Source organism: Sphaeramia orbicularis, chromosome 6 (assembly GCF_902148855.1).
Source record: "Sphaeramia orbicularis chromosome 6, fSphaOr1.1, whole genome shotgun sequence".
Taxonomy (NCBI): domain Eukaryota; kingdom Metazoa; phylum Chordata; class Actinopteri; order Kurtiformes; family Apogonidae; genus Sphaeramia; species Sphaeramia orbicularis.
The window spans coordinates 8,929,647-8,985,023 of record NC_043962.1 but is presented as its reverse complement, the minus strand read 5'-3'; the positions used below and the strand labels follow the sequence as shown (position 1 = coordinate 8,985,023).

The window sequence follows — 55,377 nt, the reverse complement described above, 5'->3', positions numbered from 1 at the left end:
AACAAAGTCAGAATTCAGCCTTTTTTTCCCCTCAGAATTCTGACTTTAATCTCAGAACACTAATAAAAAAATATATTTAAAAAAGTCAGAATTCTGAGAAAAAAGTCAGGATTAAGACTTTTTTCTCAGAATTCTGACTTTAATCTCAGAACAATAATAAAAAATATAGTCAGAATTCTGAGAAAAAAGTCAGGATTAAGACTTTTTTCTCAGAATTCTGACTTTAATCTCAGAACAATAATAAAAAATATAGTCAGAATTCTGAGAAAAAAGTCAGAATTCTGAGATTAAAGTCAGAATTCTGACTTTTCTCAGACTTCTGACCCTTTTCTCAGAATAATAGAAAATGATCTGATACATCAGTGTTTATAAAAATTAGTGCAAACATACAATACGTACGACTCCTCAGCATCAGAAGTTTCAACTTGGACTGAACCTGTTGTAAAAACTGGACCTGTGTTTTTTTGGTTTTTTTTACCCACATCAAGTACAACGATTTTAGCGTTAATATATATATTGGACTTTTTTTTCCCAGTGGCCTTAATCCTCTTCCTTATAAACATATGTATGCATTATCAGCAATTAATTAGTTAGTTAATTAGTTACCAGCAATTATGCAGTGAAACAGCTAAAAACAAAACAAAAATGTACCCACTTCTAAAATGTATAATATTTGGAAGGGTCTGACTGTTTCGTTTTGTTTTTTTTCTTTGAGGGTATGAATGTGGCTTTTATATTGTTTAGTTTATATTGTTTTTATATTACTATGGTTTATGTTGTAATTGTATTTCTCTAATGAAAAGTCCAACCAGGGAGATGTGGTGGAATAGAAGTATAAGGTACAATAAAATGGAAATACTTTATAGCTACAATATTGGAGTATTGCAAACATATGTATTTTCACTGAGCTATGAAGTGTAAGTGCCTCTGTTGCAAAATAACTGCTTTTATTTGGTAATCTGTGCGCTTCCCATTATCTAAAGGAGAGCGCTTTGTCTGTGCACTAATTTCACAGTCCAGGGGTCGAAGTTTGCTCCGGGTTTACTGGCTTTGATAATTTGACTAGAGAAATCTCAATACTTCATTATAAAATGTCTTTCAGAGGTTTAAAACACAGCATCATTACTCTTTTATCTGTATTGTGTAAATGCTATGTTAAGTTTTATATTTTAGCCTGCTGCTATTGTGGTTTTATGCCCATTGTCGTTAAAAACATCAAAAAGTGTTATTCCAGCCTTGTATAACATGTTGTGTTGTAACTATACTTGCTTTTTTCTCCTTTTACTGTCTAGTTTTTATTTTCTGAAAGCATGGCTTTGGTAACACTGTGTCAACCACTGAAAATGAAAACCAAGAAAGAAAGTAGGTCACAGACCACCTTTCTCTCCCCATAAAGAGTAAACAATTCGAGAAAGAAATGCATGTTATGTAAGGACTACCATGTGTCTGCCATAACCAAACCGCTGCTCCCTGGAAAAAAAGAGACAATCCCATTCCTAAATTAAATGTAATTTTCAAAACTGCACCCAAAAACTAAAGTCTAATACCTTATCTTCATGTTAATAAGACACGGGGTCCTGCTGGTTAATTGCATGTGAATAATGTAAAGAAAAGGAGACCAACGTGCCATTGTATGTGTGCACACAACAGTTTTCAAAAGTATTGTTAAGAGTAGGACACACACAGACACACACTGGACTGAACTGGGACAATTTCACCTTTTAATTGGGATTCACAAAAGGTCATTAAAATTCCTCTCTCATGTACAAACAAGTGACCCACAACCTCATTAGCAAACCTTTAAGGAGGAGCTGAGTGTTGTCAGGTGGTCATGGAGTTCAACACAAAGCTGCTCCAGCAATGACAATGTTAGAAAAAAAGCCGTTTTACATAATACCTACATTAAACGACATGTCATTTGAAGCGTACAGTTTGTATTATCTGTTCTGTCTTTCACATTACATTGCGCTGCTGCCGTTATTTTAATGGTCTTGTGTGATGAAGCAGACATGTTTATACGCAGCCCTTGAAGTCCAGAAAGGTGACATTTTTCATCTTGCACAAACAAGTTAGAACCTTGTGCCAGCAGGATAATTATTATATGTGAACTTTTTATTGTCTTGTGTGCAAATTATTATCTTCTGCACACAAAGTGATCACATTAAGCAAATTGTAATGTATGAATAGAAAGTTATTTGTGTGTGCAGAAAAATATCATGCAAACAATTTGTCTTGTACCAAATAATCATTCTTCATGCCCAGTTTAACCCATAAAGACCCTGTGCTATTTTTGTGGCAGTTCCCAAATACATTTTGCTCTATATTTAACCTTTCTTGAGTGATTTTTTCACCATTTATTGTAATATTATCCTCCTTGTTTTGATTTTTTTCTGTGTAAATCATGTATTTTCCTATATTTAATTCACTGATCATGTAAATGTTCATTAAAGCTCAGAGTAAATTCAAAGGTTATTATATAAGAAACAGGGAAAACAGAAGAAAAAGTGATTTTTTCAGTAAAATCTATCATTAACTGAACATATACCTTGTGTCTCCATCTAACTGTCATTGATCCAACTCCATGGGTTTTACTGGTGAATCAATGATGTAGAAGATGACGGTGTTTCCACGATAACTACGGAACCTCTAAACGTCCAAATGGGTCATATCTGATGACCATGAAAAGATGACAAACTGTATTTTACATCATTATTTACATGTATTGATAGGATTAGTGGATCAACAAGTATTAAACATTTTAGATCAGTAGACACTTTAGGTCGCCAGTGGCTGCTTGGGTCTTTATGGGTTAATTATGCAATCAAATTATGTGCAATTATTTTTTTATGTATAAGATATTTATGCAAACGGTTTCATGCAAACAAATTGTGTTTTACATGCAAGACAGTTATTTTGAGCAAAATACTAAGTTATGAAAAATTACATGTACATGGTTTCCCATAAAGTTGGAATAAAACATATTTATACACATATTACCTCTTCTTATGAAATGATTGTGACAATGTTATTTATTCTTGATTAAGTGTAACTGGGTAAATTGTATGTAATCATTGTACCTGGCCAAAGGTAATTACTGATGTGTATAAATAGGAATAAAAAGAGAAATGTGTCTAGAGGCAAATTATTTCAGCTTGATGGAAAACACTGTATTATGTGCAATCAATTTTCTTATGTACAGTATATTTATGCAAACAGCTTCTTCTTGCACACAATAATTATTTTAAGCAAATTATTATCATATGCAAAAAATATATATGTGAACACATTATCTGTTGCACAAGGTAATTATCTTCTCTTCATGAAGTGTGTCATGCAAACAACTTCTCATTTTTGCACCCAAGATAATTATGTTATGCAAAAAAAATCTTATGCAAACAATAATGATCTCATGTAATAAATAATCAGTTATTTTCTGAAAACTTACAGTGTGTCCCTTCAATATGTGTCCCATTGTGCAGACAGACAATGGGATGTTAACCTACATTTGTGAATTCTTTACATTCTTCACAACAAATACCATTGGAGACCTGTTTCTTGTCAACACAAACGTTCCATCAGATTTGGCAGCTGAGTTATTAATTATCGCTTAAGGCAGTTGTTTGGTCGTGATGAAAAAAACAGGGTAATAATTAGCAAACATGCATGACATTCCAGATTTAGTGACTTTTTATTATGAACAAATTATCTTGTGTATGAGATGATGCAATAGATAATTACTTGGGACTAAAGGGGTTCCATGTTACAAATATGTGTAATAGATATACGCACAAAAAAAACACAATCTCTGTTTTATCATGTTGAAATACTATGTGGCTGCTAATAAATGTCTGCTGTGCTGTTTTGAAATAGACAGTAGTTTTGGCTCCACCTGCCTTCTCATATGCTTATTACATGCAAGTGTGCAATCTGAAAGGTATCAATGGAGAAATAGTACAGACTGTACTTACGTATAATCTTTCCTGTTACATAAAACCTCAGAGTAAGACTCAAAAAGGACAAAGTTACGACATATTGAAGAACATAAAACGTCACTGGGGTGTGGGACAACAGTGCTTTATTGGCATGTTGGAAGAACATTCAATGGCAGACACTATGGGCGTGATACTGTCAGTCAACTAACACATTTCTTTAATTTCAGGAATTGTATAAATGTAACAGCCATTGTGATTATTCTGATGAATCTAACTGCTGTGTAATATCAATAAGAAATGTCAGACCACAAAGCAAAAGTGTTTGTCAAAAGCAAATAGTCTAAAGGTTTTATAAACCATGCAAAATGTTATAAATAAGTGAATTTAATAAAAAAAAAAAAAAAAAAAAGAACAATTAAGTAACAATTAAAATAGAAACAGTTCAAGTTGGTCCACAGCACCAGTCTGGTTTCCCTTTAGGACTCATCCCATTATTGTATTTATGGTCTAATACTTTTAAGAACCTTCGATTGTGCACATACAGTGGAGAAAAGTCTACACATCTTTTACATTCCTGCTTTTACTGTACAAATCAGAGATGTAATTTTTTTTAAATGTCTGAAATGTATATTCCAGTGATTCTATAACAATTTGCTCGTAGAATCTACTCTCTGATGTGTCCTCAGAGAAATCAACAAAAACACTGTAAAAAAAAAAAAACAACAACAAAAACTAATTCCAAACATTTCGGAAAGATTGAAATATACGATTAGGTTACAGTCAATTAATAATTCTTGTAGTTTTTGTAAACATAATGATAAAGAGTGTGAGTGGAGGTTTGATTGTAGATTTAAAATGCAACTGAACCTACAAACTTATCATTAATTCCACTCACGTGTCACATATAAATTAACTAGTGAACATTAGCTACTCGCTGCTAGCTCATTAGCTGTGTGTCCATATTTGATAACAGTGATTAATAACCTAAGATGCTAACCATAGATACAGTTCAGGTAAAGGGGGAAGGACCTCAACTCCAAAACGAAGCCAATTCCAAAGCATCTTAAAGTTGTAAAACCAGTGACAGCTGCCAGTCATTAACCCATAAAGACCCAGTGCTACTTCTGTGTAGTTACAAAATAAGTTTTTCTCTATATTTAACTTTTCTTAAGTGATTTTTCACCGTTTATTATATTATCCTCTGTATTTTGTGATTTTACAGTAAAAATCAGGTATTTTCCTATATTTAATTCACTGATCATGTAGATGTTCATTAAAGCTCAGATTAAAATTGAGGACTATTATATAAGAAACAGAGAAAACTGAAGAAAAAGTGTCTTTTTCAGCAAAGATATATCACCAACTGAACATAAACCCAGTGTCTCCATCCACTGTCATTTATTAAACTCCATGGGTTTTACTGGTGAATCAGTGTTGTAGAAAATAACAGTGTTTCCACGGTAACTACAGAGCCTCTGAATGTCCAAATGGGTCATATCTGATGACTATGAAAAGATGACAAACTATTTTACACCAATTATTTCCATGTATTGATAGAATTAGTGGATCAACAGTTATTAAACAGTTTAGATCAGTAGATGGTTTTGGTTGTCGTCAGCTGTTTGGGTCTTTATGGGTTAAAGCCCTCATTCATATAGACTTAAACTAAACCTCTCTGTAAAAATACAAAGTCAGTGTTGTTTTTTCAGGGTTCATTCTGGTCTCGTTCCTTCTATTTGGACCATTTAAAGACTGTTGAGTTGGTCCATCTTTAAGTTATTGCTCCATTAACAAGTTCTCAGGTTGAAGCTCTGCTGTGTGTGCTGGCTTTTGATTGACAGGTCTGTATGACAGCTCCCTCGCCTGCGGAGTCGCTTGTATTTTTTTCCTGTCAGACAGCTGAACTGTACTCGCTCGACTGCAGACCCTTGATGAAGTTTACTCTTTTACAGAGCACTAGCACTTAGCATTGACTCATCTCTGACCCCTTGGGCTCCCATAGTTCTGCTCCTTTTGTCCATTTATGGTCACTTCCAGCTCCAATAAGCCAACACGGTGACAGAAAAATAAATACCTTGCTTTATATTGGCAGTTTGTCAGTGACTGGATGACATCATGATTCCTCTATCCACTAAGTATACACAGCACAGATGTCAAACATACAGCCCGTGGGCTAAAACCGGCCTGCGAAAAGAATTTATGAAATGTAAAAATTACAATGAAGATATTAACGTTCAAGGATGTACAGACTGATATGATTTAAAGTGGATCAGACCAGTAAAATACTATTATAATAACCTATAAATAATGATAACTCCACAGTTTTCTCTTTGTTTTAGTGTAAAAAAAACGTCAAAATACATGAAGATGTTGACATTTATAAAGTATACTTTCACAAAAAATGTGAATAACCTGAACAAATATGAACAACCTGAAATGTATTAAGAAAAATAAGAGCATTTTTACCAATATTCTGCCTATTATTAAATGCTAAGTGTATTTGTACATCCACTGTGATCTATAAGTTGTGATGGATATGTGTAAATGATAAACTGAGGTATAATGTTATTAAAATTGCACTGATTTTTCTAAAGACATTTCAGGTTGTCCATGTTCACATTTTTAAAGGATAGTTTGTAGATGTAAACATTTTCATTATATAATTTTACCTTTTTTCGCTGTAATTCTTATTTTATTGGTCCAGCCCACTTGAGATCATATTGGGCTGAATGTGGCCCCTGAACTAAAATGAGTTTGACACCCCTGATATACAGTCTACGGTTAAGGTATATGTTATATGGAACTAAATTACTAGTAATGATGGATGCCTTTAGCTGCAGTGATGGTGTAGCTAACGTAACTAGCTAATGAAATGTCAATAAAACCATGTCTCAACAGCAGAATCAACCGTTTTTGGACTAGGTTTTCTGCCCTTTCCCATACTTTTAACTTTTTCCCCTACTTTCTTTGCCCCTTTTTTGTACCTTTCTCATAATTTCCTCTAGGATTAATAAAGTATCCTGAATCTGAATAAATCTGATGGTTTTAGGCAATTTTTCGTGAGTGCTTAATGAGGCATAAACTGTGATATCATAAATCTAAGACGGAATATCTGAAAAATTCATGATCTGAAATGACAAATTCACAAGTGTTAAGATGATGCCCCTCCTAACTGTCAGTAAATACTCCAGCTTCTGCTTTAAATAATGCGAATAACGAATCAACAGTCATGAATCAACAACATTTCTCTAACTGAATAAATAAATAACTAATTTTCACAATATCTCTCCTGTAAAGCTGTGCAGTTTTTGTTACCACTGTACTTCTCTATGGTGCCACTGACAGCATGCAGTTGTCTGTTGTTGTTTACATTCTGTTGCTTGTATGTGCTACACAGCTGCTTTTTTGTCATTAAAAGCCAAGTATGGACTTTCATGCAAAAACTCTGCATGGAAATATACAAAAAACTATTTAATGGCTGTTAATGATCTGATTCCTGCATTTCCCAAGTGATATCAATTATTGTACACCAATCCTCCTACAGCAGTGTATCCACCATGTACAGTTCACTATCACTAGGGTCATACCAGGCTCTGTGTGTAATTATTTTAGGGTATTGGGTATTACTCAGACTTGACCTGATGTGTGTAATTGTCTGGCAGATTTTCTGTTTTCTGCACCACATTTCCACAACACACTGGTGTGAAACAGCTTTGACAAATACTAACAAACCTCAATATGCTTTGTGTATCGACTGCAAACTGTCAGAAGCAGCAAGTTTAAAAACTGTCAAATACAGAAAGCTGTTAGTGAAGAAACATTACAATCAGGGCCCAGTACACACCAAGTGCCACAGAGTAAAACACAAAGACACACACAAGTAATTAAACAACCTCCTAAACCAGAAAATGCTCACTATATACTTCCCGATGATCTGGATATTATAGATTATTTACAATTCTTCTGTCAAGTAGGCCCTTCATTATCAACGCACAGAGGAGCGGAAAATAAAAGTTATCCTAGTTTTGAATATTTCACCACTTTTTACTTGTTTTTCAGTTTTTGGTCTTTGTCTTAGTTTAGTTTTATGAATTTGTAAGTACATTTATTGTTATTTACTTTAATTGACTAGTTTTCGATTGGTTAGTAGTTTCTCACTTTGAGATGGTGGTTATATATTATGATTTATGAATGCTCAAAAAGTTTGATCGAAAGAATGCATAATGTCAAATGTGACAAATGTTTAATGAAGATTTGGTATTGTACGGCTTTCTTAAACACTTAAATCTAATAATATGGTTGTTATTTCTGAATAAAGACAGCTGCTATGGGCTTAGGTTTGATGATAGACTCAAGAGATCATTTTTAACTCAAAGAAATAACTTTTAAATCTATATTTTGTTTTTCTTTAGTAAAACACCATGTAATAAATGGTTTTAATGAAGAGTAAACTGATCATTATTGGTCAGGTCACTGGCTTGACTGAGTTACTTTTGTAATAATGACTACTTTGCTGTACCTTATGCTTCATTTATTAAGCTAAGCCATTTTATTCATGTATACCATGAACCATTCACATGAGAGGGAAATGACAAATAAGATGATTTTACCTGCAACTCTATTTCTTTTTACTTTGAATTGTATTGCTACTTGCAGTTTTAATTTATTTTTCTTTTTGAAAATTTGAATAAACAATATTAATGTTTCAATGCTAGTTTTCATTTTGGTCTTGTTAACTATAATAACCATGGTTACCATATATAGATTAGAAATAAGTCTCAATAGTCAGGGCAATGCTAAATACAAATTGATCAGTACTTTTCTCATTTCTTTTTCCATGACTTCACATCTAGTGTTAGCTGAGAGTGACTGAAGCTGAATATGATCTGCTGCTATTAGAAAATACTGCTCAACAAGGACTGATCTATCACCATCATACATTTGGTTCTGTGTTCTGACGGGAAAGGATGCATCTCTTTTGAGTTTCGGAAATTGCTTCTTATCTTAGATGCGAGTCATTTCCTGGGTTAAGAAGTTCAGTCAAATGCTTTAATGCTTCCCCAAATAAGAGCCACTGATAATATTTGGTGACATACCAATCTACTCCTCTGACACAGCTTGTTAATATTTTGTCTTGACGACTTAATCTCTAATAAGATATGGCAGAATTTGTGTTTTACTTGTGTTTCCTTGATGTTCTACTAAGCATTAATTGTGTGTATAGAAATAACCCACCTGAATGACACCCAGCCCTGTCAGTGAATGTAAAATGGCTGCTGTAGGGTCACAGTCATGAGGCCTGAGCTTTTATCAAAGAAGCAACACTGTGAGCTTATGTAACTGAAATGGCACGCAGCATTTTTTAAAATTATGTCAGTTTGAGTTGCACACTCTGTTGGTTTTTCCCAACAAACGCAGATGAGCTTCCTCAATTTGTTCTCTAAATCTTAACCATTAGCTTGTAAGGGGAAATTGCAAAACTACACACCACCCTCCTTATTACTTTTACTCCACGCTGTCACATTTACGCCTCCGTGCTGGGAATCTCTCCTGGCGTCAGTATTTTCTGGAGAATCTGTTGGTAGAAAGGAGAGAAGACAAGCTTGTTGAAGTTGACGAGGCGACTGAAGCGGACGGTGAGCTCCTTCAGCTCCCTGCTGACGGGGGCCAGACCCCCGGGGAGAGGAGGGGGGGTCTTATGTTGACTGGACTCCAGAGAGGCCAGGAGGTAGCTCTGAACCCGAGAGTCTGAAGGGAGAGGAGACATTACTCTTTGTCATTGTCAAACAAAATTACATAACCATATAATCATCTGCATGAACTTTTCTGTACTTCTGCCCTCTGAGAGAGTTGTCTGTAGAAAGTATTTACTTGTCGCTGTTCTTACCCATTAGCTTGCGGACTGTGTTGTCTGGTTGGATGGTGGCTAAAATTTGTCCCTTTAGAGTGCTTCTTCTGTCAGCTGAGAACGGAGAGTAGCCATGTTGGCTCAGACACTGACTCAACTCAACACACAGTTTCTCTCCAATGGTTGCCAAGGCCTCCTGTGCACAAAAAGACCTTGGAACAAATAATAGAAAAGTTAAAAGTGCATTATTTATGTTTAAACAACTAAAAACATGTCACACATAATCGCTAAATTATATACAATGATAGCCAATAGTTGCCCCTAGACAACTTTAACTATTTTAAAATGAGTCCAACTACATTTTCCTTTGGTTTTGTTGACACTAACTTTGGAGGAAAACGTCTTTGGCAATTTATCAACTTATAAATGCATGATGTGTTCATGAGATAATTGTGAATTTTTGCATTTCTGGCAATTGTTTGATGCAGGACAAGTAGCATATAGTGTGTTTGATAAGGCTTTTGAGCAGATAATGTTCAGAACTATGGATAAGCATGTTGTTTACAGGGAAATAACATTTATCAGCCTCCTTTGGATCATCTTGGAGCCAAGATGCGATGTTTATCCAGTGATAGCCACACTCCAAGCAAATATATTTAGCAATACACTAATCACAGTACAAAGACCTAAAATTGACACAGTTCCAGCACTTTAACACTTAAACTACTGCAGTTCAACATTCAGATGATAATTAGCTTAACTCAGTTTATCTTAGTTTGGTGTAAGGACTGGAAGCAACTAGCATGATGTGTCCAAATGAAAATGAATCCTAGAAACACCTCTTAAATTCACAAAAAAAAGATATGTTTAAAAATACATAATTGTCCAGAGGTCCAGAATGTTGGTGTTATGAACATAATGATCAACACAGATTGGTTTGAGTTGGGTTTGTTTGATTTGTTTTTTTGTATTTGCGTATATTTATTTTCTTCTTTTGGTGTTCTATTTGCCCGTTTGATACGTGAGTGTTTATATGGTTGTGTTTGTGGGAATGCCACCTGGATGGGGTGGGAGGAAAGTTCACAACTTTTGTAAGAAATGCTTTAATGCTGTCAATGTTGGAAAAATCATAAAAAAAAAGTTGTCAATAAATAAATAAATACATACATAACTGCAGGTTTATAGGTTTGTAGGATTATGTGCTGCTTTGTGTTGTTGGAGGTTAAAGTCATTAGGTTAGATTAAGCTAACAGTCACTTTAGAAACAGTGTGAAGAGTGGCATTGACACTCTCCTTAAAGCAGGTATTTAGAATAAAATCAGCCATGTTTTAGAACATCACAAGGAGATGGGATCTACAGGTGAGAATATAAGATAAATAATTATACATAAATTCAAGGATTCCAGTATTTGGAAGCATCTCAAACTACTAGAGTATAATACTCTGTGATGGAAGTGTGTAAATATGTTATGTCTGCACATTTATTTAGCATTTCTGACCTTAAGAAAAGTAGTAGAAAATTGGTAACTATGGAAGTCCAATAATAAAATGTCATTATTTGTATTTGACAGTTTAAAAAAATGCTTTTCGCTCTTGTATGACTCAACTGTATCATCACCCATGATAAACTTTCAGCAGCAGACACCTTGTTTTTCCACTATGATGAAATTTTTTTTTTTTCCTTTTTTACTTCAGGGACTTTTTTGATGCAGTACCACAAGTGGCCCTTAGGGGAATTTGCAATAAGGCAGAATTGCAGAACCTGCTCCAGTTCTCTTAACACATCCACTGTTTTACAACCCTACAACCCAAGCTGTAGAGAAAAGAAGCTCCATTTAAACAACAGTGCTGACAGATTGTTTGCGGGTGAAGAGCTTGTACTCACGGTGTGTGCATGTCGGTGAGCATGACATTAACAGTGTTTTTGAGAGTCTCCATGAGTCCTGGCAGGCCTGAGATGGCCTCTCCTGTTGTAGTGTATATGATGAGGAGCACAGAGGAGAGCAGAACCAAGCGCTCGGCCTCCTGCTGCATCTCCTGGAACCGAATCTGGTCCATCAATACTGTCTAGTGAGAGAAAGCAAAAAGAAATGCAGCTCAGGATAGAAGACATGCATTCAAGTGATAAAATGAGGAGGGGTGGGAAATGTATTTGAAACAGAGATAAACTAGTAAAATGTGTTTACCTCTGGGAAGGGGTCTGCAGCATGGTCCCACCTCAGCAGGCGTAGATAGGCATGATTATGGACGTTAAGAGGGAGAAGAGATGGAGGGTCAGATGAGGCACTGTGAGAATCAACTGCTTCAGCCTCTCTCAGACATCTTACAGTATCCTCCAGCCACTTCTCAGTGTAGTCTAAGGCATCTAAGAAGAAGAAGAAAGGCTCTGTTCAGTGTTTAAACAAGACTCAGTACAATGTGAGAGCTTGTTATAAATCAAGAGCAGGACAATTATGTAACACACCACACATACACAGGGGACTAATTGTTTTTGTTCATTTCGCCTACAGTAGAGAGGTTTTCAATTCAAGAGACTTTTTTCATGTCAACTTTCATGAGCTGAGTGTAAATGAGCAGCTGTCCAGATCAGCCAGGTCCAGACACAGTTTCATTCCACATGCCATAAGTAAGGCTACATTCAGACAGCAGGTCTTCATGCACAATTTGGATTTTTTTGGTGAAATTAGATTTTTTGTGTGCTCGTTCATATTACACATTAAATGCGACTTCTATCAGTTTTGAGTATGAAGTGAATGTGACCCTGAAGAGACCCGCATGTGCAAAAGAGGTCCTGATGTTATACGTGACCAGGCAGGCACGCACTGTGTTTATGGAAGTAACACACCTGTGATGCAGCATTGTGATGTTTGTCGCATTTCAATGACGTAAAGGTCGGATAAATGTGACCTGGCGGTCCAGACTGAAGTCACATTGCAAAATATTGGATTTGTATTAGATTTAGTACCACATATGAAAGTGGCCTGGGTCGGATTTGTGCTGTTCAAACTGTCTTTAACAGATTGGATACAGGTCACATATGGGCAAAAAACTTGGATTTGGGCCACATTTGCCTGCAGTCTGAACATAGACTGCTGAACTCAACATTATATCCCCCTCCTCCCTCACACACCCACCCTCACCTACATGGGACTGTTCTAACGTGCAATATAACTGCAATATTCAGTACTAAAAATTGCTTTTTTAAAATCAGAGAACCATAGTTCCTTTTTTATACTCACACATAGTTTTTATATATGCATATTTATTCTATCTTGTATATATTATACTGCATACATAGTGCTTGTTTGTATTTAGTGTTGCTGTCTGCTGAGCTAACTGCATCAAAATTTCATTTCTGATGTAAAATCTAGAATGACAAATAAAGTCTGTCTAAGTCTAAAATCCCAAAGATATGTCAGGTATATTTTGTCAAAATTGTGCATGAAATTTTTCTGCTTATCTCTAATGTACGAAAAAATATGACATCTCCTTACTGGGCTGTTTCTCTAGAAACTCCTGGAACTTGTTTCTCTCATATTCAACTGACTGCTGCATCAGATGAGGCCTGATGCTGCTCAGAGCAAAGTTAGCCATGTCCATCTTCATCAGGTCCAGCACAGAAAAGATGGCCCTTTGAGAAGCAGCAAAAGAAAAAAATACACAGATAGAAAACATAGGAATACTATGGTTATGACATGATATTTACAGGGAAATGCAGCCTAACTTTTATGATCAATCTCATAAAGTATACATTAATTTTTCTGGTTGCAGCTGCAGCTCATCTCTTATAATCCTCTAAGATAACGTCACTCCAGTCTAAGATGCCTTCTGCAGACTAATGGATTGGAATGAAATTACATGATCTAAAAATAAGCTAAAGCCTGGAACACTCACAGCTCATGACAGTCTGTCTCCAGCCTCCTGACTTACTTTAGCAGCGGTACAATATCTGTGATCTCCTTTAGCTTATTGATGTCCTCATCTCTGCACGGGGCACACAGTGAGCCCATCACCCCAACAATGAACTGGGATAGGCTTCCAATGTCAAGCGCACCGTTCTCGGCCTGCTGCTGGATTAGAGGCAGGTCCAGAACCTCCTCGATGCGTGAGCGCAGACGGCCATGGCCAGGCAGCAAGAAAGACAGAAGTGCCTGAAAGAGAAGAGAAAAGAGGATGAGCAATGACAGAAATAGATTAAACATAGGCAAACTGTCACGAGGAGATTGTGGGTATTGTATTCTGAGGCCAAGTGTGTTGACAGCCTGCACAGTGACCTTCTCAAAATACAAACAACTCCAGGATCATATTTAATGAGAAAAGGTGGCAGCTAAAATAAGACCTCACATTTGCTTAGTGCAGTCATCAGCGGGATCGGTTCATTGGAGAAATAAATGTTAAAAGTCAGAGGTCAGATAGCGCTCTGATCCCTTCTCTTTTCAGTTGGTGTTTTGTGACATGGTCGAAATAAGGTCTGTTTGTTACACAAATCATGGATGCACATGTTGTTTGATGACATAAAATATGTAAATAAACACCCTTTGACAAATCTTGCAGTAATTACATGTTTAAAAAAAATAATTTGCTAAAAGTGAATAAATCAGGCTCCAGATTTTGTTGAAAAGTCATGAAAATGTGGCGTCATTTGTTTAACCCTCAAAAGCTGAGACTGAACATATGTATCACTGTAAAATAACTGCTAGACCTATAATCACATCAATGTGGAGTTTTTCTGTTTTTTGTCTCATTTGGACATTAAGAGGTTTAATCATTTATAAAAACAGATATGTTCAACTGTTTGCATTAGTTTAGTTGATGGTGTAATTCTTTTCACACGTGTACATTGTCATTTAATGAAATATATACAAATACTTTGAAAAAAATAAAGGCCCTTAATTTAGTTATTGAAGATTAGATGTAGCTTATCAATATGTTTTCATTTGTGAGGAATATCTTGCTCTGTTTATGAATCTTATGGTGAAAAATTACTCAATTTATTAATTTCTCTGTTAACATTCAACCAAGCAGATGGAACCAGTGGTCTGTAATCACACCATTGTCAATGTCGTGGTCACTGTGGAGTCGCTGTGCGTATTTTATTCACACGTCATGTTGTTATCATAACATAAAAAATGTTTCACATATTATCCACATCTCACAGACCTATAATGTATTCCACTTGAACTACAAAGTAAGAACTTTCAAGTTTCTGGCTGGAAATCTCACATGGAAATGCTCCAGAAGTCAAACCAACTTCAAAAATCCTGACTTTAATTTCAGTGGGGCCACTTTGTCAATCAACAGTAGTAAAAGCTGTAATAATATCCTCTTGATTTGCACATCTGTCTTAAGTGTGTCCCATCTTTCTCACCCACGGTGCTGTCAAACGTCTGTGTCATTACACTTAGTGCAACATCATGTGCTGTTACATACATCAACTCTGGATCAGTCTATTTCCTGCTTAGGATAAAACCCCAGGCTCACCTCTTTGATCTCAGCCAGTAGTTTGATAGCATGGCTATATGACGGCGGATCCTCCTTGAGCTGCGCTTCCAAACATCCCCAAAATGCTTTGTGCATAATCTCTTTCACTCTGCGTTCCAAACTGTGCAGCAGTAGAGCAGAGCCTCGTTACTTAAACAGCAAGTAAATGACTTTAGGACAATGACAGTAACCAATTGAAATCTCACCTTCCTTCAGGAAGCTCTGCAGGTTTGACTTGAAAAGCCTGGTTCACCATAATTTCATGGGCCAAAGCCATGTTAGTGACACCTTTAGCCGTTTCCATCAGCTCCTCCACGGAGACGAATCTGGGTGGGCTTGCTGTGAGAGAGAGAAAATCCACATTAACCCATAAAAGACCCAAACAGCCACTGGTGACCAAAACCATCTACTGATGTAAACTGTTTAACACCTATCAATACATGTCAAAAATTGCTGTAAAATACAGTTTGTCATCTTTTCATGGTCATCAGATATGACCCATTTGGACGTTCAGAGGCTCCGTGGTTACCGTGGAAACACTGTCATGTTCTACAACATTGATTCACCAGTAAAACCCATGGAGTTGGATCAATGACAGTGGATAGACACACTGGGTTTATGTTCAGTTAATGAGAGATTTTGTAGAAAAAGTGACATTTTCTTAATTTTTCTGTTTTTGATATTAATACAGCCAACTTTAATTGGAGCTTTTATGAACATCTACATGACCGGTAAATTACATATGGTAAAATACAGGATTTTCATTGAAAAAATTTAAAATACAGAGGATAATATTATAATAAATGCTGATAAATCACTTAAGAAAAGTTAAATAGAGTGAAAAATTCATTTGGGAATTGACACAAAAGTAGACCTGGGTCTTCATGGGTTGAAGACATACATTAGTCTGTACAACATTTAAATCAAGATTTTCTTCCAAAAACTGAAACAGTAAAAAACCTGTAGTTCTGACACATAACATTATTTGTAAAATCCGTAGTATTTCAACTAAGCTGAACAAACTGACTATGTGAAAGGCAGTGAAGGCATGAGGCTCATGTAACAGATGCTTTACAGTTTGTTTGTTTTTTTTAATTTTCACACTTCTCCATATCCCTTAGCACAATCTATACAAAGAATATAAATAATCTAATAGAAATAGTAGAGAGTCTTTTATATTTCCGGTTTCACTCTCAAATGTTCTGTAATGCATTCAAACATCACCTTATAAATATGTTTCTTGTCTGTACAAGTCTGCATTTTTTGCAGGCCTTTAGATCCTCTGCATGTACAATACTATCAAATATATAAAAATTATTAATAACAATAAATAAATGAATGAATGAAGTTTGACATTATTCATCTGAGGGGGGGGGGGGGGGCTCACCTTGTGGCGTGGTCCCTCTGTGTGGACTTGGAGTATTCGCTCGGACCCTCTTCCTCACAGTCTCCTCAGAGGCATCCTGTGTCCTCTCCTCCTTTGACTCCTTGTCTCCTCCATCCTCGAAGTGGTCTGCCTCCTTAGACATGCTGGAGTCTGCAGTGGAACAGACAGATGACTGATCAAAGTTGCATGAAAGTCACACGTTTAACACATGACAACTGTGATTCTTAGCTGCAAATGCAGTGCTGTTGTTATCAAACATATATACTTGTGGTTATTTGCTGCTGTACAAACAAACAGAAGTGATGCAGGTTTATTTTTGATTCCAGATGGTGACATCATCTACGGGAGCCGAGAGGCAGGGAGGGGGAACTGTGTGATGCTAGACTGAGGAGGTGAAGGCGACTGAGGTAAACACAACAAAGCCCCATGCTCCTGTGGCTGTCTTCACACACAGCCTTATCACTGCTAATGTTACTAACCTTGTATTTTGAAGCCCCGAAGAAAAAGACGAGTTAGCTGAGCTCAACTTATCTCACGTCAGCTTTAGTCAGCGCACAAAACACAAGTGTCTGTCAACAACAACAAAGCCTTAGGACACAGCTGCTCCTTCATAACGCAGCCCAAACCCCTCGCTGCATTGTGGCACATTTATTCACACCGCCAGACACCGACTTCATGGACAGCGGATGCTTTGTTTCGTTCTGGAAAAGTCTAGCTTATGTCGCTGCCCTCTTCTGATGGGTTGCCGCTTCGCACAGACACTTCCTGTTTTGGGTGGGGCCAACGTGACGTCACAGCCGAGCCTCCTCCCGCACACACACACACGCGGACCTGAGTGTCTCATGTGGAAGGTGCGAGAAGGAAATCTGACTCCTTCACCCTCATGCATTCACATAGAGGGCTAAATAATAATAATAATAATGGAAAAGGAATTGATCAAGTAAAAAAATGGTTTGACGTAAATAAGTTATCACTTAATGAAGATAAAACAAAATTTATGGTTTTTGGTGGTGCTAGGGTAAATTATGATATAAAACTGAAAACTAATGGAATTGAAATTGAAAGGGTGTATGAAACAAAATTTTTGGGAGTGATTATTGACCATAAACTCTGTTGGAAACCACAAATAGAATAGATCAAACATAAAATGTCCAAGGCTGTTGTGATTCTTTATAAAACATTAGATTTGTTAAACAAAAAATGTTTGCATATATTGTATTGCTCACTTGTAATGCCATATATGTCATACTGTGTGGAAATATGGGGCAATGTGTATAAAACTAATATAGACCCGATAATTAAACTCCAAAAAAAAAAAGCTATTAGAGTCATAAACAAAGCTGGTTATCTTCAATCAAGTAATCCACTTTTTGTAGAATCTGGTTTACTAAAATTTTTTGATATTGTATATTTAAAAACAATGGAATTTACGTTTCATGCTAAAAGTAAAAATCTTCCTGTTTGTATTCAGAAAATTTTTAAGTTAAGAGAAGGGAATTATAATTTAAGGGGGATGTTTGTGTTTGAAACATGTAAAGTAAGAACAAACGTTAAATATCACTGTGTTTCTGTTATTGGTGTCAAATTATGGAACAAATTGAAGGATGAAGTGAAATTGTGTAGCTTGCTGTTGAGTTTCAAAAAAGCTTTAATTTGTCAAATTCTCAAGGGCTATGAAAGTAATATGATTTCAAAGTGACTTAAGAAACCGAATGTAGAATAATTTGTGTTAATGTTTAATCTGCTGCAACTTCAGGTGTGGAGTTGGAGTAAGGATGGGAATAGGAGAAGCAGAAATAAGCCTCTGGCTTCAGCTTCTTCCTTTTTCAGTTAACAATTGTGTTAATTTTATGTTAGTTTTTTAATATGTATGTGTTTTGTACATAACTGAACTAAAAATATTCATTCATTCAAAAATAAATAAATAAATAAATAAATAAATAATAATAATAATAATAATAATAATAAACAAAGATGTGAACAGCAAGTAAATAGATTCAACTACAGATCAATAATACTTTTTTTTTTTTATAATTCAAGTTTTTATTAGAGTTTTCACTTGGTACATGACATTCATACACTGTTACTTAATGTTAACAATTAGGGCTTTTATATATACATGAAAAGTATCAAAAAATACTGCAAAGCGTGGAAGTTCTCAAGGAGAAAAAAACAGATAAATAAATAGGTAAATACAAGATACAAGAGGGAAGTAGTTTAGCTGTCATCCTGCTGACTATCGGTCATAGTTATGTAAGACCAGAATGGCTCCCAAACTGGTGCTGTGGTTCCATCCCAGTTGTTAAGCTTATGAAGCACATGTTCATATGAAGCAGTCTTTATCATCCTGTTGACCCGTTCTTTAAACTGTGGGGCTTTTGGTGTTTTCCAGTGTTTAAGAATAACCCTAACTGCTACTGAAACCCCAACCATGATAACAGAAAATTTTCCATTTGATAAGTTAGCTATCTGTCCTTTTTCACCCAGTAAACACAGCCTTGGACAAAGTGGGAGAGTTCTGTCCAACCATCCTTTTTTTTTTTTTTTTTTAAATAAAAATTATTTATTTGAAATGACAAAAAAAAAAAAAAAAAATTCACAAGGAGCTACTGGTATTATGGAACCGATTAGTTACCATAATCTAAATTAAAATGCATTTGAAGAAATGCTTCTTAAAAAGAAAAAGCATTTCTTCAAATGCATTTTAATTTAGATTATGGTAACTAATCGCCTCCTTATTGGTATAAGACAAACCAGAGGTGCTCATGGAGAGGGCATGAACAATAGGAAGAAGACAAAATCCAGGCACTCATTTGGTTGGAAAAATTAGAAATTATAAAAAGCCTTTATTTCATGGGGGCGTGTAGATTAATTCATTTAGGCTGGAGTTAAAAACACACCAACACATGTCAGCATGTGCCTTCTTCAGGGTGTTACAAAGAAAGAGGAAGACACTAATTTATACTCATGGACTGCAAGTGTGGCAGCCAGTGAGACAACAGAAAAAAAGTTTTGCAGGCACTAAGTGGGAGTAAGCAGCCACTGTCCTGTAATTAGAGGACAGACTATATCTAAAAATTTACTGTCATCAAGTGCCCTGTATTAAATGTTCTTAATGCACAACAGGACCAAGACTAGTGTTCTAACAAAGCAAAACTGTGACGCTAAAGAGTAATATTTTTAAAAAAAAAGAAAAAGAAAATTCTACTTCAAGTAAAGGTTCTGCTTTCTAAATAACTACAGTTATGTTTCCTTTGATGGTGTGAGAAAGGAGACAACACGACAATCAAAATGAAGATGAGTCAGTATGTGTGAAACAAGTGGAAAGGGTTTATTGAACAAAAAAAATAAAAACTACAAACAAAAGACTGCTAATGTGGAGGAGGAAGGGAAGAGGTGGTTGTGCCAACCAAAACCAGATAAATACAATAAAACTGTGCCTAATCTGAGTCTAACACTGAAAACCAAACTCAAACAAAAACCTGACTCTTATGAAAAAAAAAAGAACTTAACCATAAGATAAATACTGAAGTGGCACCAACACTATACCCTGATGTGTCTAGACAATGGGGAACTATGTGAAGGAGAGAATGTACAGGCTACCCCAACTTACCTATTTCCACAACCTCACTCCACAATTAACTCGGTGTATGACATGCTCAACAACACAAAAAGCAGCTCCAACAGGCAGAAAGAAACAGAGCATGATCGCTGCAGGTATGGTCCTTTTAAATGAGAGCCCTGGATGTGATCGATTAAAGTAGAATAAAACACTTTATCACTGTTTGACTATTTTGCTTAGAATATAAAACTTGTGTTTTCACTGCAAGATGGAGGGCCACAGTTTGTTTCCTTTCAAAGAAAATCTGAAAAGACTTACCACATTTTTTAAAATGTATGTGATAATGACAAAAATAAATCTGAGGAATAACAAGTTAAAGTGAAAAATATTTATTTCCACTGTGCCCTAAAGATGTCCTTTTAATATTTTTGTTTTTATTATTTGTGATACAAAAGTGTCATGTCAGATGCTCCACTTCAATTGACAAATAAGAGATTTTTCAATCACAAATTTGATAATCAATCATAGAAATTCCTCTAAAACATAATAACCTGAATTAGATTGCATTATGAGTGAAATACTTTCTAGGCTTTAATGTCTTTCTCTTCCTTTGGAATAGCCTCCCCCTCTCAATAAGAGAGTGTCCAACATACAACACCTGTAAAACTCATTTAAAACAGTGGCTCCTAGAAAACCAGAGACGCACACATTTTTAATTGACATACATTTCATCACCCATACACTTTCTGTGTTTAGTTGTATGTAAGTACAGAGGTGAATGTATAGGCTAATGCCCCTGTGATTATCCTATGTCTATTTGTTTTGATGATGCCTATGTCATCATTATTTGTAATTTACTTTTTTTTAAAAAAATATATAGTGAATGAGTGATGTATTAATGTTGGCTGTTTTTTGTTGTTTCTGTCCCCTGCCTAGGGACTGCAGATGAAAAGTAGTTATTTTTTACTAATTCTGGCATATTTACATAGGTGTATTTTTTATACAGCAATGTTTATAATTATGCATGGTCTCTATTAAATAAACCAATAAAACAAATAAATACAATCTTGGTAAGAATGCACTCGACCACTGGTATAATTTTACATTTTACCTGGAGTAAGAGTAAAAATAAGACTAGAAAAGCACTCGGAGAGCGCAGACCTCCACCAAGGCAGATCCGTCCCCCATCACCACCAAAATGCAATCATTTGTTCCTTGTGCCAGTGTCAACATTTCCTGAAATTTGCATCCACATCCGTCCATAACTTTGAGTTATCTTGCACACGGACAGACAGACAAACAAACCAACGCCGGCAAAAATATAACTTCCTTGGCGGGGATAAAAACACTAGTGAATCAAACAAATCTATGGGTACTAACAAAATAAGAGAATATAAGATACAAACAAAAATCAGAAAAAATTTGTTCAGATATGGTTTCTTGCATGAGGCTCAATGAGAGCAACGACGGCCAATGAATACAAACACAACTATGAATTCATCAACTGTTTATTTAGGTTTTATTCAATTATAAAGGAAATACTCCCATATAGGCACAAACACTTACTATCAATATTGTTAACATTTCTTTTGCAATATTCACTTAGATTTAATTTCGCCCCACATAATCCAAACTGGAAAACACTGGTCTAAGTCTAGTCGAAGTTTCATAGACAAGGTGAATACATTTACAGCACACTGACAGCAGAGTCTCCAAAGTACTGGTTGAAAACCTCTGGGTGTGCCTGGTAGAACTGCTCCAGTAGATGCTTCCTCTGTTTGGATGAAAGTTTGGAGTCTGAGTGGATGCTGTCCAGCAGAGTCCACAGTTCCTGGTTGGTGTTTGTCTTTGTAGAGGCTGAGTAGGTCCTGCTGGACACCTGCTGACACAGTGTAGGGCCTGGAGGACACAGGAGAAAAGACTGTGGTGGTCTCTGAAACCCAGCTGCCCCCCCCCCCGATACCACAGCAATGTACACATTCTACACATCCACGTAATTAGAGGAACTTCAGGTAAAAGCTCAAAAAAAAAAAAAAAAGACACTGACACACAAAATATGGGAGCCTCTTCTCCACTATGTGAAGATGTTACCAGGCCTGGAACTGTAAATATATTCCTGTTGTTTTACATTGTGATTGACCTGTTTGTTTATTCATTTATTTCCTAAAATGTACCAGAATGCACTGTCTTGTTATGCATGTTTTGTTTCTATTGCCTTTTTTTTTTTTTTTGGCGGGGGGGGGGGGGGGTCTATTGTTTATCATGTCTGGTGTCAGTCTTTGTATTATGAACATTTCATTTTCATTTATTTATTTGTATCACACATGTAAATAATTACAGTCCATAGAGTATAATGAGCATTAAAAAAATTATTAAAAAAAAGGGTTATAAATGTAAAAACAACACGCATGCACACACCCTATCTCCAATAACAAGTATAAAGATGCTGGTGCCAGTATTTAACAAGTGTAGAATCAGCATAAAAGTCAGTTAATTGTAAAAATCACAACATTTCTAGAATGACCTAAACGCAGTATAAAATTCAAAATTGCTTTCTGTAACATCTCATAATAAGAGCGAACATTATTAAAACAGAACATACCACTACCACTACAGCTACAATAAAAAACATGTATAGTATGGAATGCATTGTTAAAAGCAACTCTGACTGAGTGAGCAGTACAACGTTTAAAATTAACCTATAAGTAACAGATAAATATTTGAGCAAAAACAGTAAAACCTGTGAGAGATAAAATTACTCCTGCCATAAAGACTCCTAACCTTAGTTTGAATGTCATTATCATCACTAAGGTTATCAGATACAATATGTCCAAGGTATTTGTAGGTTTTGATGTATTCTAATGTAAGGTTATTCAACTCAAGTTCAGTTTTTACATTGTAACTATTTGTGTCAAACAACAATCTTTGACTTATCAGTTAAATAAAATGTCATGAGACTGACCATACTGGGAGTAAATGTTGAGCAACTGCTGGACGCCCTTGGTAGATGAAGCAATTAAGACTATATCATCTGCATACACAACACATTACTTGAAATTATAAGTGTTATATTTGTTAAATGTTGAAAAGTTCTATAAAGTAAAAAAAACAAAACAAAACACTTTTCAGAAAACAGAACACAACCCAAATAACAAGGACTTAAATGGGCAAATATCTCAACCAAGCTAACAGTCTTTGACCAGCATATGTCATAGATAATTGAATAAAAACAGACCAATGAGACAAACTTACAAGCGCTAAGCTAACTCTACCGGATCCAACAGGACAAGTATTATTTCTCTACTGATAAAACTTACTGAATGAGACAAAGAAGAGCAAAAATAAAAGTCTCATTATGATGAATGTTGTCTTATCTTTGGTGTTTTCTGATCATAACTTGGTTTTATGAATGAAGCTTCTATCAGCTACTCCAGGGGTTCCCAAAGTGGGGTACGTGTACCCCCAAGGGGTACTTGGAAGAAGCCCAGGGGGTATTTGAAATTTTTTTTGAAAAATACATTAAATAAGTCATCATGCACTGAATAAAAATAAATAAATGAGAATAAATGCTGAAATATAAAACAAATACATTCATAAAATAAAATTGACACTCCTGACCTTACTTTATTTCAGTTTTTTAAAAATATTATTATTGTCTGTCATTTTGTTTAAGATTTGGTAACATTTTAAGAACATTTCTATTTTATATTATTCAAGATGAGTTTGAGTAATTAAGTAATTATTTTTTGTTGATAAAACGCTCATTTATTCATTCACGACTATTTAATTTGTTTTTCTTAGCAATGAATTCAATCAGCAATCAGTTTATATTTTGCACAAAATTAGCTTATCAAGATTTGTTATTTTTAATATATTGAAGTTAAATATATGTTGTTGGGGTTTTTTTAGAAAGTTTTGAAAATACAAACAGACACCTTTGGCACAGGAACAAATTTTTGCCAGATTTTTTCAATCAAAATTGCTGAAACGAGAGTTGGGGGTACTTGGCTAAAAATATATATTTCAGGGGGTACTCCACTGTAAAAAGTTTGAGAACCACTGAGCTACTCCATTGTTTTGTGTCACATTGATACGATTGCAGGTTAACAAGGACTGTTTTAGGGTAACAACTATTTACTTGCAAAGCCAAAGCATAACAATAACATGCATTTTATCTGCTATAACTGATCTTGATGGTTGTCTTCATCCAGGATATCATCCATATGCACAACAGCTGATGATGTTCGCAAAGCTCTTTCAAAGTCCGAGGTCACCGACCATTACTGAATACAGGAAACTTGAGGTGAAATCTGAAGTCTTGTATGTAACAAAATATGTCATGTATTTATAATATAAACCTAATTGTGAAAGGATGAAACCATGTATCATTATGGGTAGAGTATCTATGGTGATGTAACACCTGTATCTGTACAGACAAAACCTCAGAGCCTCTTTATTTCTGCTGTGCCTCAATCTATCCTGACTTTCAGTGCTCAGTGGAAATTGATGTTCTGATGTGCCTCATTGTCGCTGGTCTTTGTTGGACGCTGCTGTTACATTAGCGCTCAGTTATTTACCGGTCACGTCGGGCTGTTTTCCTTGGACCAGGCTGGCCAGCTTATCACTCACTTCTTTGTGCAGAGCACCCGGGATCTGGAGCACAGAGAATCAAAGTCTAAGGCGACAAATGACTACAGCTGAAGAACAGCCTGTCCTTTCAGTTCAACTGTCTTTTCACTGACCTGCTTCCATAAATGTCTTTGGCAGGATTTCATTTTATATTATAAAACCAATTTTTTTTTTTTTTTTTTTTTACACAACATCGAGTTACAGTATCAGTGAAATGGTAAAGTCAGTCAAACATTAACCTTTTGTTGATAGAGGCCAGACTTAAATACAACCTTACATGTGCTTAGGAATAACACGTTTGAGTATTATTATTATTATTATTATTATTATTATTACTACAACAGCTACTTTGCCACTTGTTTCTGCTAGTACTTTCCAATAAGCAATTGCGCTTTTTTCACTACTGTTTTTTATAGTTATGTTAATGTATTGCTTTTTTTCTTGTGGCGTTTATTGTGTATATGCTCAGTGTTTAGCTGCTTTTGGAATCTCAATTTCCTGAGGGTTCTACCCAAAAGATCAAAAAAGTTCTATGTAATCTAATCTAATCTAATCTAATCTAATCTAATATAATATAATCAGCTGTGTGCAATTGAGCTCTAATGATTGAAGTGTAAAAAAAAAAAAGCTGAAAATGATCACATCATGCACCATTTTAGACATTTTTACCTCCGCCAAGGAGGTTATGTTTTTGCCAGGGTTTGTCTGTCTGTTTGTTTGTCTGTCCGTTAGTGTGCAACATAACTCAAAAAGTTATGGACAGATTTTGATGAAATTTTCAGGGTTTGTTGGAAATGGGATAAGGAAGAAATGATTAAATTTTGGTGGTGATCGGGGGTGGGGGGGGCCCACGGGGGGGGGCCACTGATCAGCCTTGGCGGAGGTCTGCGCTCTCCGAGTGCTTCTAGTTCTTTTGTGTTTTCATAAAGTAGATTGATTTTACTTTAATTACCATTATTCATCTCACAAAATATAGTTTGTCTCTGTTCATACTGGCTTAGGAGGTTCTAGGGCACTCTTAGATTCTGACTTTTCCCAAAAATAAACAGAAAATATCAAAGTATTGATGAATACTGTAAGTTTAGACACATGTTTTTAAATCAAATCTATGGATACAAATGATTCATGCCAGAAGCTCATTGTATACTGTACATTTGACAATAGGAGAAGGGTGGAATACATTTAGACAGGGTTCTCCTACCTTGAAGATTTCCTGAATGTTGCTGAGCATGAAGACCACCATCAGATCTTCTTTTTCCTTTGACAGACCCTTGCTGTGAAGGATTGCCTTGGAGAAGGACTTCTTCACTGCTATCCTGTTCTCCACCTTCAGGCCCAACAGAAGAGATGCAATAAAAACAGGTGATACACAGTTTCAGTGAGCTGGTCTAATAACTGGGAGTTATCAGATAATAGTAATAACAATGAAAAATATTGTGACATTTTATGCCTTTTTCCCATGTATATATTTAAAATGGGCATAAAAGCAACTGGATAGAGACACACTTTTTTTCCTTTTTTTTTTTTTTTTTTTTTTAACTCTTTCAGTGCCATGGGCCGATTAAATCGGCTTTACAAATACAACCTTTAAAGTGCCACGGGCCGATCAGATCGGCTTTGGAGAACACGCTATATTTGTGTACAAACAAACCATCCACCCCCATTTCTTTCTCACATTTCGATGACGTTCTTTCTGTGTCCCCCTTTTGAGACCAAGCAGATGGGAATTTGAGGTCACACGACCGAATAATATTTTTATATTTTTTTAATGTTTCTTATTCTCCGGTGTTTCATCAGAGGGAGCCCTCCATGCCGGGAGGTGGCTGTGGACTCCGGGGGCTGTGGCGCCTTCTCTCACTGGGGTCCGCTCCTTTCTGGTGGGTGGGGGTCCCAGTTGGCCCTCTCCCACTAGTTGGGATGCGGGGCTGTGTTGCTGGTGCCTGGTCGCCGGGGTCGGCGGCTGCCTCCTGGTGCGGATGGCTCCCTGAGACAGCGCCTCCTAAATTGATGTTTTACTTTTACTTGTACATTTTTGTTCTGGTCTACCCGTGCTCAGTCAGTCTTCTTAAGTATGTGTGAGCTTGTGGGTTTGCATGTATATGTGTGTGTGTGTGTGTGTGTGTGTGTGTGTGTGTGTGTGTGTGTGTGTGTGCGGGTGAGTGGGTGGGTGGGGGGTGGTACTGATTTTTAAACTGATATGTAAAGCACTTTGTGCTACAGTTTTTAATGTATGAAAAGTGCTATATAAATAAAGATTATTATTATTATTATTATAATAAATTATGCAAATTACGATCAATAATGAATCGGCTACGTCCGGTGCGTTTTGAATCTAATCAGCAATCGGTCGGATGTTACCGAGCGGTTTCCTGCAGGATTCTTCAAATATTATAAAAACGACGCGGAATACTGAAAAACGGCCAAATTCTGTGGCACTTTTAAGGCTTATTAGCCCCTTAACTGTCTGGCACCGAAAGAGTTAAACATGTATTTATTGAGTTACAAATAAACAACAAAGCACATAGAGAGTATATATGTAAATAAAAATACACAATACAGACAAAAGAAAGAAACAACTAATAATATTGCAGAAAAAAACCAAAAACTATCAAATAAATAAGAATATATATCAATTTGCGTCATTAATCCAACCATCAACAGGTATATTCTTATTCTCAAGAAATTGTAGAAAATGGTTTATATTTCCCAAAACTTGTGAAGTCTGTACTTTGTTGCATAACTTATCTTTTCCAGAGCAAGATAAAAAGTCATTTTCTGCAACCATTGAAAAGCAGTATTGGGGGGAGGGGGTGGGGGGGGCAGATTTCCATGATGTAGCTAGACACGCAGAGGGAAACCTGCTAGGCTAAGTGCACTAAGTGCTAAGTGTATAGTATAACTACTTCCAAATAATCATAGATGACCTAAAATTATAATTAGTGCCGACAATGAAGAGCTCTGAAATTCTGCCAAAGAAGTCAGTGTATTGGACTGTAGAGATGAGAACTGAACATATTTAACCCTACCCTAACCCTAACCTCCAAAAAACAAATATATACATATATTTAAAATGGGCATGAAAACAGCTGGACAGAGACACACTTTCTGTCTGTGAACTGACCTCCTTGTCCAGTTTGATCCCCTGTGGTTCAGCTGCCAGAGCCATGAATGTGAGCAGCCTTCGGAGCTCCTCTCTGCAGCCTGGTCTCAGCAGCTTCAGACACAGCTGCAGAGCCTCCAGAGCCGTGGCCAGTTTGGCATTCACTGGAAAGGCAGCACAGAAGAATATAAGGCCTGGGCCGCACTACTGACCTTATCTGGGCAAGGTTTACAGGTTAGAACAGCCATGCAACCGGTGGGAAAAGTGCAACTGAGGCCGAACATCATCTAGAGCAGGGGTGTCAAACATAGTCCAACGTGGCACATGGGATGAATCTGTGAAATGTACAAATTACACTGAAGATATTAACAATAAAGGATGTCTAAATCAGTTTAATTCAGGCTCCACATACAGACCAATTGGATCTGAAGTAGATCAGATAGCAAAATACTATCTAACAACCTACAAATAATGACAACTCAAAAATTTTCTCCATGTTTTAGTGTAAAAAGTAAAATTACATGAAAATGTTTACATTTACAAACTATTGGTTTACCAAAAGAAAAAAAAAAAAAAAAAAGTGAACTAGAAAAACACTCAGAGCGCAGATCTCTGCCAAGGTAGATCAGTGCCAGTATCAACATTTCCTGAAATTTTCATCCAAATCCGTCCATAACTTTTTGAGTTATCTTGCACATAGACAGACAGAAGGACAGATAAACCAACGCTGGCAAAAACATAACCTCCTTGGCGGAGGTAATAACCTGAACAAACTGAAATGCCTTAAGTGCAATTGAACTACATTACCTCAGCTTCTCATTTATACATGTGCATTACAACTTATAGATCACAGTGGATCTATAAAGGTACAAAACACTAGTTTGTGTTATTCACATTTTTCAAACGAATAGCTGAAGTTGGAGTTGACATTATTTAAAGGTTATTTTTTTTTATCATTTTACTGGTCCATCCCACTTCAGATCATATTGAGCTGCATGTGACCCCTGAACTAAAATGAGTTAGACACCCCTGATGTAAAGTTTTATTTTAAAGCTTGTTTTTCATGCATACGGCACAGCAAAGTGTTCTCACTGAAAACAGACAATGAAAAGATAAATACAACTGATACTGATACCTATATCTTGGGTACAATATTGTACAATATTGTTCAAATGAACTTTTTTTTAGATGCCAGTTGTCCATTTTATTACAAAATAAAGTTCTAATACACATCAAAGTAAAAATCAGTTTTATTTCTAAGCTCATTTACATTTTTTACACACTCACACTTGTTTATGTTATAAAGCAATAACACAAGATGATTTTTATGACCATAAATGCATAAATCCACATGTTAGTGCTTCATACCATAATCTGCTAAATATAGTATGTATACATATAGAGCTGCTAGATAATTATATGCAAGAAAGTTGAGATAAAAGTACTTGATATCCAGCCTTAAACATACCTTTTTCTCCGTATTTCACTATGGTTTTACTATATTTATTATATCTGAATGTCACACAGACATGAAAACGTGTAAATATCTTTCCTTTTATTGTTGCATGTTAAAGACAAAAGTGGAGGCTGCTTATGTGCTATATTGTATATATACATTTTTAACCATCTACTATTATTAATATTTATCGTTCTCATGAAAAAAAAAAAAAAAGTTGAGCATAAGCTTCCTTACATTTTTGTGTCTAAACCGAGGTAAAGTAAGACATATGGCCTCACAGACAGCATCACCTCTGCATGAACAAACCACCGTGGTCTTTCTTACCCAGGAGGTCAGTGATGGCCGTGTAGACGTCGGTCATGTGCTGAGGCAGCAGTGGAGGTTGGTCCGAGTGGCTGTAGTGTTTGACCAGTGTCTCATACAGCAGCTGCTTACACTGGTCTAAACTACTGGAGGAGAGATGAGGCCGATCATCACAGTTAACGCCAGGGTTTGGAGGAGGTCCGACTGGATGCAAAAAGCACAAAATATTTATATCATCTACTGTACATCAGACACAGTGACAGGAAGTAACACGACACATTTATTCAAGAACAGTGCTTAAATATTCACTTTCATTTTTAAGTTTCATGCTCTAGTTACTTCTAAAAAAACCCTTTAAAATACAATATACTGTTTCCCATAAAGTTGTAATAATTTATGACACATTCCTCTTTTTATTCATCAGAAATCACCTCTGAACAGGCACAATAATTACATCCTTAGGCCCAGTTACACTTTTTCCATCAACAATAAATCACATTGTCACAATCATTTCATAAGAAGAAGTAAAAAATTTTTTTTTCCCAGTTTTATAGGCTACAGTGTACATTGATAAAGATTAAACCAAACTTTTTTTTTTTTTCACCATTTTGGGATCTTACAGAAAGCAGTGTGTACTCAGTCACATTTTTGACTATAACAGCTCCATTCAATACTAATTTTCTCAACTAAATGTGGTTTTATTTGTCTCAGTGTTTAAATCATCAAATTTCTCATAAATCAAAGATTAAAGAGGAAGTGCCAAAATTAAAAACAGATGACTGCCAGAACTTTGTTTTTCTTCTTTCCAGTCCTGTCAATCATGTGATTAAGAGTTCAGACTTAAAAAAAAAAAAAAAAAAAAAAAAAAAAAAAAGGAAAGGATACTAAGTCGATCAGAGTATTATTTACTATTAACCCTTAAAGACCTAAACAGCTCCAGAGGTAAAATATACTTTTATTAAATACAGAGCAGACTTTGGAGTATTTGAATTACTGTTTTGGCACGTTAACTAATATAATATAACTGGTTAAATGAAGGGAAATTGTGGAAATCAAATGCTAAATACAAACTCCTACTTATTGAAACACTTGCCTCCATCTTGGGCTCCACCAACGGCTGCTCCTTGGCTGCAGCTCCCAGGGGCTTCTGGGAAACAGTGTGGCAGCCCCCTGCTCAGCTCCACCACCGGCTGGTCAGGAAGGAAGTCCAGACAGTCCAGAGCTGCACACAACCACTCATCCTCCCTACAGCAGAGAAAGAGAAAACAAACACACAGATATATGAACACATCAATTAATATTAAGTTAGACATGTATGCAGTCATTTTATCAGTAACTAGAAAAGCACTCCGAGAGCACAGACCTCCACCAAGGCAGATCAGCCCCCCCCCCCCCCCCCCCCCAAACACCACCAAAATTTAATCATTTGTTCATTGCACCAGTATCAACATTTCTTGAAAATTTCATCCAAATCCATCCATAACTTTGATTTATCTTGCTAACAGACAGACAAAAAAAAAAACAGTGAAATAGGCCTCGTTTGTTTTTTTTTACCTAAATGAAAATGACCTAAATCTCCTTATGATGGTTCTATTCTATGGGTTACACAGTATAAATATGAATTTGTAGATATTTAATTCATTTCATGGGTATTTTAATGGCAAGTTAAAAAAAAAAAAAAATCTTATATTAAGCGTTCTTATTCATTTTTGTCACCACTGTATATTTAGAATATTTTTGGAATGCACTTCAAACCAAGCGTACTGGGAGTCCCTGAAGGCTTTGAGGATCTGCCGGTCCAGGTGGTTGCTGCTGTAAATGAGGTCTGGGTTGTTATGAACCAGCGTGTGAGTTTTACAGGGAGATGGCGTCTTCTGGCTGCACTGAAGCACTCCGTCCAGCAGGGGGAGTTCGACCAGCTTCAGGAGGTGGAGGAGGGTCTGTTCCTGCCACACCTCATCCACCACTGACCAATCACAACAGAACAATTAAACACATTCATGGGCATATAACACAACTGGAAATGAATTCTGTTTAATATAGTCAATCCATCAAAGCTTTAAAAGATATTTTAAATAAAATTAAGTTTCTGACAAAAGATAAAGTAGAATGACTAATGTTCTATCAGTGGGACCTGGACAATGTTGTTTATTCAGCGATACAAAGATTTTTTTTATAGTCATTTCACTAGATGCACAGGACATAAAGAGAACTGAGATGCTGTTTCCCTCTCACCTTGTTAATAAGAAGAGGTAAATAAATGAATAAATAAATAAAGAATAAATAAGAGGCATAAAGAATAAACTATATTAGAATATAAAATGTATAAAGTCACAGAAAAAATTATTAGACCATCAAAAGTCATCAAAAACAATGGTTATGCAATCCAGTACTAACTCCTGTGTGTATCATGTGACAAAAACAGACAGAAAAGAAAACATGGAATGCCTAAAAGCACTGTTTTTGTCAGTATAATGCCATAGATACTGATGTAAGAACTGAGGTGATTTTGGTTATCAAGAAAACATGGAAAATGGATAGATATCAGCTCTTAAATTAAACTCTTACAAGCTATTTTTCTTGTTATCATTATATTTGTCCAAACAAATGTACCTTTAGTTGTACCAGGCATTAAAATGAACAAGAAATTGAAGAAAACAAGAGTGGTCCAATAATTTTTTCTGTGACTCTACATCCAGCCATTTACAATGGCAGTGGTAGTGGAAAATAGCAACAGTTTATTATTGTTAGTTTAGTTTTTTTTCTATTGCTATTTATTCATATTATTACTTACTTATATTATTTACTTTCATAATTATTATTATTAGCACCATTACTGTAATCACTGAGCCGTTTACATGTCCATAAAAATCCGATAACTGGGAGAAATCAGATAATTGTAATAATCAGATCTGATGCATTTACATGAACTCCAGAAATGTGATAATTTAAAACCCTACTTTAGACATTTAAGTCCCCAGTTTAGACATTTCAGTCCATTATCACCCATTAATATGTATGTCCTCATGCATGTATACCTGTTAATGTGATTTATTTCATTCTTTTACATCTGCGCATGTGTAGAAAAAAAAAGTTGTAGAAAACAGAAGTAATGCAGTCAAACATGAGTGAATAACAATAATAGAAAGTTTGAGTCTATCGTCACTAGTATTGGGGAGAAATCCAGGTGTATTCATCCAAATTCTGATGTTATCTGACAAAGCATATCATTACATGATCACTTGAATAATCTGATAACTCCAGAAATTAGATAATAATCAGAGTATTAGTGTGAATATAAATGGGCTCAAAGTTACTATTGATATTACTGATGTCATTGTTATGACTATTCTTCCTCTTCTTCTCCTTTTTCTTGTATCTCTTATGTGCAATTGCATGTTTTTGCTGCAGTTTTACAGTTATTGCTGTTATCATTATTTTCTTATTTCCTTTTTTTTCTCCAATTCTTCTTGTATCTGTACATACAGCGTTGTGTTGCTACTGGAAACTTAATTTCCTGGAGGGGTCTGCCCAAGGGATCAATAAAGTTCGATCTAATCTAATCTAATCTAATCTAATCTAATCTTTCTCCTGTGCTTCAGAAGTGATAATACGCTGTCTTACATGACTGTGGTACTGGAGAGTGCAGTCTGCTGGAACTGGGACTCAGACTGGCACTGGGACTGGGACTGGGACCGTCCACCGGGGGCTCCAGTGACGAGCTGTCAGCGGTGGGAGTGTTCAGCCGGTTGAATTTCACAGTCGTCTGAGTCAGTCTGACAGGCGTGGACATCTGAACATGGAACCTCGGGGGAAACGTGTTCTCCTGCCCCCTGAAAGACAGAACACACAGTACAGCTCATATTGTTGCATGATGGGAAATACTTTAACGGTTTCAGCTAGAATTAGGTAATATGATAAAATGGAGTATGAACTGAAATGTAGTACAATCACTAGTGTTTGGAAATGAATACACTGGATGTATGTATACCTGGAAAAAATCTAAATTTTACCAAGTGTATTTTTCTCATTTCTAGTCAAGTGAGATATAAGAACTTATTTTTAGACAATAGTTCTTGAAAATCTTACTTCAAGAAATCTTACTAAGATAATTTTCACTTGTTCCACTGGCAGATTTTTTTGCTTGAAGCAAGATGAAAGAAGATTTTCAATATCTATTGTCTAAAAATAAGTTCTTATATCTCACTGAAAAGTTACTCTTTAGGTGATTATGTCTTATTTTAAGTGTGATGAGATACTGTGACCAGAAATGAGAAAAATACACTTGGTAAGATTTAGATTTTTGCAGTGTATTAGACTTTCTTATGTCCGCCTCACAGCCAAATGCACCAGATAAAGCCCTCACTCTCTTTTCATCGACTGACCCGGCCAAGAGATTAAATTCAGTTGTTTTCCAAGAGGTGTTTTAATCTCCCTACCTGTTTGCAGGGCCACTGAAAAAGAGTTTTTGGATCCCGTCCATTAGTTCACCTCTCTCCAGCTCATCAACAGAAGGAGTATGTCTGCCTACGAACCTGAGGAGAATTTAACGCACAGAAAAACATGACGTGTTGTGCACTTTTAATCCCCCTTGGCCAAATATAGTACGAGGGCCGTTCAATAAGTTCATGGCCTCACCCAGAACAGAACAACACAGACTGATAATTTATATTTTATTTTTCAACATAATCTCCATTTACAGCAATGAACTTGGTCCATCGATGTTCAAGCATCACTTTCCTATCACGAAAGAATGTAACATCCTGTATTATAACAACCAGTATTTCTGGGTGAGGCCATGAACTTATTGAACAGCCCTCGTATAAGATTCTGTTAAAAGTTACTGCCCTACAATTTACATTAGATTGTCTTTGTGCAAAACTTATGACATACATATTTATATGTGAAAGTACTCAGATATTATAACTGCACAAGGCTGTTTGACCTTGAAAAAGTAGGTCAAGGTCACCAATTTTCAATAGGCTTCTGCTCCATACCAAAATGCATCCACAGTATAAATTTAGCGCAGATTGCTGTGCCGAATTCTTCTCCCTGCCGAAAACTGCATCACACAGCAGCTGCCAAACACAGTTCCCCTTTCCTAAGTCAGCCATGAAGAGGACGAAGTGCACCAAATTCACCCTGTCACACGAGAATAGCTCCAAATGTGAGCTGCTGAAGTCATTTCACTCCTGTAGCTTCGCAAGCTTATTGTAATGGGGGATGCAGTTTTCGGTAAAATCTGGTGCCAAAAACTGCTCTGTGCTGAAAACTGCATCCCCAGCCGCAGGTGATGTAGTTTTCAGCAGTATCTGCTTTTATTGTTACATATTTTGTGTGTTGTGTATCCAAGATTTAACTTTAGAAAGTTTTATATACCTTACAGTTTGCACATTACTTAATATTAACCAGATAAAAAAACATAACTGCAATATCTTACAATATTATTCATTACTTAATTGCTACACAGCTATGATGGTGTTAAGAGGTTGTATAATTCACAATTAATTTCATACCCTACAGTCAGAAAGGAGAAAAAGTTGTGACAGGGTGAATTTGGTGCACATTGTTGTCTTCATGGCTGATTTAGGAAGGGGGAGCAGTTTTCGGCAGGGAGTAGAATTCGGCACAACACATATCTCAATGCATTCTTCAGATAATGTGATTATGTCGTTGACAGGAGAGACAGATGGACAGATGACAAAACGATAACAATACCCCTTGGCTGAAGAGTAAAAACAGAAAACTTACAGAAAAAGGTCAAAACACAGTAATGTCCCGTCACAGCAAACTTTAATTGACTGCCATTCCAACATTTATTGCAATATAAATTAGCTCCTTGTTTTGGATAATCCCTTATGGTCCAACTAAAGCAAAAATGAATTTAAAAGTAAAAATGTGGGTCATTTAGAAACACTAATCTGTCAAATTGTCTCTAAAATGTCCCATCAGAGAGATTTCAAATACTGTGTTTTGACCCAAACTCACTGTTACTGTGACGTTATGAGGGAATGTCAGGTCTGTAAAACTGCAGTGCTGTGTCCAGTGAACGTCTAACCTGTAAAGAGCACTTTTGCTGTCCTGAAACACCACCTGCTTCTTGTCTTTCCCAAACACTTTGGTTCCCACAGCCTCAAACACACTGCAGTCCAACAGAGCCTGGCAGACACACACCACTTTGTCCCGTGTCACATCAGCATCTTCAATTTTAAAGAAGATGCAGAGTTTAGACTCATTTCAACTGCTGTGGACAGTCTGGTTTAAATACTTCATCAGTCAGAGTTTGCAGAGTCAGAGATGGATGTTAATGATCAATCACAGATTAGAGAGAAAAGGCAAAAACAGATTTCAATTAGAAATGACATCCATTTATATAAAACTGGATATAAAGCACTTCCATCAGACTGATTCTTCAACATTAATTTTCAAAGACTTAAAGAGCTGCCAGCCACTAACAGCACCTACTAATGTACTAACTTTTGATCCACTAAACTATCAATACATTTATAGAATTCAGGTAAAATGCAGTTTGTCATTTTTTCATGGTCATCAGATATGACCCATTTGGACGTTCAGAGGCTCCGTAGTTACCATGGAAACACCGTCATCTTCTACCACACTGATTCACCAGTAAAACCCATGGAGCTGGATCAATGATAGTGGATGGAAACACTGGGTTTATGTTCAATTAATGCTACATTTTACTGAAAAAGTCACCTTTCTTCAGTTATTTTCAGTTTTGATACAATAAACTTTGAATTTACACTGAGCTTTTAAGAACATCTACATGATCACTGAATTAACCCTTTCATGCATAGTGGTCACTACACTGGACAGTTATTCTCCAGATGTTCTCTTGTATATTCATGGGATTTTGTTGTTTTAGTTCCATATCAGCTAACACAATGGACACTTATGCATCATCCCATACACTGACATTCATACCCTTACTGTAACTTTGGTTACAGTAATGATAAACCTGATCTGCACTAACATGTTTGAGTGTAAATCAATTGTTATTTGTAAGACATAAAGTTTTTTTTTTTTTTTGCATATTACCTCCATGAAGTGAGTAATAACTAGCATTAGAATATGTTAAAATGTGACAAAACATCAGATTAGCAGGATTAAAATGTTTTTATTTCATTGTTTTTATCTCACTTTCTGATATTGGGTTTTAAACACATGTTTCTTTACTTAAAAAATTAAATGCATGGACATTTTTGTAACTAAAAACTCAAGTGCATTTTTTTTCATGACTAAGGAGGAATAAAAACACTCAAGAAAAAAATCTTGACAAAGGTTCTCATAATTCATGCATGAAAGGGTTAAACAAAGGAAAATAGATGATTTTCGCTGGAAAAAATGCAAAATTCAGAGGATAATATCATAAGAAATGATGATAAATCACTAAGGAAAGGTTAAATAGAGAGAAAAATACATTTGGGAACTGCCACAGAAGAAGCACTACGTCTTTATGGGTTAAAGCACAAGCAGGGTTTAGACCACAGGTGTCAAACATGCAGCCCGGAGGCCAAAATCGGCCCACCAATGGGTCCAATCTGGCCCCTGGGATGAATTTGTGAAATGCAAAACTTACACTGAAGAAATTAACAATCAAGGATGTTACAATAATTTTAGCTCAATTCAATCTAAAGTGGATCAGACCAGTAAAACACTATCATAATAACCTATAAACAATGAAAACTGCAAATTTTCCTCTTTGTTTTAGTGTAAAAAAAAAAGTCAAATTACACAAAAGTATTTACTTTTATAGACTAGCCTTTTACAAAAAATGTGAATAACCTGAACAAATATGAACAACCTGAAATCTCTTAAGGGAAGTATGTGGAATTACACCAATAGTCTGTCTGTTATTAAATGTTTTGTGTATTTGTAGATTCACTGTGATCTGTAAGTTATAATGCATATGTATAAATAATAAACTGAGGCGTAATATTGTTGAAATTGCACTTATTTTTCTTAAGAATTTTCAGGTTGTTCATATTTGCTCATGTTATGTTCAAGTACAGTTTGTAGAGGTGAACATTTTCATGATGGAATTTTATTTTTTTCACTCAAAAACATAGAGAAAACTTTGGAGATGACATTATTTATCAATTCTTATCCTATTATTTCTAGTATTTTACTGGTCCGGCCCACTTTAGATCATATTAGGCTGAATGTGGCCCCTGAACTAAAATGAGTTTGACATCCCTGGTTTAGACTAATTTCAACTGCTCTGGGTGGTGTGGTTTCATTATGATCCTGCACGTACTGTCAGAGATAAAGATGTTGTAGATAAATATAATGATCAGGTGCAAAACAAAAGCCAGTGCACACCTTCCAAGCCCTTGATCTGGTTAATGTGTTCTGCCACCACATCCACAGCCTCTGATCCCAGGAAACAGTCACTGTGGGACTTGATGTGGACTCGTCTGCGTTTTACTGTCACATTGGACCTGAGGTGGGAGATGAGGGAGCTCCACAGGAGGGTGGACTGGACTGGTTTGACAGCTACTCCAGAAGCTGAAAGAAAGACACAGAAAAACATGAACCAGTGAGAATAAACCTGCAGGCTGATTAGTGACCAGTTTGAGTTCAGTGCCGCAGTAGAAATACCATAGGTCACAGGTGTCAAACATGCGGCCTGGGAGCCAAAATCCGGCCCACCAAAGGGTCCAATCCGGCACACAGGATGAATTTGTGAAACGCAAAACTTACACTGAAGATATTAACAATCAATGATGTCAAAATCATTTTAATTCAGGTTCCACGTACAGACACATACAGTCCAATTAGAGTCTTTCAGGCACCACAGTTGTTCTTTTTTTTTTCTTTTTTCTATTATTTGATTTTTTTGTGTATTGTTTATCATCATTATTATTATTATTTTTCTATTGTTTGATTTTTTATTTGATATTGTTTATTATTCTTATTATTTTTTATTTTTGTTTCATATGTTTTGTATTATGTCTGTGTCTGAAATAAACTAACCTAACCTAACCTAACCTAAGTGGGTCAGAACCAGTAATACGTTATCATAATAACCTATAAATAATGACAGCCCCAAATTTTCCCTTTGTTTTTTTGGTGTAAAAAAGTAAAATTACATGAAAATGTTTACATTACCAAACCATACTTATACAAAAAATGTGAATAATCTGAACAAATATGAACAAATGGAAATGTCTTAAGAAAAGTAAATGTAATTTTACCAATATTCTGCCTGTTACTAAAGGGTTTTTTGTGATTGTAATGCACATGTGAACATGATAAACTGATAAACCGAGGCAGGATATTGTTAAAATTGCACTTGTTTTTCTTCAGACAATTCAAGTTGTTCATTTTTAAGGAAACTTTGCAGATGTAAACCTGATTATAATATAATTTGACTTTTTTCACAGTTATTATTTGACTGGTCCGGCCCACTTGAGATCAAATTTGGGCTGAATGTGGAACTGAACTAAAATGAGTTTGACACCTCTGCCATAGGTGCAAATGGGTCATTTTATGTGCAAACTTTGTAACTATTTTCCCATGCAACATCAAAGAAAGTAGTATTGTGTGTTTTCTGTATCACTAATGCATTGCGGTAACCTACTGAGATGGCGTGCACATGTCTGAACACCTGCACAAACCACCTTCACCACAGTTCATTAACTCACCCAGAGGACGCACACACAGTTTCTCTGCAAGGTTCAGCGCCGCAGCCCTTTCCTTGATGGACGCCATGTTCACCCTTTAACAAAGCAGTTCGGGTAAGTACTTGTTAGTCGTTTATATGCGCGCAAACCAGCAGGAAAAGGCCATTTGTGGAAGCTCGTCGCAGGCCAGAACAGTCTGTGTTTGGATGCAGTTTTCAGTTTTAACCGCTAGGTGGCATCAATAGCTCAGTCACTACTGACACATTATGGAAAAGTCCAACCCACATTATTATCCTACATACTGACTGTACTACAGGAAATATACGTGTTCCAGAATATTCAGAACATTATCACACAGCAGAAATAGGACAGATAACAAAAATGTCAGTGTTTATGTGAATTTAGGCCTATTTGAATATACCAGCTGGTAGAGTGGATCTGTGTCATATTAGGGATATTTGTGCAAATTCAGAGTATTTTAATAGCTCAAATAAAGTAGTCGGTGTAGTGGCGAATTCTACTCCCTGCCAAAAACTGCTCCCCCTTCCTAAGTCAGCCATGAAGAAGACAATGTGCACCAAATTCACTTTAGTTAATTTTCACAGTTAATTTTTCTCTTTTTTGACTGTAGGGTATGAAATTAATCGTGAATTATTCATCCTTTAAACACCATCATAGCTGTGTAGCAATTAATTAATAATATTGTAAGATACTACAGTTACTTTTTTTTTACCTGTTTAATATTAAAGAATGTGCAAACTGTCAGGTATATAAAACTTTAAAAACGTTAAATCTTAAATAGAAAACACTCAAAATATATGACAATAAAAACAGATACTGCCGAAAACTACATCACTCTCGGCTGTTGATGCAGTTTTCGGCAGGGAGCAGAATTCAGCACAACAGTTGGAGTATGGAAAATGTAAAAAAAAAAAAAAAAAAAAAAAAAAGTAACCAGGTTGCAAAAGTGGCATATTTTCCAGTATTCCCCCAAAATGTACCCCCTTAAAACTGTAAACATTTTTTCTTTATATTTTAATATATTATATAACACTTACAGATCAATGCGATTAAGCTAATGCTACATTCTGTCACATTTACCTGGAGCTGCTAAGGCTTACTCAAGGTACTGTATTTCATGTTAATTCATTTAAAACAAGAAATTATTAAATTTCCAGGAACTTTTATACCATCCATACTTTCAGTGAAAGTATATTTATTTTACTAGAAATAATTGTCTTCTACATGTTATCAAACTGAAGGTTTTCGCTAGCAAACACTTCGTTAGCTTAGCCGTAGCTTCAAGTTAGCATTAGCTAAACATCAACCAACACTTTTAGCCAAAATTTTTAGGTTTAACTGTTAGCTTACTGTTTAATATCAATTTATACACATTAAACATTAATTCCGAAACTAATTTCTGATTCTAAAGTAAATCAGTTATTAGTTTTGTAAGATTCTTTAATTAAATTTTAATGGAGAGTGAAGTCGATGAATTTAAGTCAAACTAATACTTTAATTCACAGTAAATTAGCTGTTAACTTACAAAAATTCTAATAAATTAACTGACGATAGGACTTTTAGTTAACTCAATGACCGAAGCGTCGTTAATTAGCACGAAAATTTTGTTTCTTAGCAGCTAATTTATTGCAACTCAAAGTATTATTTTGACATCAATTCATAGACTGAAGAATAAATCAAAAAAGTACATGGGTTATCAGAAAATATCACTGAATAAATAAAAACTTGGCTTTTTTTTCATGATATCATCAGTAAATATGAGCAGTCATCCACATTTAGACTGCAGCTTGTTGTCTACGTGACCTTAGTGCCAACAGACATTGTGACTGAAGAAGAACATATACTGCATGTATTTATTAAAGGGGTAGGGATTATGATGTAAATAATATCCTTCTAATGCACTTTTTACACCTTTTACAGTTTTACAGAATTCTTTCTTTTCAGATTTGGCGCTTTTATATACAACAGCAGCTCATTTTGAGATGTAGAAAATCCAACTTTCACCTTCAAACTAAGTTTCAAGTAATGTTTCAAGTAATGTAAAGTTTTCAGGGGTAAAGCCAGTCAAATACATTCAGACATAGAACTTCTGCTTGAATACAATGGAAAAACAAATGATAGTAGTTTCAACCTCTTCACAGTAAGCACAATCACTAGTCTTAATTCCAGGTTATTTCAAGCTACTGGAGGATCGCACAGTATTTACGATTTTAAAGTGTGTTTCTTTGGCTTTTGGATTTATGGGAAATTTCAGGTATTTAGTTTGCAAGACGTGAAAATTTTCTTTGGAGTGGAATTGTGTTATCAAGTTTCTGTAGCACAAGACAGAATATGGCATGTAATCCAGCATCATCTAGATGTTTTACATGGGATATGGAGTTAAATAAGGACATAATCTCCATATAAAGTTGACTAATCATAATATTAGAATAGAATTGGGGGAAGCTTTAGATGAGGAGCCCAGATGTTACTAATGGCATCAATATTGGCTCCAGTGTTTTCTATTAGCAACCTGAAGCTGAAGAAGCTAAATTAATTTACAGTGTATTCATTTTTTTCTTGTACCATCCTATTGTGTTTCATGTTGTCTTCCATGTTTGCACTAGTATTGCAGTAGTTTAGCTGTGACTACTTTTGTGATTACATGCATTACATGTCAGTAAACTCTTCTTTGTTTGTTGTATCACACACATAACTCACTGCAAGGCAATTCGGACCTCATGTTGTTTCATAGAAATGTTGCCATTAAATGACTAGCACTTATTTTATTTGTCTTTTCATGGCTTAGACTTGGTGGTTAATATCTGCTCAAGTGAATCACAGGAAAAAAAAAATACTTTGTGGTGTACTCCCTCCACCTCAGTCACACAAACACATTTACAATGGGCACATACGACGCACACACATCATCACTTTGACACACTAACACACGTCTGCACATCCCCTCCCTCCTCAGCCTGAGGTCACAATGTCATTTTATGATAGTAGCCAATTCTAACAGGGATCATTTAATTCTCCAACATGATTGATTCCAGCCCAGGTTAAATGGGAGAAAAAAGGTCCGTTCTATTAAGAGATCAGTGGCAAGTGGAGAACTCCCACTAAAATAGTCATATTTTGCAGCATCTGTGTGTGTGTGTGTGTTTGTGTGTATGCAGTGTATGTCAGTCTTGGTTATGTTGAGGGGACAGAGACAGTTTCAGGGGACCATCCACAGGTCAAATTAAATAACTTAGATAATTTAAAAAGCAATGACAGCACAATTTGTCCACTCGGTGTTATTGCTCTGACCCCTATTAGTGTCAATGGGCTGCTTCATTTGAACCTAGATGGCTTATCAAGGTGTTATCTTCAATGTGCGATGGAAGTGGTGTAAAACAAAGAGAGAAAAAAACCCTAATGGTCATTTCAAAGCCATTAGGTTAGATTATAGTGATTGAGAAACATTACGAGGCTTTAATGTGCTAGTCTATTATTTCTAATAAAATCATTTAGCAGAAAAAATGCAGATGAGGAACTAATTATATGCTTATAGGAAGAAAAGCAGAGGGTTACTGCTTATTAAGCAGCCAATTCTATTAACCTTTGTCAACAAAATGATTTTTTCTTCATTAACAGGGAGCAGAGGCCCAGCCTTTCCTTGGCCTGTCAGTGGATCTGTGAGCAGAGTTAGGGACACTCCCTAACAACACCATGGTAAGATACAACTTCTCTCAAGGCAGTCAGCAAAATATTCATCTACTGCTTTGGTTGAATTAAGTTAATAACAGCTGATTTAGTGATTGTATGTTTTTAATTTTTTGTCCCAGAAATCAAAAAGTCACCTAATTAAAAAAATAAAATACCTAACCCTAACCTTAAACCAAAGTAATTTATCAACTATGAGGTGTAGGTTGTTCACTTTGCTTTTGTCAGAACTTAGCCTTTTGATTGTAATGATGTTAGACAGATGCATTACTTGCGCTTTTATACTTTAAAACTCTCCCTTTTAGGCTGAAAGACTTGAGTCTAAGCAGAAGCTGCTTCCGCCTGCTGAGCCCCATCAAGCCAAAAGTGACGGTAGCATCTTAGTACAGCTGCTAGAGTTTAAAACATGTCTGCTTGAGGCTGTTGAGGAGCTGCACATACGAAGGGTACAATAATATATTGAACATTTTTATATTAATGTGTGGGTTTTAAAATTTTTGTTTCCAAATTTAAGCACCATTATAATGAAGGATTCTTCACCCCCATATTAGAGCTGCAACAATTACTCAATTACTTTTTAAACACTATATTAATGGATCATCTGTTTCAGTAATGTATTAAAAAAATCTAAGAAAAGTTTTTAATTCACAGATTCCATGTTCTTGAATATGAATGTTTTCCTGTTTCTTTCCTCTGTGACAGTAAACGGAATATCTTTGGGGTTTGAGGAAACTAAACATTTGAGAACATCGGTATTAGAGTTTAGGAAACATTTTCACCATTTAGTGATATTTTATAGACCAAACAATTACTCATTTAATTGAAAATGTAATCAATAGATTAATGTACATGAAAAGTAATCCATAGTTGCAGCATGGTCATATTTTGATATGCAGTCAGTAAGAAGATGCATTGTCTTCATCTGGCCTGTAGCTCTTAGCTGGCTCCTTACTTCTACTTTTTAAAATGATTAAATCTAAATTTACTTACTGTCATCAGTTTGGAGCTGCTGTTCTGAGGAGTAAATAATCCTCCTCTAGGTCACTAGGAAAAATGGTGTCATTGTCTGTTTCTGCAAACTAAAAATAGATATAACCCAACTTTGTGAACCAAAAATACATTCCATATCAGCATGTCTTGCTTTGTATAAATCCATGTCATAGTGTTTTAACATTTCCACTGTTGGAAATATATTGTTGAGTCATTTTTCTAACATCTTTTCACATTTTTTTTTTTTATTAAACCAAACCCCAAGCCAGTAGGGCTGAATGAACCATATAAGAATATATGAAGGTAACTTCTTAATGTTGAAAAGTGGAATGAGTTTACATTATATATGGTACATCCATGGTTTGCAAAGACATTATGTGGACATTTTATTTTGGCAACTGGGTTTACACAGTTGCATGTATTTAATCATTGAGTTATTCTGTACGTTCATAGTCATTTGAATACTATGGACGTTAGCATGCTGTCGACGCTAGTTCTCCTTTTGGCGATATGGACAGGAGCCAGCTGGGCTCAGTGCACATTGCATCAACATGGGGTTACAAAAACCATTTGGCCCTTGACCAACAAGTACAGCGCAAATTTGCTTGTAGAAAAAGTAGCAAAAATAAATCATGGTTGCTACCCTCAAGCAAGTACTTTGAACCTGACAACACATTCTGAGTGTGCTTAAAGGTTAGGGGAGCAAAAGTAGGATGTTGGTCGTTTGTTGTTATTTCATTTTTATAGTTATTGTCCTGTTAACTGAGACACAAACATAAGATGGTGTATTAGTCTGATCCTCCTCAGGCGCTGCAGTTATCAAAGTGCTGCTCATTGGGTGGAGAGGTTAAGAAGCAGAAGGATGTAATGATGGCGCCGGACATTCCTGAGCAGGTCAAATTCCAACGGCTTTGTTTTCTTTGTAAAATACAGTGTGACCGTCTAATGCTTTAGTTACTGATGTTATCATCAGAAAATCAGACAGCATTTGAAGTTCAGTGTGACACAATTTCACTAAATGAACCAAATTCCAATTGTCATAAAATTTAATAGAGACACTCAGTGATGTTATATGTGCAGTAATAAAAAACTTTTGGATGTACTATGTCCAACTTCTTCTAAATAAACTCTGAAATAAAGCCACATCTTTTCACACTCAGATACTTTGCCTTTTCTTTTTCAAACCCAGTAAAACGCATCCATTCAAACAGCTCTTAAACTGTGAAGTGATAAAAACTCCCACAAAATATGACGTTAATGGTCATAAATTGTCACATAGGAAGGAAGATTATAAAGAATAATATTAGATATTGTTTAACAAAATGTAAAAGGCTCCAACACTTACATGAATTGCTTGGATTTTTTACACAAATACTATACGCTTGCCTTGCCTCACACACACACACACACACACACACACACACACACACACACACACCGTAATTAATCCTCAGTAGAAAAATTACAGCTTTATCTCATGCACTCCTTTTTTAAGCGCAGTGCCCGCTGGTAGCATAGTTTAATAGGAACTTATAAAATAAACTCACTGGGTTAACCAGCTCCCACGTGCACATAAAAAAGTCTCATGGATATAGAGAGCAATTGACTTTTACCTGCCGTCTCCGGGGGAAGAGGGAGGATAGGGATGGCTTTCTACAAATATCACCTCCCTTCTAATGTTCGTCTTTCTATGGGTGCTTCTACAAACGATGCGGAGGAATGAAGCGGGGAAAACTTACTGCACTTTGCAGTTTTGGACAAAGTCCAGACAGCTTTTTGTCCACAGTATGAAAGAGATAAAGGCTGTGCAGTGGATACGTCGGTATTAATTAAGATAGGATCGCATCGTACCAGCCATTTCTGCATTTACTTTTACTGTCTTCTTATGTAACGTGAGTGTCTGTGAATCAGCCTTTATAGAATGTGATGGTTGAGCTTCAGTTTGTATAAATAAATAAACTAGAAAAGCACTCGGGGAGTGCAGACCTCCGCCAAGACAGATCAGCCCCCCCCATCACCATCAAACTTTAATCATTTGTTCCTTGTGCCAGTATCAACATTTCCTGAAAATTTCATCCAAAGCTGTCCATAACTTTTTGAGTTATCTAGCTAACAGACAGAAGAACAAACAAAAAAGTCCCCCCCCCCCCCCCCCCCAATCACCACCAAAATTTAATCATTTGCTCCTTGTGCCAGTATCAACATTTCCTAAAAATTTCATCCAAAGCTGTCCATAACTTTTTGAGTTATCTAGCTAACAGACAGAAGAACAAACAAAAAATCCACCCCCCCCACCCCCCAATCACCACCAAAATTTAATTATTTGTTCCTTGTGCCAGTATCAACATTTCCTGAAAATTTCATGAAAATCAGTCCATAATTTTTGAGTTATCTTGCTAACAGACAAACAGACAGACAAACTCTGATGAAAACATTACCTCCGCCGTTTCACTTGGTGAAGGTAAATATTAGGGCTGTCCAAATTAACGTGTTAATACAGATTAATCCATTATCATGTTTAATCTGATTAAAAATTTTAACGCACTTCACCCATCTACAGCGCAGAATGACTCTGAATGTCTCTGTCTCGCATTTCAAGCAGTTTGCCCAAGTAGAGTTACCGTCATATATGTGCAAATGGGTAGTTGATCCGGTAGTGACAGGCAGCAGATGCAGCCCATAAAGATGGAAGACGCTGGCCCTCTGGATGGGAAATTTGAGTTCAAAAAACCTAAGATGGAACAGTTGTTTCAAATTGTTTTTTTGAAACCGTTGAAGGTGTTTAATAAACCTGTTAAGTGCATATATATACAGTAGCGGAAAAAATTATTAGACCATCAAAAGTCATCAAAAACAACAATTATGCAATCAAGTACTAACTCCTGTGTGTATCATGTGACTAAAACAGACAGAAAAGAAAACATGGAATGTCTAAAAGCGCTGTTTTTGTCAGTACAATGCCATAGATATTGATGTAAGAACTGAAATGATTTTGGTTATTATCAAGAAACCATGGAAAATGGATAGATATCAGCTCTGAAATTGAACCGTTATGAGCTATTTTTGTTATCATTATATTTGTCCAAACAAATGCACCTTTAGTTGTACCAGGCATTAAAATGAACAAGAAACTGAAGAAAACTAGAATGGTCTAATCATTTTTCCGCAGCTGTATTTCCTTCTTTCTTGAGTCTGTTTGCTCATGCAAAATGAAATGCGTTTAATATGGATTAAAAATGAATGATATGATAATGATATGATGATAGTATGAAAAAAAGAATGATATTTAATGGTGATTAATCTAAATTAATCCACAGCAACCCTGTGATTAATCTGATTAAAATTTTTAATCGTTTGACAGCACGATAAAATATATTTGTGTTTCAGGATGCAGAGGCGCACTTTGAGGATCAAATTAGTAAACTGGTGCTGGAGAAACAGGGGCTGGAATGGGAGAAGGTACTTTTATGATCCTTTGTCCAAAGAGTATGTGTAATGTATTGTACTCTGTATATTACCAAATGTTTTGGTTGGTTTTACTTTGTATCACAGGATTCCCAACGACATCAAATTGAAACAGCAGCAAACCAGCACTCAGAGTCACTCATCAACGTCAAGAAGCAGGTATTTCTTAATGGAATACATACTTCACAATGAAAACTTTTCTCAGTACAGAAAAAGAAATATTGACCGTACATATATATTTTATTCTTCTGAAGTTCCAGGCCAAAATAAGAAACATTGAAGAGGAAAAGGTATGAAGAGCATATTCGCAAAAACATTGCTGTTCTGAGATTGTCAAAGCTAAATTGTTTATTCAATTAATACTTTTAGTGTAGTAGTAAATTCCGTCATTCCTCTCTCACAATGTTGGCCCTGAAAGTGGATTCCTTTGTGATGCGTCTGTTATTTAGTACTTTTTTTGACATTCACTATAATAATGTACCATTTCAGGGGAAATACCAGGTCAGTGTGGAGTTAAAAGACAAAGAGATTAACAGCTTGAAAGAAGAGCTGAAGTCTCTACAGGTACACGTCTTCTCAGCTCACATATAACCCATTGCCTTCTTTTACTCTGTTGTCTTTTAAAGTCCTAAAAATCAGCTTAAATTTGAACTTAACCTGTTTAGATTGAAGTAAATGAGGGAAACGCATGGTCCATCAGAGTCAAAGGCACGGGCAATAACAGATTACAGCGCAGAGGCCTGACCCGGTCTGGCTCTTAGAGTGTTCGTCTTCAGTCTTGACACCACAGAGGTGATATATGTCCATCTTTGCGCTCTGCTGCACTTTAACAGCCCAGCCGTGTTACAGAGACAATAGAGACTGTTTTTGATATTCTATCTGGGAGACGCTGACCGTGGACCTCGGGTAAAGTGACGCCCAGTTGTGTTCATTATTCTGCCACGGTCTGCTGGGCTGCTTTAATTTAACACATTTTCACATCAGTGGCAGTCGGGACTGAGGTGATTTAATTGCAGAGTACGTTGACAGTCTGCTAAATTACAAATTTAACTGTTTGTGCCATGTGCTTCAAATTATTTCTCTTCAAATGTTAATGCTTATTTTAATATTAATAAATAACCTGGCAGATCATTCTGACAAATTTAATCGAATAAAATTATTATGAAAATAATTATTAGGAAAATTAATCAAAATTAGGCCTAGTTTATAGTAATACGGATGTTTTTCATCTCCACGTGACCTTTATATTACAAAGTATCTTATTAAAACGCAAAAACATCTACAAACACTCAAAGGAACTGTTGTTTTTGGCTAGTATAATTATCCAATTATAGTGTGTTAACTGTAATTGACTTCAGATAATGGTTTCAGGAAATCCAAACTATCCTGCTGTGCTTATGCATAAACAGCACACAAGCAATGAGAGGATGTCCAAACTGGGCTGTGATTTATGTTATCTCTGTTTTAGGGATCAAAATTATTGTTTACATGTTAATGAGAGGCCCAAATGCAAAGAAAAATATTTGTTTTGCTAAAACATCCATTCTACTGTGGTCAGGCTTTAGTTAATCATGTCATGTAGCACAGATACAGTGTCCAAACAAACAGTCGTGGAAAAAATTATTAGACCACTCTCGTTTTCTTCAATTTCTTGTTCATTTTAATGCCTGGTACAACTAAAGGTACATTTGTTTGGACAAATATAATGATAACAACAATAATAGTTCATAAGAGTTTAATTTCAGAGCTGATATCTATCCATTTTCCATGGTTTTCTTGATAATAATCAAAATCACTTCAGTTCTTACATCAGTAGCTATGGCATTGTACTGCCAAAAACAGTGCTTTTAGACATTCCATGTTTTCTTTTCTTTCTTTTTTTAGTCACATGATACACACAGGAGTTAGTACTTGATTGCATAACCATTGTTTTTGATGACTTTTGATGGTCTAGTAATTTTTTCCGTGACTGTAGGATGCAAACTTCATTGTCAGTTCCCCTGCTCTGGACCTTCCAATCACATAATATTTCATTCAAGTCAGTGCTTTATTGTCATTGATGTAATAATGGCACAGTTGTAAATAACAGTAAGATATGATTTGACCATCTTAATTAACATGACAGTAGTATTAAAAGTGCAAAAAGTGCCATTCTAATGTGTCAAAAATGTCTACTGGGTACTTTTAAGCACAGTAGAACAACAGTATCAATAGTAATACTCATTGCAGGCACAGTTATCAGAGCAGTAAAAGTTCAACAGTAGATATAGGCCACTTATCACTCACTCAATATGCAAGAAAAATAAAGTGCATCAGTGTAATATTCCAGCCCATCTTCTGTGTGCAAAAATTTCCTAATATACATGATTGATTTGGATTAATGACGTTATCCCTTTCTTATTGATGTTAGATTTCCTCACTGAAAACTCATACATGTTGGCTCATAAATCAAAAACTTCACATTTTTGTATCACTCCTGTGCGTCAGTTAACTACATAAGAAAGTTGCTTGTTTGTTTGTCCTGGAAATGAATCTAAAATATGCCAGAAATGTTTGGATATGTTACATGTGGTTATTTTTATTTGTTGATCTTGAGCAGAAAAGTTAAGAAACCTTTGAAATTCATATAAAATGACCCATCTGAATGAACCCTCTTTACCTGTTGATGTTCTTTTACTGCTCTTTTACAGCTGCTGAAGTACAACTTGGAAAAGAAATCAAGCGAGCTGGTAAGGAAGGATTTTCCACTTATACAAATTGTTGAAATAAGAAGGGTGGGAGTGGGAAAAATTAAAAGAGGAGGTTGAGCGAATGGTGCTAAGGAAGGATGGGTTTGGAGGGAAGAGCTCATCAAGAGTAACGGATAGGGAGTGTGTGACACTTTGAACTGCCAGCACAGCAGAGAAAATATCTCTATTAAAATATTTTATAACTAGGCCTCGCTCGGTTTAACCTTTTTCACATAACAGTGGCTCAGCAGAGTGAGAGGGAGTCGAAGGAAGCAGGCATATTGGAGAGAGGGATAAGAGGGAGTGAGAATGAGAGTGAAGGGAGTGAGTGGGAAACCCTGAAAGAAGAAAAGAATCTGCTGTGCTTGATACAGACGATCAAACTGTAATGGCAGTTGGAGGAGCGATAAAGCCCTCCGAGGCAGGCGGCGAGTTGATTCCTCCATCCCACCGAGAGACCGTCGTATCTGACCGTCAGTCAACACTATAGCTGATATGCGCCACTCCCATAGTCCTCTACTTATCTACTGTGTCTCACTTAAGCTGAACATTTGTTTTAACCTCTTACACCCGCTGTTGCGTCTGTGTTGCCATGGTAACACGGTGCAACGCTTGTAACAACATACATGTGGGCGAGGTCAAGGGCGTCACGGATGGACGGCCCACTACTTTTTGATTCATAACTTTTGAACCAAACAAGTTTAAGACAAACGTTACACATAATTGGAAAGGTCTAAATGCCATCTTAAACATACTCAGAGGAGAAATTCAATTACAAATATTTTTAAATGAAAAATATCAAAAACTACTGCGTCACATATGGACAAAAAATTTATTTCTATTTTTCCCAAGAATTACAATGTTCTCAAAAGTGAAAGTTAAGAGATGTACTCACAAGCTGTTTTCAATACTTTTCATTGGTTAAAATTTCTAAAACCATCAGGCCAACGTGTAGACTGACTAATAGGATTGTTTTATGACCAAAAAAAACGACCAAAAATGGACTTGCAAGGTTCCAGCCCGACAGTGACGATATCCCCCTGAGACCCAGGAAAGTATAGGTTTTGTCTTTTTTATATTAAATAATTGTCCTGATTGGAAACATCAGAATGCAAGAGATTTTTCAGATAGTTTTTTTTTTTTTTTTTTAATGGAACGTCGTTGCAGATAAATTTTATCATATTTTGGACAAATGGATCAAGTTTGTATCCTTGAGTCGCCCAGAATTGGTATTGCTCCTCTAAAAATGTCCTCTTCTTTATAATCTCCTTGTATTTATTCGTTGTTTTATGTTTTTATGCATAATGTTTAAAGAACCCAGAGGTATTGTAACGCTACGATAGTTTTTAAGTGAGAAATACTGAAACTATAAGGACCCAGTTCATATGTTTTTTTTTTTTTTTTTTTTTTTTACACCTTTGTATGTATAAAATAGGAAATCTGAAAAGGGCTCTAATAGATAACATCTGTATGAATGGGAATGTTGGAGATATTTGGTCACCTTTTTCAATAAAAATAAAATGAAAAAAAAAAAAGGAATGTCCTTTTCAGTGGGCCGCAGGTTTTTTTTTATTTTTTTTTTATTTTTTTTAAGTAAAGCTGTGAAACTCTTGTGGGTCTCAAGTGGATAAGCTGCTATTGACTAATCCATGGTTTTGTGTTACATTGAAATGATTCCTACAAGAAACAAAAACCCAGGGTTTAACAGGTTCAAGAATGAACTTTTTTTGAAGCATTTTTTGCTACTTCTGTCTCATGTTTTAACTGCACTGATTCTCTAGGAACAGAAGTTAGCCTTGCAGAGCCGGTTAAAGGACACCCACTTAAACCAGCTGGGGGAGGTGGAGAAACGATTCAGCGCTCTGTCTTGGCAGTGTGCAATGGTCAAACAGGCCCACGAGAAACTGGAGCAAAATGGTAAAGGATGGAATGTCATTTCTTCAGGGAGACGTCTGTCAATTAAAGGACAGTAGCAGATGGTGTCAAGATGTTGTGCATTACATTGATTCAATACTCACGTTATTACTGTTCTTAACAAAAGCCCTAAATTGTACAGTCACTATATGGACAGAAGTATGTGGACACGTTGAATTCAAGTGTTTCTTTTCTAACAGGGGTTTGGGATAGAAGATAATAGAGACAAATGTGATAATATAGTTTTATATTGTGATAAATGTCATTTCATTGGTTAGTTTGGTTAAATTATCTTTGCTTCTAAAATGCCTCTGAGATGGTTTTTACTTAATTTCTCTCAACATTGATTTTGTTTTTGATATTTTTTTTTTATCCCGTCAAATACCGAAAAGTTCTCACATGATTTGATACAAATAAATGTTCAAATTATCCAGTAGGTCTGAAATTTAAATATCAGAGATGTCCACATACACGTGTTATAAGTACAGTTTCTGTCAGGCCAGATGCAACTTGAAACTTTCCGCACATCAATCCATGCTACTGAATGTTGCTGAGGTGGTGAGCCTTAAAACTGTACAGACAGTGTACGCTTTACTGGATTTTGCCCAGAGAGGCCCTGTATTTCCCAAATTCTTCAGGGGTACGAATGTAACAAGGTGCTAAAAACAATTCACAGGGCTCCTGCTCCAGGCTGACCCCATACAGTTGTATGAACAGGCTCCTGCAGGATTTTCAGCAACACATTAATGCCCCCAAAAATCCTGTTTCACTTCATCCAGCAGATATTACTTTAGGGTCAGGGTCTGGGTAGTGGACTCTGGTGATACTTAAATACACTTCTAGGAAATCTTGATAAAGAATAGATGCTTATGGGAAGATCTTTCAAGTCCACAAGTAAAACCAAAGATGTTATGTGAAACAACAGAACATTGACAGTAGCAGCCTGTTCTGAAAACACACACAATAATACATTAGACATTAAGGTGTTTAGTCACAGTCTCTTATTTTTAACACATTTCTCTGAGTTTTCTAATTATTTATGAAAGAGATGATTAGTTTCTATGTTATAAGAAAGAGAATTAGGGCCACTGGGGAAAAAAATAAATTAGGTCCAATATTTTATTTTTTTATTTTTTTATTCTGAGAAGAAAGTCAGAATTCTGACTTTAATCTCGGAATTCTGACTTTTTTTCTCAGAATTCTGACTGTTTTAAATTTTTTTTATTATTCTGAGATTAACGTCAGAATTCTGAGAAAAAAAAGTCAGAATTCTGACTTTTTTCTCAGAATTCTGACTTCAATCTCAGAATTCTGACTTTTTTCTCAGAATAGTAATAAAAATATATATATTGGACTTTAATTTTTTTTTTTCCAGTGGCCCTAATCCTCTTCTGTAATGTTAAGATATTTATCTACTCTAAAGTGTTTCCATGTCCACAGACTTAGACAAACTTTATTGATCAACAAGGGAAATTACTTGGCCACAATAGCTGAGTTGCATACAAAAACACTCTTGAAAAAACACTAGCAAAAAGCAAAAAAAAAAGAACAGTGTGAAGAGATAAAAGCAATAAATAATAGAAATGGAATAGAAATAGAAAAGGAGGGAAAAAAATGCAATGTAAAAATCTACAGGAAATGGAATTAAATATACACTATATACATACAGGTTAATGAAATATAAAACATTCACAGCCGTTTGAGGTTTGTAAGTTGTTTCCTCTTGTTTTCCTCTTTGTTAAATCACAGCAGTATTACATGTATTGAGCATCACTTACAATTTGTATGTTTTACAGTTGACGAGGCCATGAAGATCAATAAAAAAATCACTTCTGCAAATGAAAAACAAGAAGCAACCATTACATCTCTCAACAAGGTGTGTAGAAAACTACCTTCACCTTTGAATCCTTTATGGGTGCACTGTGTGTATGGGATTATGGCTGTGTTCTGCAAGATGTGCTACTCCCAGTATTGGAACATGTTTGGCCAGAACTGGATTTTTCGACCTCTTAAAAAGTGTTAATATATGTTGCTTCCTAAGGAAATAGAGGAGCTCAGTAACAAGTTGACCAAGATCAAGATGTCGTCTGTCAGACATGAAAAGCCCAGTAGCCCTACAGCCTGGCAGCAAATACAGCAGCTGCACCACAAGCTAAACATGGTAAATGGGACTCTTTTTCAAGACATTTCTCAGTTCACCAAGCAGTGGTTTATAAGTAAGAGTTCAAATACTAATGCTATGTTCATAGTGCAGGTAAAAGTGGGCCATATCTGATTTTTAATGACAGTTTTACCAGCACAAATGGCAATTTTTCAACTCAGACCCAGGCCACTTTCATATATGGGCCTAAATCGGACACATATCTGATGTCTTGCAACATTACTTCAGCCATTTCATCCAATTTTTACGTCACTGAAATGCGTCAGATGTCATAATTCTGTGCTGGGAGACGTGAGACCCAGCAAGATCCATATTCACTTTGATAAAGTGAGATGTGTGTGATGTCACCTCTTCTTCTGTGCATGTGGGTAACTTCAGGACCATAGACGGTTCTCATATGAGTCTGATGGCGTCACATTTAAATTGTAATATGAGCAATCACTCAAAAAGATCAGATTTCAGAAAAAAATTCTACGAGTCATTAATTTTTTCCAGTATGGCTGTGAAATGGGCATTAAATTATGTTCTAAGTAGTCCTAAAAAGTCTTAAATTTAACTTGTAGAAACCTGTAGGAACCCTGTAATTACTTAATTTATTATTCATTATTACTACGTTACTACCTTATTATAACTACTTGTTCTACTAGTACTTTTTAATGTGCAATTGACTGTCTTTTCACTACTGTTTTTATATAGTTATTCTTATTATTAATTGTCAGCGCTGTGCTGCTATTGGAACCTCAATTTCCTGGATGTTCTGTTCTGTCCAAGGGATCAATAAAGTTCTATCTAATCTCTAATCTAATTTTAATTAAAATCCCAATGCTTGAAGACTGTTCACAAGTAGGAGGTGTACTAAAAGCTTGGCTTTCTTTGGTGATTCACATCCTCATCAGTGATAAGGATCAGCAAATAAAACCCATCACACAGCTTATGGGAAATGGCATTACCTCAGTGCGATGTGTGTCTTTTAGTCACGTATCTCTTACATGTTTAGGAAACAGAAATGAACACGAAACTCAGGGATGAGAATGTAGCTCTACGATCAGAAAAGCAGGTAAG

General features: G+C 35.9%; 2 protein-coding genes across 2 annotated transcripts; both read right to left on the bottom strand.

The window, feature by feature from the left end:
* Positions 1–7,981: 7,981 nt before the first annotated feature.
* On the bottom strand, positions 7,982–17,402 carry tcp11l1 (t-complex 11, testis-specific-like 1). The gene is made up of 10 exons (XM_030137119.1): positions 17,128–17,402; positions 16,649–16,798; positions 15,468–15,600; positions 15,262–15,382; positions 13,711–13,931; positions 13,275–13,411; positions 11,967–12,145; positions 11,666–11,847; positions 9,820–9,992; positions 7,982–9,680 (listed from the first exon to the last, which is right to left on the bottom strand). The coding sequence occupies exons 2-10, from the start codon at positions 16,788–16,790 to the stop codon at positions 9,457–9,459; spliced, it is 1,512 nt and encodes a 503-aa protein (XP_029992979.1). The 5' UTR covers positions 16,791–16,798; positions 17,128–17,402; the 3' UTR covers positions 7,982–9,456.
* A 4,421-nt stretch (positions 17,403–21,823) lies between these two features.
* LOC115421000 (DEP domain-containing protein 7-like) lies at positions 21,824–39,436 on the bottom strand. Its single transcript, XM_030136653.1, has 12 exons — positions 39,370–39,436; positions 38,045–38,230; positions 35,760–35,901; positions 34,141–34,236; positions 33,326–33,534; positions 31,466–31,667; positions 30,813–30,946; positions 29,723–29,839; positions 27,961–28,103; positions 26,041–26,166; positions 24,788–24,863; positions 21,824–22,109 (listed from the first exon to the last, which is right to left on the bottom strand). The coding sequence occupies exons 1-12, from the start codon at positions 39,434–39,436 to the stop codon at positions 21,898–21,900; spliced, it is 1,710 nt and encodes a 569-aa protein (XP_029992513.1). The 3' UTR covers positions 21,824–21,897.
* Positions 39,437–55,377: the final 15,941 nt, after the last annotated feature.

Excerpts from the sequence above, each read along its gene's own strand:
- LOC115421000 (XM_030136653.1), bottom strand. The coding sequence starts at position 39,436 with ATGGCGTCCATCAAGGAAAGGGCTGCGGCGCTGAACCTTGCAGAGAAA. Across the intron at positions 28,104-29,722 it reads GGCCATCACTGACCTCCTGG|TGAATGCCAAACTGGCCACG; the intron begins GTAAGAAAGACC and ends CTGCCTTTCCAG. Across the intron at positions 22,110-24,787 it reads AAAACAGCCCGACGTGACCG|GCCCTACACTGTGTCAGCAG; the intron begins GTAAATAACTGA and ends TGTGTCCTCCAG.
- tcp11l1 (XM_030137119.1), bottom strand. The coding sequence starts at position 16,790 with ATGTCTAAGGAGGCAGACCACTTCGAGGATGGAGGAGACAAGGAGTCA. Across the intron at positions 15,383-15,467 it reads GCAGAGCTTCCTGAAGGAAG|TTTGGAACGCAGAGTGAAAG; the intron begins GTGAGATTTCAA and ends ACTGCTGCACAG. Across the intron at positions 9,681-9,819 it reads CACAGTCCGCAAGCTAATGG|ACTCTCGGGTTCAGAGCTAC; the intron begins GTAAGAACAGCG and ends CTCTCCCTTCAG.